The sequence below is a fragment of the Chlorocebus sabaeus genome, chromosome 18 (genome assembly GCF_047675955.1).
Source record: "Chlorocebus sabaeus isolate Y175 chromosome 18, mChlSab1.0.hap1, whole genome shotgun sequence".
NCBI lineage: Eukaryota > Metazoa > Chordata > Mammalia > Primates > Cercopithecidae > Chlorocebus > Chlorocebus sabaeus.
The window spans coordinates 3,011,170-3,083,258 of record NC_132921.1 but is presented as its reverse complement, the minus strand read 5'-3'; the positions used below and the strand labels follow the sequence as shown (position 1 = coordinate 3,083,258).

Sequence of the window (72,089 nt, the reverse complement as noted above, 5' to 3'; positions counted from 1 at the left end):
TTTCTGGAGTTTTGTTTTATACGATGAGGTCAAATTTGCTACATTAGCCTCCTACTAGGACAATCTGTTTTCCTTGGCACCTTTCTTAATCCTGGTTCATCGTCTTAAAAATGAATAGTGTTCAATTCAGGGTAATGGGGTAGTTTCGGTGGATCAACACTAATCTGTATATTTTGGAAAATCAATTTAAAAATCCATGCCCAATGAAAAATACTTGAAGGTACACTGAACTCAATATAACTTGATTAAGTAATAGCTTCTGAAACACAGAAATTTGTGCTGATTCATTTTCAAATGCAGATAATAATATCTATTCAAAGAAGGTCTCACAATGCAGACCACAAAGATAAAACAGTATGTTGACCTCAGAGAAAAGATGATATAATGGTATCTAGTTTGAAATAGAAGAGCATGACCTTCATAACCGACTTGTTGGTGTGAGACATTAGCTGTATTCTACATATGCCAATTGAGAGCTCAGAAAATTGATACATCAAGATGTATTTGATGACAATCAACATAGATTGTAGTGAATGAGATCCCTCAAGAAGAATATTTAGTGGGAAAAAGAGCACAGCAAAGTGCCCTGGTCATAACTATTATTTAAGTATCATTCACACAAAGATGAACCAGCAGAAGAAAATGTAAAAATCAGGAACATGAAAAGATATCCAGAAAAGTCTGGTGTCATCAGCAAAGTATTCTAGTAAGGAAAAAAGGCATCTTTGAATGATGCCACTACAAACTACCAGAGTGACAAGGACAGAGACGCAAGGCATTGAGCTGAAAGTAAATGAGGTGGGAAGCAGGGGAGACCCCGGTATTGCTGTCTTGTCTTTCAAGAAGCTTGGCTGTGCTATGGGAAAAAGAAAGCAGTGAAGGGGAATGAAGTATGCATGTGTGTTTCTAAGGTTAGGGTAAGTCAGGAAAAGGGGCAAGCTGAAAATACAAGACAGAAAGGAAACAAAACAGGATTCCAGAGAAAATCAGAGGGTACAAATGGGGTGGTGGAGAAGGAGCTTTGAGCCCAGGAAGAACCCCCCCCGCCACTAGTCCCTCTGCACGAGAAGGGAAAAGCCCAATTCTCAGGGTGTCTGCTGTGCAGGGCAGAAGCCGAGTGTCATGGTGCAGGATATGAGAGCAGCAATGAGGCACAGACATCGTTCAAATAATGCTGGAAATCAAAGAGCAGAGAGAGGCCAGCTGAGCAGCAGCGGAGGGTCTGATAGGGAAATAGCCGGCCGCAGGCTGGTTGGGTGGCTTTAGACTGTTAACGCTGTAAGTCTTTTGTACCTCTTTACTATGACATCCAACAGTCACGTGGGGAATCTGCACACATTCCTTCCCCCTGAATAATGAATTATCAGCCACTATCAAAAGGAGAAATCATAGGTCTCTAGAAATTACTACCATAAATCATTTCTGGCGACATGGCTCAGGGGCTTAGAATTATCATCGTCATCGTTATCTAATCAGCTAATATTTTCTGCCGCCTTACAAAGTTGCAGGAGCTATGCCAAGCGCTCTTCGTGTGTTAATTCATTTAATCTTCCCCACAGTCTTGAGATGGGAAGCTCCATCATTCCTGCCACTGAACCAAGCGATGGCTCACACCCAGCCCAGGGTCGAGCGGCCAACAGCTGGACCAGGCAGTGCCCAGCAACTAAGCAAGTGCCCTCAGCCAGCAGGTTCTCATCTGGACCAGGTGCCCTGAGGATATGCAGTCTCACAACAATCACTTCCTTTTCTTTGGCCACTTTTCAGGCTGCTAATATTTCAAAAAAAAAAAAGTTTCTTTGGTTAACTTAAAAAAAAAAAAACTTAAAGGCAGAGATTGATTCACTTTTGAATGTGCCATTTTTTCCAATGATAATATTTAATTTGAATTCTCTTTTTTCATTTAGAGCAGTACTTTAACAATTAATGCAAGTGGATAAATTCAGAGAAAATAGGAAATTTTATCATATCAGAAATTACTACTTGGAAAGAAAAATAATTAGAATTTACATTTTAAATTTAAAAAATAAAAAAAGATTAATAATCAGGAAGCATAGGAATTAAACACTATATTTCAACTGCGTGAAAAAGTGATTTCCTCAGAAAAACTACTTTAGAAAGAATGCTGTCTTATGAGAACTGGAATTTATTTATTTCCTCAACAAATACATAATTTACATATACATAATTCATATATATATAGAGAAAGAGAGAGAAAGAGAAAGAGAGAGAGAGAAAGAGAGAGAGACAGGGTCTCACTCTGTGGCCCAGGCTGGAGTGCAGTGACATGAACACAGCTCCCTGCAGCCTTGGCCTCCTGGGTTCCTGCAATCCTCCTGCCTCAACCTCCTGAAGTGTTGCAATTACAGAGGCATGTCACCACATCCAGCCAACAAATCAATTCTAACATTATACTTTAAGATACAGAGGATAAAATAATTTACATCATATAAATCAGCTTATTTAACTGTTTTGGTTTCAAGCAATGAGCTTGGGCCTTCTAAAAGACAGTTCCCTCAGTCAAGTCTTATAAGAAAATAGAACCAGATGTTTGACCCTCAATAACTCCAAAGCCAATGACTCAGGGGACAACCTGTGAGGTGGACAAGGTCCCCTACTTCCATGTGTCTTTTCCATGGATCCTGACACACATGTAAAGACAACAGGAGAGAAAGAAGGGCTTCCTGGAAAATAAAAAGCTAAGAGGAACTTAAGAGTTAAACTGTACCTTAAGGAATCTTTGAGCCCATCCCCTGAGCTTCACATGGGCTAATTCTTAATATCCCTGTTTTGGAAACTGGGTTCAAAACCATTAATTAACCTATCGAAAAATAAGAAACTAAGAAGTGGTACAATAAGGCCACTAAAATAGGTCTCTAGTCTTTAGTGTTCATTTCAGTACAGAACAATGTATGTCCCTACATGTAGGTAACATCCTCAATGCTGTTTCTTCCTAAGTTTCTGTAGAGAACCCAGTTTAATTGCAACTGGGAAATGCATGATTGTTTCAAGGCTCGTGCTTGGAAATCCATCAAGATGAGATATTGCAGCTCTAAGTGTCCCTGAGAAAGCCATTCTGATGCTGAAGCTGAGTATAGTTTCCACTTGTAATAACCAGCTTATGCAAAATGACAGTTAACCTCTCATGTGCTGATGAACTAATAAAATAAATTTCATAAAATGACGTGGGTGCTTTTGCTAAAAATTCATACTTTATTTGATTGGTTGTTTTTCAACAGTACTTTGAAGGATCTTGGTGAAATAGAAAAACATGGGTCTTCTGAACTGAAGTTACTGTTTCATTTTATAAATAAAATAAAACAACTTGAAATATGAGAATCATAGCAATTATTATTTCACCGTCCAGGTGGTATCTTTGCCTGTTAACATTTAAAATATTAAACCTGTCAAATTCATGTAGGGTCCGTTACTGCCCAAGCACCACTGGTATCTTCATAGCTTTGACATTTTCAAAATTTCCAGGGAGCAATATGAAAACCATGACAACACGTAGCCATGTTTTCCTGACTTAATTTGTGAGGCAGAAGCAACGAAAATTAAACTGACCATTTTAAGAACTTTTCTATTTTGGCTTGGTATTCATTTATTTATTGTTTCATTAATTAACCCAACACATAATGATTGGCAGTCCTTCCTGTGCCTGTACTGTTCTCAGTGCTGGGAGGGCATCATGAACAAAACAGACAGAGCCCCCGCCTTCATGGATCTTAATTCCAGCTTTGGGAGGAGAAGGACGGAAGTACTGAGTCGAAAACACACGTCATGTTTCAGACGGCGATTCACACTAAGTAGAAAGACAAAGCAAAGGCAGGCCACGGAGTGCAGAGGGTGGGTTGTAATCTTAATGACATAATCAGAAGCGAACTTACCAAGAAGGTGAGGAGCAAAAACTTGAAAGAAGGGAGAGCACGCTCCCGACACAGGGACCAACAAGCCCCAAAGTCTGCAGGCGCAGGCGGGGTTGCTCCCGGCTGTTTGATGCTCTAAGAATCCCAAGAGTGAGCAGGGTTGGAACTGACGGAGTGAAGCAGAGGAGTTCACGCCCAAGAGGTGATGGTGGCATGTTTCCCCTACATTAAATAGACTAATAAACTTTATCTTATTTGTATTCCTGTTTTAATTAAATGAGGAGCAAAACCCTTTGCTTTAATAAAACAAAAAATCTCAATAGGGACATAAATGTGATCGACAGGTCACCACAAAAGCCCTCTTAGACAGTCTTACAAAATTTAAGTTTTGTAAATTTTGTGTTAAAGAATTCAGGTAGGTTCACTTAGTAGTGCACATGAAGATAAAGTTCAAAGGTCAAGGTAAATGTCCCATGACTTGCTAGTTCCTGGTTGCCGCCATTTGCTGACTTTGAATTCACCTGTTTACCTTCCTCCGACTCTTCTGTGCAGTTCTTTTTGCCAAACCCTCCCAAATCTGTGCTTGTATGCTCAGATGTTCTAACTCCCCCTGTAAACTACCACCAAGCCCCATCTGCATCTAACTCCGTCTGCTTTTCTATCACAAGAAGAAACACCATTGCTCCAAATAACTTCCTTCCAGGCTAACTCAGGACCTTGATTCTTCCATTACGGCTACACATTTTATTATTAACCTCACCATAGTTGTGCCATTTAATATTCTGCAGTGGTTATAAATTGTACTAATATTGTATATTAGTCTCAAGAATTAACATATTTTCCTTATTGTTAAGAACTCTGCCTGACGCAGTCAGCAGTCACGCCCTGTTAGTGGTATCATTACAACACTCACATCTGTTACAAATCCACATTTGCCCATACCATTGACACTCACTTAGCTCAACTTAGGACTTCTCATCTGAATTATTTTAAAGATTTTCCAATAGAGCATTCAGTCTGACAATGCAAAACACCCTCATTTATAAAAATACTAGCAAGATAGAAATTTTGGGACTGGAAAGGAACTCTTTTATCTAACTCACTTACCTGATGCATGGACTTTTTGTTCATTTGTTTGCTTGTTTTTTAATTTCTGCCAGGTAGTTTTCAGTCTTCCATTTGTAGCAGAACTCTTTTGGTGAGAGAATTCACAAAATCTAAAAGTGGATACATTTTATAACCATTCAAATTATAAGGCATTAATAATCAAATGCAGCAGTGTATTAAAAATTACACCATGGCCAAGTGGATTTTCCCCACGTGTGCAAAGATGGTTCAACATTCCACAATCAATCAATGTGACCCACCGTATCAGCTGGATAAAGAAGAAAAAATGTATTACCATATCAATAGAAGCAGAAAAGCATTTGCCAAAAGCAACACTCATTCATGAGAAAAACTCTCAGAAAACTAGAAATAGAGAACAAGAGTCAAATTCATAAAGAGTATCTACAAACATCCTGCAACTAATATTATACTTAACGGTGAAAGACTTATTTTTTTCTTAAGATCAGGGAGATAAAAAGATGTCCGATCTCAGCACTCATTCAACATACTACTGGAAATTCTAACTAGCACAAGAAGGCAAGATGAAGAAATAGAGGCATATAATGGCTCGATATAGCAAAGATGTCAGTTCTCTTCAAATTGATCTATAGGTTTAATCCCATTCCTAGAAAAATCCCAGGAAGGTATTTGTAGACATAAACAGGCTTATTTTAAAATTTCTTTGGAAAGGCACAGAGCCTAGAGTATCTAAAACAATTTTGAAAAAAAAAAAAAAAACAGAGTGGGAATGAGCATTCTTGCTTGATGTGAAGAGCTACCACTAGAGCTACAGTAACCAAGACAGTGTGGTATAGGCCGAGGACAGACACAGAGATCAACAGAAAAGAATTTAAAAACCCAGGAATGAACCCACACAAATACATCCATCTGACTTTTGGCAAAGGATCAAAAGCAATTCAATAGAAGAATATCCTTCAACAAATGGTAATGGAGCAACTGGACAATAATAAGTAGAAGGAGGAGGAGGAGGAGGGAGAGGAAGAGGACAAGAAGAAAATGGAGAAAGAAAACAGAATTTTGATCTAAACCTCACACCTTATACCAAAAAACCTCACAATTATTGACTTAAATATAAAATATAATGTGGGTGGCAAGCCACCCAGGTGCCGAGGCAAGAGACTGAAGGCACAAGCTGTTCCAGTACAATAAAGAAAATAATTATAATAAGTTATACTAGAAATAGGATATAGAGATGATTATTAATATTATCAATCATTAGTTCGTAGTAGTAATCTTTGTATTATTATAATAATCTCTGTTTTATAAGTATAAACTAGGGAAAACCAGGCCATACAGAGTCAGGAGCTGAAGGGACACTGCAAGAGGTGACCAGAAGGCAAGAGTGTGAGCCCTCTGTCACGCCCAGATCAGGGCCACTTGAGGGCACCTTGGTCTAGCAGTAGCGCCAGTGTCTGGGACGACACCCGTTACATAGCAGACCTTGGTCTAGTGGTAACACCAGTGCCTGGGAAGACACCCATTACTTAGCAGACTGGGAAAGGGAGTCTCCCTTTCCCTGGGCGAGTTAGAGAACACTCTGTTCCACCACCTCTTGTGGGAGACCTGACATTAGCCAGGCCTGCTGCAGTCATCCGGAGGCTTCAATGCCTCCCTGTGGTGCTGTGCTTCAGTGGTCACGCTCCTTGTCCACTTTCATGTTCCACTTGTACACCTAGTGCCTCTCTTACGTTCTTAGAAGATAGCAGTAGGAAAATTAGTGAAAGTATTAAAGTCTTTGATCTCACTGATAAGTGCATAGAAGAAATGCTGACGTACGCTGTCCTCCCTCTCCGCCTCGGCTACGGCAAAGGGAAAGGCTCCCCGTCCAGTGGACACATGACTCGTGTGACCGTATCAATCACTTGAGATGACTCACTTTCCTTGCCCTGCCCCCTTGCCTTGCATACAATAAATAGCAGTGCATCCAGGCATTCGGGGCCACCACTGGACTCCGTACATTGGTGGTAGTGGTCCCCTAGGCCCAGCTGTCTTTCTCTATCTCATGTCTTTATTTTTCTGTGATCTCTCGTCACCACATATGAAGAGAAAACCCACAGGCCCCGTAGGACTGGACCCTACAATATAAAACTATACAACTTTTAGGGAAAAATATAGAACATAACCTATGGAAACTAGGACTAGGCAAAGAGCTCTTAGTCTTCACACCAAAAGCACAATTCAGAAAAAGAAATACTGATAAATTGGACCTCATCAAAATTAAACAGTTTGATCTGTGGAATACCCATTAAGAGGATAAAGAGACAACCTACAAATTAGGAGAAAATATTTGCAAACCACAGACCCAATACAGGGCTAACATACAGAATAATAAATAACTCAAAATTAAACATTAACAAAGCAAATATCCAATTCAAAAATGGGGAAAATGCAAGATAAATTTCACTGAAGTGGTTAGACAGATGATACATCAATGCATGAAAAGATGTCCAACATCATCAGCGGCAGGAAAACACAAAATAAAACTACAGTGAAACATCACTGTAGCTGAAGTTAAAAAATAGTCATAAAACCAAATGCTGTTAGGAAGGTGGAGAAACTGGGTCACTCATACATTGTTGGTGGGAATTTAACATGGAACAGCCACTCAGGAAAACAGCATGGCGGCTTCTTACTCTTGGCAGTTGACCCAGAGAAATGGAAACATGTTCACACAAAAACCTATATAGAAGTTTTACTCACAAGAGCCCATACTGAAAACAACCTAACCAGCCTTCCATGGATGAATAAACTGAAGTGCATTCACCCCAAAAACATTACTCAGCAATGAAAAGGAGTACAAAGAAAAGTATTGGTACACATAACAACTCGACATCACAGGAATTATGCTAACTATGCCAGTCTCAAAGAATTCCCTATTGTCTGAATCCATTTATATGGCATTATTAAAATGCTGCATTTGTGGAGATGGGAAACAGATGAGCAGTTGCCAATTGTTAGGGAGTGGAGAGGAAGAGAGGCAGCTGTGGCTGTAAAAGAGGTACGCAAGGGGCTCTTGTGTTGGGTTTGTCCTTGTGTGTTTTTTCTTGTCTTGGTGGGCACACAAATCTACACGTGATAAAACTGCAAAGAACTACAGGCGCACATGCACGCACCACGCACACACACAATATTCTCAGGTTTACAAAGAAGCTGCAAAAGAGAATTCCCGCATGTTAACATGTGACTACCCCTTCCTTTACTACCTGTACATGCAGTTTGTGTGTGTGCGTGTTTGCATGTTTCAGAAAATTATGAGTACAAGCTGCGGACATCACTGATGCTTTATCTATTACAATTTCAGTGTGTATTTCTAAAAATAGACCATTTCATAACCACAATCTGATTCTGAAAATGAAGAGGTGAATGTGGACAGCATCCTATTTTTCCCCTCACAGACTTGATCTGGGTTTGCTAGTTACCCTCGTGCTCCTGATCTAGTGCAGGAGCCAATCCCGACCATCCTCACATTTAGTTGGGCGTCTTCTTAGTCCCTTGTAATCAGGGACAATTCCTCCATCTTTCTTTGTGTTTCACAATCTTGACACTAAAGAGTGGAGAACAGTTGTTTTGAAGAATAACTTCCATTTGGGTTCACTGGATGCTTCCTCCTGATTAGATCTAGGTTATGAAATTTGGGAGGAGATGCACAGAGGCGAGGTGATGTGTTCTTGTCAGTATGTTCCTTGTTTCTAAGGGCACAGGAGCTCAGCTCATCCCATCACTGCGATGTTAATTTGATCACTTGATTACTGCATTAAGATGGAACCTGCTATAAAGTTCCTATTTTTCCTTCAGCAACTAATAAATATTTACATATTCTGTAACTAACAAACATATAGATATCTTGTTTTTCTGCCTATTTCTGCATAATTTTAATGACCATTGGTAATTCTTCCCCAGCTAGTTACCAAATGATGAGATTTTAATTCCATCTTCCCTTTATCTTTATTGGCTAGATTCCTACCATATGGAAGAGGTTTCCCTTCTCTTCCATTTATTTATTATCTATTTGTACACACCCAGTGTGCATTTGTAGATTCTTATTCTATTCAGGGGGACACAACCCATTGCCATCAATTATTCTGTCACTCAAATTGTCCCAGACTTGGCCAGTGGGACCCCTGCATCTCACGAGCCCTTGCTAACCATGTGGTAATGGGGCAGCTGGAGCCTTCCTTGCCCCAGCACAAGCATCAGCTACATCTCTAACGAACCCAGGTTACCTTTACTGAAAGAACAATATTGACAAGCCAGAATTGAGTGCTAGGCATGCTTGTTGCTACTAGACATGTATGTATATACAGGGCAAAGATGGGAAATTTGTATGCATAAATGCAGATACAGATACACACACTTCTCTATCTATACCTATGTCCATTTCCATTTATCATCTGTATCTATCCCTATTTTTTAAATTCTATACATATGTGTCAAAAATCATGCGCTCACACTGATCCCAATCCAACACCAGACGGTTTCTTCTAGGCTTGCCCCACTCACGTTATTCCCGGTACCACAATCTATTTACTTATTTTCTTATGAAAAGCTGCAGAGAGTAGTTGCATCATTTCTAAACCACACCTCCGTATTTACAGAGCCAAAGCACGGTGCTCACAAACAGTGCGTCCCGGAGCCACTTAGACTCACTCTCCTCTCCTCACCCTTCCCTGTGCTGAGGCCACTCATTTGAAAAACGTGAAGTTCACTCATTTTATTCTGTTTTTATTTCTTTTTGTATTTCTCTTTTTCCATACTTGTGGATTTTATGTATTTATTCACTTTTAGACTGGGAAACATTGTTCTAAAAGTCAACGTAGAAAGGTAAACTAGGCAAGGGACCACTACCCCATCCTTCCATGCATCCCCAAGGCATCCGACCTCATTGTTCCTGGTGTAGGATACCAGAGCTTATGGAGGGGAGAGGTCAATGAGGCAACTAAACCCCACAGGATACCTGAGCTCACGGAGGGGAGAGCTCAATGAGGCCACCAAAACCCCACAGAGCCTGGCTTGCAGTCACCACCCCTGAACAGAGCTGCGCGAATGTCCCATAAGAAACCAGCAGAATACGTGCTGAGAATAAGCAATAATATTTCTTGTCTAAAAAAGGGAGCTTTGTTTCACTTACATTAAGACATGTTTCTGCATGAACCCCTTCTATTTTGCAACTGAACAAATTTCTTCCCAATTCCTTACTCATAGAACATTTCTTTTTCTACTATTGCATTAGCATTTATTGCAGACTTCTTTAGTGGTCTAAATTATTTGTCAACACTTTAGAACTTTTCAGAAAACTTGGAAATCCCCTAACCACATTTGTATGAATCAGCACATTGTCAAATATTCTAATATCTCTCTCTAGTGAACTCATAGAAAAGAACTATCCACCGATGCCATCACAACAGGAAGAATCCTCCTTCTATGAAAGTCTGGTTAGAATCTTCTGTAACTTAAGACACATCCACGATCTGTTGCCTACAAGATGGAACTCAAATTACTTTTCATGGCATACAAATCTTTTTGTAACACAATCCCTGTCTGTCTCCTCCAATCTCACACCCCCCACAGTTGACCTCTGTGAATCTTAATTCTAGCCTCACACTAGACTTGTACTCGCTGGGTTTATCATGCTGCTTCATGTCTACTGGTCTCTGTAGAAATTGGTTCATCTGCCCATGATGTCTCTCTCCTTCTTGTATAAATGTGTATTCATCTCTTAAGTTGCATCAAGAAAAATCACTGCACTGATGTTATGCCTGGATGCTGTCAAGAATTTTCCGTGCTAAAATCTGTCTTGACTTCTCTTCAAACAAGTCTGTGCTGAGTTACAGCATCTTCCAGACTACTCTCCTGCTCTAAGCCCAATGTTCTCTCTCTTTCTCTCAGCCTCTCCCCGTGTGTCTCTCTGTCTACCTCTCTTTCTCCCTCCTCTATGTCTAGAAGAACACTCCTTATTTAGATCAGACAAACAATCCTAATTAGTTTTGTATCTCCAGTGCCCAGTACATGACAGGTACCTGAAAAAAAAATGAGTCAATCCATTAATGTTCAAGGGTGGAGACTAGTATGTATATTTTTAATTGGATTAAAGTGAAATGAAATGAACAGAAAGATGCTCTGCCAGGAAGTTAAACTTCATTCCTCTGCATCAATTATCAAAATTACCCTAGAGTTTTTCCTACAGTCTGTGTGCTAATTCAATATAAAATTTCATCCCAAATATTTAAAAATTTATCACAAAATATACTTAGAAAAACAAACTAAATTCCAGGGAAAGCTAAAAAAAAAAAGCCTCAATCAAATATAGTTTTTAAAATTATTTTGGAAGTCATATTATCAAATCAGAATATCTTATTAAAAGAAATAAAGCTTTAGTATTTTTAATTATTTAGTAATATTTTTATCTCATAACCCAAAATTTAAATATAAATTTAAACATTAACTTCAAAAGCAAAATTATATGTCTTTTAGAAAAAAATTGTAGCATTTTTAATTCCTTTTATGAGGTTAGCATAAGCCTAAAAGCAAAATCTAAGCATGACCCTGGAAACAGTATTGTGAGGCTCTGACATATAAAGGGCTTATAAGTTGTCACTCCCGAGCTTACAATACGAAACGAACAGGGCAAACTGAAAAAAATTCAATGAATTTTCTTAGAGCCATCAGAGACTGAGATTACAGGGCCAAGTACCACCTCGACATCTTGGAGACAGTCACCAGGATTTGCTCACCTAGAGCAGAAGACACTGGCAATGTGAACTGGTAGGGACATGTCAGTGGTCACTCTGATGAATTGCTGCGCACACCAGTATCTGGGGTCTGCAGAACCAGACACCTACTGTTGTCACTTTCCATCCAGATATCCTACCAGTTCTCACAACAGAGCCATGAAAGATTCCTCATGGCTTCAGCAGAGAGGGAGGAAGAGTGATCACGTTGAAATTCACCCAGAACCTTCTTTATCGCAAAAGCTTGTTCTACCAGAGGAAAGACTCTGTCAGAGCTTTTTCCCAGGTGGGAAGAACAGCCCTCCCACTCTGGAACCTCTAGTCTTCTCGTCTCACCTATATGCATACACACACACAGACACACACACACAAACATATACGCATACATGTATATAAAACAAAGCCAACACAGTGAGGGCCTTAAGGAAATAGACTGGAGAGCACTGCAGCCAAGGAAGTGAGTAGGGAACAGGAGAAGGAAAAGCTGCACCACAGTGAACACTGTGAAAGTCCCAGCTTCAAGAAACAGGCCAAGAAAATGCTGAGATTTAATCTGGAGGATATGGGATGCTCCCTTCCCCCACGCCTTATCTCCATACCAGCTGCGCTCGCCATAACAGTGGATTCCAGCTGAAAGAGCTCCAAGGCGCTCTCTGAAGAACAGAAACTAGGGAAACCCAAAGTCAAGAGAGGAGGCAAAGACAAGGACAACGGAGGATTTAAAAGTCTCCAGGAACTACAGCTGTAGCTCATGTTAGAAACAACCCAGCTCTAGCCAGACAAGCACAAATCCTCACACTAAAAGTGTATGTCCCTCAGCTCCTGTGATGCAATAGTGTCTGGTTTTCAAAAAAAATTACAAGATGTGCCAAAAGGCTAGAGATGAGTAATTATCAGGATCAGACACAGATATGATACTCACATTGGAATTATCATACAATTATCTTTTCTGCTTTTTCCATGAGGGCTCTTAACACTAACATGTTAAAGCTGGAAACAGACAGGTGCTGTTAGCAGAGAGATTAAAACTTGCAGAAATAATCAAGATAAAGCATGATAAGCCAAACATAGTGAGAGAAAGGAAGAAAGCCTTTGATAGGCTCATGAGTAGACTCAACACAGCAGAGTTATACATCAATGAGGCTGAGCGCGGTGTCTCACGTCTGTAATCCTAGCACTTTGGGAGGCCGAGGTGGGCAGATCACTTGAGATCAGGAGTTTGGAACAAGCCTGACCAACATGGTGAAACCCAGTCTCCACTAAAAATACAAAAATTAGCTGGGCATGGTGATGCCTGCCTGTAATCCCAGCTACTCGGGAGGCTGAGACAGGAGAATTGCTTGAACCTGGAAGGTAGAGGTTGCAGTGAGCCGAGATCTTGCCCTTGTACTCCAGCCTGGGTGACAGAGATGAGACTCTGTTGAAAATCAATCAATCAATCAATCAATCAATCATTGAGACTGCAGATAAGTTAACAGACTTTTCCTAAACTGAAACATGTAGAAGAAAATTATGAAAAATACAGAACCAAATGCCCAAGGACTCTGAAGTATAACATACAACTAATGGGAATACTAGGAGGGTGAGAAAGAACCAAGCAAAGATATACTTGAATAATAGCCAAAATCTTTCCAAAATTAATAACACATACCAAACCACAGACTCACAGTGTTAGAGAATGTGGAGCAACACACATATTAAAACCAAAAAAGAATCCACACACAGACCTATCATATTCAAACCACAGCGGACTAAAGACGATAAGAAAATCTTGTTAAAACGGAGGAGGGGAAATCTTAACTACAGAGGAAGCAGGGTAAGAATTGCTGTGGACTTCTCACCAGCACTAAATTATTCAGGTGGAAAATAGAGTGAAATATTTAAAGAGTTGAAAGTAAAAGAAATACCAACTTAAAATTCTATATGGAGTAAGGTTATCCTTTAAAATGAAGGACAAAAAAGACTTTCTCTGACCTCAAAACACAAGAACAGAGAAATCATCTCCAGTAGTCCTACGCTCCAAAAAATGATAGTAGTTCTTCGGACAGGAAAATATGATGAGTCAGAAACTTGCATCTGCATGAAGAAGAACATTAGGGAAGGAATGAATAGAAAATAAGACTCAACTCTATGTTGTTTACAAAAATACACATTAAATATGAGAATCAGATAGGTATAAAGTAATCGTGACAGCTTGGTGTTGGTGGAAGAGTCTAATTGTATCCAATTTTATCAATTGTATGAAAATGTTTGAAACCTCACTGAAGGAGAAAGGGGAAACGTGCTGACTGAAGGAACTTTGGGAATGAGCAGAGTCTGCAAGATTAAAATCCAACTCTGCTGCACATCAGTACTGTGCCCTAGTTGACAGGTTGCTCCCCATGGGGGTACAGAGTAACAATTCTTCAGTACTGTGCCCTAGTTGACCGGTTGCTCCCCATGGGGGTACAGAGTAACAATTCTTCAGTACTGTGCCCTAGTTGACAGGTTGCTCCCCATGGGGGTACAGAGTAACAATTCTGAATCTGCTATGCATGTACTGAAATTGAACAGTGACATGAACGGGTGGTGGCTGGTGCAGCCAAGTTTCTCACTGTTGGAGGGAAGGTCACAGAAAAGGAAGCTGACATGGCAGGAAGAACCCATGTAGTAATGGATTCGAGTTGAAGACATATTAGCAGAGAAAGAAGCCCAGAAGCAGTGAGCCTGGCTCCAGGCCTTCTCACAGGGAACCCTGCAGTGTTGATATGAGAGCATCTGAATGTGGAATAAAAAACAAAAAGCAAGAAACATGGGTGGTTAAAACTACAGTTAGTCTTCATCATAACCTGGTCCACGGCAAGCTCTACACAAGACCAATTATTTTGAAATTTAACTATTATCAACATAAATACTTTAACCTTACGTGAACCTCCTAAGGGATTGTAGACATTAAACGCCTGGCTATTTTTTGTATTTTTAGTAGAGACAGGGTTTCACCCTGTTGGCCAGGCTCGTCTTGAACTCCTGACCTCAAGTGATCTGCCCACCTCAGCCTCCCAAAGTCCCGGGATTACAGGTGGTACTGTCCTTTTGATCAGACATCTAGAGAGTTTCCACTCCAGGTCTGGGAATCTTCTGGGTTTCCAATCTGCCTGCATCAACCTGGTTCATCATCCAGCAGGACCCCTGGGTTCTCTGCCAGGTGACACTAGGAAAGGATGTTCCTTGGGTCGTTGAGAGACAAGTGCAGGACATTTTCAGGGTCTGTTTGAAATCACAGCTTGAATTTCATAGACAAAGTCTTTGTCATCACTGCATATGCTTTTATGGGACTCCTTAATGTTTCCAAAGTTTATGCCTCACTTCCTGAATACACTACAAGCTTATTGCAGAATTCCCACACCCTTCGGTTCTTGGATATGCCTGCAATACGGGGCCTTCCATACAGGACCAAAGATAGGATATTAAAAATGGTAGCTATTCAAGAATTTAACATCAACTTCTTCATTTTATAGACCAGCCAGCTGAGAAAAGCTGAGAATTTAAAAGATCTAAGATATGTGCCACCACAATGTCCATACAAAAAAAAAAAGGAAGATGTGATCATCTGAATATTTCTTTTGTAAAGACTTCATATGCAGAGACATTTAGAACCTCCATTAAATGTAAAGTTTGTTTTTCAGATGTCAGCTGGGAGATGAAGCCAGCTACAGCTGATAAACTTACGTTTTAGACAAGCAAACTTTTCTATTCCTTATACACTGATTAAAGGGTTTACACATTTGCAATTATTTTGAATACACATCAAGACAAGTGGTTTCCTGGGGTGATAGCAATCTAAAGAGAAAGCAACATTTTTCAGAGCAGGAATCTTTTCAGGGCTGTGTTCCCACCTGCTGTTCTAGTTTATGTACTCAGTGCATAATATCTGCAATGGCATGTCAGAAGCTTTTGTCTAAAAAAAAGTATACATGTGAAAAGTATAAAATATAGAAAGGAAACATCAAATTTCTGCGGTAACCATAGCAGAACATACTACGTAAAAGTAATAATATTCTGAAAATTCAGCCATGCATTGATATATACATACCAGAAGTAGACTTAATTACATAAAGTCTGATTAAAATAAAACATATCTCAGTCATTTTATATTAGCATATCATTTGACTTAAGTGTACCAGCAATCTTGCCTACCCTGCTGGGCTGCTGTGTTGGTTAGCATTCTACTGGAAATATGTCTCTGTGAGTTTAAGGCATTTCCAAAAAAGTTCCTCATTTGTCTACAGATGTGCATTCTGGAATCATTAGGCCCATTTCCACAGTAGCAGAGAAAGAAGCCCGGAAGGAGTGAGCCCGCCTCCAGGCCTCCTCACAGCGGACTCTGCAGTGTTGATGTGAGAGCATCTGAACATGGAATAAAAAAAGAAAAGCAAGAAACATGTTAAAACTACACTTCGTCTTCATCGTAATCTTGTCCACCGCAAGATTTATGCAGAGACCAATTAGTTTTAAATTTAACTATTATCAATATAAACACTTTCTTACATGACTAAAATTCCACGGTAAAAGCTATTGGATATTTGTGTGTCCGTGTGTTTGTGTGTGCGTTTGTGTGTATTATGCTGTACATTATGGCTAGCATACTACCAAATGGTTTATAAGTCATGAGTGCTCATAAATTAAATCCACATGCTCTTGAAGTTCACACAAATTTAGTACTCTTTGATAAATAAAAATTGTTTTGAAATTATTGATAAAATCAAGGCTAGGCGCAGTGGCTCACACCTGTAATCTCAGCACTTTGGGAAGCCGAGGTGAGCAGATCACCTGAGGTCGGGAGTTTGAGACCAGCCTGACCAACATGGAGAAACCCTGTCTCTACTAAACATATAAAATTAGCTGGGTGTGGTGGTGCACACCTGTAATCCCAGCTATTTGGGAGGCTGAGGCAGGAGAATCATCTGAATCTGGGAGGCAGAGGTTGTGATGAGCTGAGATCATGCCACTGTACTCCAGCCTGGGCAACAAGAACAAAACTCCATCTTAAAAAAAAAAAAAATCAAAAAAATTTTGAATGTCTTCAAAATTGTTAGCATTTTTGCCTGGGTCTACTAATTATTTATATTTACCTCTGTTGGATATTTTAAGATGTCACGGCACAAAGGTTGTAATAAAATAATTCCATTCAAACATAATCTTTAAGTGATTTTTTTTTTGACAAATAATACTAATTTAATGCTGTTGATTCAATAAAAACAGCTAAATCTTCTAGGTTAGTGGTAAAAATACCCATGTATTTAACTTTAAGTTTCTTCCTTAGATGAACACCTGATATTCACTGGCTATAAAAATGATTAATAAAAAAATTAACTTGAAATAATAAGTAGCTTTATCTAATATCTTAAGTTTTCAGAAGTGATATAAACTGTTAAAAAAGAATGAAAGAACTAATTACATACAAATAGGATAAATGCTTGGAGGTAAACATTTTGTGTAATTTATATCTTTAAATTATTTTGAATTAAATAATTAGTAAAAGCTCATTAGATGTATGGGTTATTCCCGGTTAAGAAGGGATTATGATATGAAAAAACACGTTTCTAAAAATTGCAGAATTACTTCATCTATAAAATGCTGACATCTGAAAAACAGTTCAGGATTTCTTGCTTCCTAGGTTTCCACTAAAACTTAAGGTTACTAAGAATTCTAACGAATATAAAATTCTGTAAGTTGTATTCTTATTGGAAACATAAATGATAATTTTATGTAATTTGGAGATTATTTAAAAGTTATTTATAAAACAAGGTATAAAAAGAGTAAGTAGGAGAAAGGGAGGTAAAAGGGTTAGATATATAAAGATGTATTTTTGGTAAGGAAGATTACAAAAAAATAATTTTGGGCTTGGCGTAGTGTCTCATGCCTGTAATCCTAGCACTTTGGGAGGCCGAGGTGGGCAGGTCACTTGAGGTCAGGAGTTCGAGACCAGCCTGGTCAACATAGTGAAACCCCTTCTCTACTAAAAATACAAAAATTAGCTGGGCATAGTAGCGAGTGCCTGTAATCCCAGCTATTTGGGAGGTTGAGGCAGGAGAATTGCTTGAACCTGGGAGGTGGAGGTTGCAGTCAGCCAAAATTGTGCCATTGCTCTCCAGCCTGGGGAACAAGAGCGAAACTCAGTCTCAAAAAAGAAAAAATAATTTTGTATAAGAAAGCACCTTATATGATGAATTTTTATCCTAAAATGAAATGACTAACCAGTTATTTTAAAAAAGATAGTGTAAGACAAATCAGAAGGTCCAAGTATTTCATAGACAGTTTGTTGAAGTCATGATAAAGTTTGTGAACAAAGAAATCTAATCTATTAAAATAAGGCTTGATATTTATTTTCAATTTTAATTGAGGAAAATAAGGGATCTTTACATTCTAATATCCTTATTTTACTTTAAGAAAATACATTTGAACTTTAATTAGACAAATTCAGCTAATATACACCAAAAACCTTTCTAACCAAAGATAAATAAATAAATAAACTTTTTAGTTTGTTGGCATAAGGTACTGTGAAACCTACAGTAGCAATTTGAGTAGGCACTACCTAGAAATAGATAAAATCCTGAAAGGAGACATATTCACCATCATCATCATTACCATCATCACTCTTATCCTCATCACCATCACCATCACCATCATCATCACCACCATCACCATGATTCTTATCATCACCATCATCACCATCACCATCATCACCATCATCACCATCACCATCATCACCATCACCATCATCATCATCACCATCATCACATCATCATCACCATCACCATCATCACATCATCATCACCATCATCACCATCACCATCATCATCATTACCATCATCACTCTTATCCTCATCACCATCACCATCACCATCATCATCATCACATCATCATCACCACCATCACCATGATTCTTATCATCACCATCATCACCATCACCATCATCACCATCATCACCATCACCATCATCACCATCATCATCATCACATCATCATCATCATCACCATCATCACCATCATCACCATCACCATCATCACCATCATCACCATCATCACCATCATCACCATCATCACTATCACCATCATCACCATCATCACCATCACCATCATCACCATCATCACCATCATCACCATCACCATCATCACCATCATCACCATCATCACCATCACCATCATCACCATCATCACCATCATCACCATCACCATCACCATCATCACATCATCATCACCACCATCACCATGATTCTTATCATCATCACCATCACCATCATCACCATTACCATGATTCTTACCATCACTGTCATCATCACTATTGCCATCATCACCATTATCATCGTCACCATCACCAACATCATCACCACTATAGCCATCACAATTAGCAAAGAAAATATTTATATACGGCTTACTTCACACTAGCCACCATTCTAAATACTGTCATATATTAACATAATGATCCATGACCTACGTACCATTATTATCCCCATTTTGCCAATGAGAAAAGTGAAGCACAGAAAGAATAAATAACTTGTCCTGCTAATTGAAAAAACCTTGATTCAAATCCAGGGCTTCTGGCTCTTGTCAAGGACTCTCAGTTCCTGTGTTATATTGTCCCTCGGTCATGAAAACAAGTCATCATTTTCAATACTATGGTGAGGTCATTCTGCAGCTCAGTATATTAATTATAAAGGAAGAAAAATACACGTTTTACTTACTAGGTGGACATTGTAATGTCTACATTTTGGTTGGTAATACCATGAATCAAATATGTACTTGTGACATCTAGTATTTTATCCAGGAAACCATTAGATATCATGAAAATGACTCTATAGGTTATCTTTACTTTGATATGTGTAGTTATCAAAAAGAATTATACACTGACTTTTTAAAGAAAATGTCTTTTCCAATAAAATACTTAATTTGAAGAAAGACAACCTCCTTCACAGCACATTTTTTCATGTAAAAATGTGAGGTTTAGTAATTTAAAATTGCATTCTTGCAATGCTTTGATTAAAAACATTGTTTTATTTTGTTTCATTTTAAAAATGTATTCCTAAGTGCTATTTGAATTAGTATCCCACAGAGAAGGTATATTTTAAATTATATAAATGAAACACTTCCAAAAAAGAAGTTCTTAGTAAAATGCTTTCACAAATTTTTTTTTTAATCAGATAGTAATTTAAATATATTTTATAAATTCATGACCACACTATATCTAAATCATCATCATATCAAATGTCAGAAGTAGGGGTAACTATCTGGAAAAGACCGATACATTTTTGTCAAGATCATTAACCAACAAATTAATGCATGCTCTTTATTCCACAATATGCCTACAAAAGTTCCACAAGAACGATACTATTACTAACACTAACAATATGAAGTGACTTATACAGGAAAGAAAATCATCATGTTGACACCAGATTTTCAACAGTGATGCTTCATGTCAAAGACAGTGGAGTTTCATATTTAAGATACTCAAGGCCAGGCACAGTGGCTCACGCCTGTAATCCCAGCACTTTGGGAGGCCGAGGTAGGCGGATCACATGAATTCAGGAGTTCGAGACCAGCCTGCCCAACATGGTGAAACCCTGTCTCTACTAAAAATACAAAAATTAGCTGGGCATGGTAGTGCATGCCTGTAATCCCAGTTACTCAGGAGGCTGAGCAAGGAGAATCTCTTGAACCCGGGAGGCAGAAGTTGCAGTGGGCCAACATTGCACCATTGCGCTCCAGCCTGGGCAACAAGAGCAAAAATCCGCCTCAAAAAAAAAAAAAAAAAAAAATGCCCAACAAAAGAAAATGTGAGACACTTTCACGTACAGCTGAATTGTCTTTCAAGAAGAAAGGAATATCAACAGGCAGGAACTCAGAGAATTGTGTTTCCATGGAACATTCCTGAAGATTCTTTCTGATAACTCACTTCAGACACCCAACATCACTGGAGAAACAATGGCACAAAGGCTGAAGGTGAGCATTAAATGCCTACTTTACATTTGTTTATCTGTACTTGGCCAGTGGATCACTGCTGTTTTCATTTAAAGTCAATAGTTTTATGAGGTTATATGTCAGGACTGTTAATTTTGTGCTGATTTTCCTAGGTACTCAGTGTGCCTTTTTGATATATAAGGTCAACTCTTTTAGTCCAAGAAAATTTTCGTAACATATACTTGTTCTCTTCCATTGCTCTTCCATTCCATTGCTTGGATATTCTTTTCAGAAATTCTGATTATGCGCATATTTGATATTTTGGCCCATATACCGTATTTCATCACTACAACCTTTCCAGGGAGCCCCTGTTGTCAAAGACAATGAGCCCAAGGCCTGGGGAAGGAAGTTAACTTAGTCACATCTGAAAACATAAAAAAGAGAATGATGCACATTGCATGGTACAATTGCATAAACTTCAACACATAAACTTCAACACATGATGCCCCAAACACATCATGACAAGAGGTGCCCATCACCTTCTGGAACTGACCAGCTGGAATCCCCGCAGGCTTACATAGCACCGGATCCTCCTCGCCTGTCCCCACATTGAACATCAGGCTCTCCATGGGAATCCCACCCCACGAATAGCCCTGGGTTTCTCACAATCCACGGAGCAAGGGAGCAAACTCTCCTCTAAGGCTCCCCGTGCCGCCAACCCACACGGAAGCGCTATTTGTCCAGGGTCTGCTGCCTGCCCTGCGTGAGCCTCCTGTGGCTCCACTGTGAGCGGCTTCTGAGAGACGAGAGACACGCAGCCTCAGGGGGAAACCTCAACCCCTTCTCCTTCTGTCCCAACACCCACCCAGGGCCCAAGTCCACCGATGCTTTCCTTCCACCCTAAAGTCAGCGGCTTCTCTCCATCCACAATGTTACCATCATCCCCCAGCATCCTCACGAATCAGGGATTGCTGCACAATGACTGTGTCTCCTGGATGACCTCTTAATTGCCAGGTTTTTAAAAATTTCTTCTCTTCTATTAGCTTCTTGTGGCTGATGTAACAAAATAACCACAAACTGGATTGCCTAAGAGAAATATATTTGCTCACAGTTCTGGAGTACGTAAGTCTGAAATCCAGGTATGGGCAGGGCTTCTCTCCCTCTAAAGGCTCTAGAGAAGGATACTTCCTTCCCGTCCAGCTGCAGGTGGCTCCCAGTGATCCCCATAGTTCCTTGGCCTGTGGCTGCCTCCCTCCAGTCTCCGCCTCTGTCATCACAGGGCTGTCCTCTCTACGTCTGCATCTCCAAGTCTTCCTCAGAGGAGGACACCAGTCATACTGGACTAGAGGCAACCCTAATCCAGCACCACCTCATCTTAAAACCTCACTTCCACATGAGGTTACACCCACAGATACCAGGCTCTGGACTTGGACATATCTTTTTGAGGAACACACTTCAACCCAGTACCTGTGCCTTGTCATGAGCTTAAATGTATCAAATCCGTGGGTAAGAAAAACCTGGCAGAAATGCTGAAATATTGGTTAATTTAGGAAGAGTTTAGTAGGTGCAAAACATAATTCAAACCCGATAAAATATTTTTTTTCAGAGTTAGATATATGTATATTCAAAAATATTTAAACTCAAACAAATGGTACAAGCACTTAAAGAAGTTAGCCTGGGAATATTCTAGATGGCTACTGTGTGGCATTAAGTGAAAACTGGTTCATTTTAATGAAGGCACATGGGGAAAATAACATTGTCTGAACAAATCTGAAAGGTTGTATTTCAATCTAATTCTGCATTTCAAACTTAAAATTTGGTAGCCCGTCACAGAAAGTATCTGAAAAGTCAATCACATAAGGAACCAGTGGAGAAGCAGAGGGTATAATTTAGCCTTGAGAGGGAAGACGGGGAGCCGAGGAGAAGTTGCTCACCGCAGCTGTCTGAAGTGCTGACTGACAGAAACAGGTTTGGAAAGGCTGTGAGGTAGCAAATGAGATAACAAGGAAGGATGGGCCAACGCTTCAGGAGCCCAGGTTTCAGGTCAGGGTCAGTTCTTCTTTTTTTTTTTTCTAGTTCCATCTCATTTTTATTGCTAAGTCAAAGGAAGATTTATTTTTTTATTTATTTTTTATTTATTTTGCTTTAAGTTCTAGGGTACACATGCACAACGTGCAGATTTGTTACATATGTATTCATGTGCCATGTTGGCGTGCTGCACCCATTAACTCGTTATTTACATTAGGTATATCTCCTAATGCTATCCCTCCCCACTCCCTCCACCCCACAGCAGGCCCCAGTGTGTTATGTTCCCCTTCCTGTGTCCAAGTGATCTCATTGTTCAGTTCCCACCTATGAGTGAGAACATACGGTGTTTGGTTTTTCGCCCTTGCAATAGTTTGCTGAGTATGATGGTTTCCAGCTTTATCCATGTCCCTACAAAGGACATGAACTCATCCTTTTTTATGGCTGCATAGTATTCCATGGTGTATATGTGCCACATTTTCTTAATCCAGTCTGTCACTGATGGACATTTGGGTTGGTTCCAAGTCTTTGCTATTGTGAATAGTGCTGCAATAAACGTACATGTGTATGTGTCTTTATAGCAGCATGATTTATAATCCTTTGGGTATATACCCAGAAATGGGATGGCTGGGTCATATGGTACTTCTAGTTCTAGATCCTTGAGGAATCGCCATAGTGTTTTCCATAATGGTTGAACTAGTTTACAGTCCCACCAACAGTGTAAAAGTGTTCCTATTTCTCCACATCCCCTCTAGCACCTGTTGTTTCCTGACTTTTTAATAATCGCCATTCTAACTGGTATGAGATGGTATCTCATTGTGGTTTTGATTTTCATTTCTCTGACGGCCAGTGATGATGAGCATTTTTTCATGTGTCTGTTGGCTGCATAAATGTCTTCTTTTGAGAAGTGTCTGTTCATATCCTTCACCCACTTTTTGATGGGGTTGTTTTTTTCTTGTAAATTAGGTCAGGGTCAGTTTAAGTAATACCCTTCTAAACCTCAGCGCCATCCAGTAGAATAAGCTATGTGAAAAGCAGTGAGTTCCGCACTGCTGGAGGTGTTCAATCAGAGACGGATGAGTTTCCAACAACGCTGGACGCAACATTCCCACTCAACTAGAGTCTTGTGCTAGAGAACCGCTTAGGGCCCTTGTAAAAACATCAAATCATAAGGTGAACAAACCTCATACCAGCAAATGGATGCACAATTCCCGTTCTCCAGCTGTCACAGCAAAGTATTAATTCAAAGTTACTGAATAGCGTTCTGCTGCTGTTGTTGCTGTGAAGATTTAAATTCAACTTTCTTCCCAAATTATTACACATATGAATTACAGGTTTTAATACAAATGTATACCTTATTATGTAAATAATGTTTATCCATATTTCCAAAAAGTTTCAAAATGTCACATGAATACAAGATTTATTATCTAAAAGCTCAACATGTAAATTCCTAGAAACAATGGCTGTTTATGATCATATATTCAGGATTTCTGTACACCTTCTCTGACTAATCAAAACTGATGTCTGGGGTGCCTTCCGCACTCAGGAGACATGAATGTGCTCATTCTTTTTATAACAGGGAATGTGAGTGACTTGTAATACGGAGGCTCCCTTATCATACTGAATGTAAACTGAAATTAAACTAGGATGTGTGAATAACTGCATTAAGGAAGTGAGTGACCCAGCCTCTACAAAACCAGAAGTCAGTAAATTTTCTGGAGAAATGAATAGAAGTATGTTGATCTTGTGAGAAACAATGCAGTTTCCCAAACGAGTATTTTGTGGCCCTCCTTGTCGTATTGCTGGGAGGACCATGTTGTGAGTTTGGGCAAGTAACAGTGAATGGAAATTTTACTTCAAATTACGTATAATTACCTCTTCGTGCTGCCAAAAAAAAAAAAAAAAAAAAGGAAAAGGAAAAGAAAAGAAAAAGAAACACCGTCCTCTCTTGTCCATCCCTATTTTCCTTAAGTTCTACTCATGGCACAGTTGGAGTCGTTATTATCCTAACACGAAGACTGGACAGACAAGTGGCTGCACTGAATAGTGAGGAGAAGGTGAAACAGTTCCCTCCACTCCAGTGAGGCCTGCGATGAGGACAGCGCACTGCGCCCTATTGAGTCACATGTGGGTAATGACAGATTGGCTTGAAAATGGTTTTCATCACAAGGACAGCTAGGAATCAAGAGCTGGAGGGGTGAGTTACAGCTCTGCCAGGGAACTGCTTGAGCATGGCCTTTCACATTTAGACCACACTCCATCTTATCTCCCGCATGCACGCTGTCTACGCTGGACCGTAAAATCCGTGGGAATCATAAACTATGGGAATGATGTGAACTCAATTCTCAGCCATCCGAAAGAAAAACACAACTTACATACTTACAAAGCCAGGGAAAAATCCAAACCCCTTTCAAATTACAGAAAGTAGATATTTGAGTCACGGATGTGCAGAGTTGCTTCTTTTAAAAAAAATCAGAGTAATAGAATGAATGGATTTTATAGGACGGCACGACCTAGGAGACAGGAGTCCAGAAAAGCGTCAGGAAGCTGAGGAGACTGGATTCGGTAATCTGGGGACTAATGCAAAAGAGTAAGTGGCAAGTGATATAAGAATTGTAATCCAGAAGACAGCTGTGCATGTGAGGCAGGTGTGTGTGTGTGTGTATCTCTCACCTAAAAGGAGGCAAAGCCAGTCAACCCGTGTCCCATTGCCCAAAGGGATGCCTGCGAAGCTCCATTTGTGTCTCTCGAACCCCTCTCTGACCTGTGGGGAAGGAGGAAGCCCCTGGCCTCTCCCCTGGAGGCTCCCCACACTCGAAGAGCATCCTTGAGGGAGGGAGCAGGAGCCTCCTCCAGCCCCTGAACAGGGGCACTCAGCATAGAGCTCAGCCCCCGAAAGTGCTTTCTCAGTCATGGTTTCCACTAGAAACATGCAGAACACGTCATTCTGAATCCACTCATTTCTCCTTAACCATACAAGCTACAAGAAGAAAGACAGGAAAAAATTGCCCACCAACCCAATTATCACGAAATAAAAGAAATCTGTGAACTCTCGATTGCATGTAAGGGCTGCCAAAAACAACAAAGACCAAGAACGCTTTCACAGATCCTCAAGGGAGTCCCAAGGTGTTCTCACAGGTGAGAAAAGGGGTGCGGGGATTTCAGACATTGTCAAGAGCAAGCAGTCAGGAGAGAGCCACCCCGACAAGGACCCGCCAAAGTCAGCATCACAGGCACAAGGTCCGCAGGGTAGGGGAGGCAGGGATGCCTCAAAGGGGAGATCTGGCAGATATCAGAAAGCAACGTAACAACGAATCTTCTAAAAATCAGGGACTCTTCAGGGGTCTGAGTCTGGTTGGGTCCTCAGAGACAGATGACACATTGCTGCACCCCTATGTGCCTCTGACCATATAGCTGCCCATGGGGACTTTCTGTAAGGTTAGCAGACAGAATCCAATGGCACACTGCAGAAAAACATGTCATGACCAGAGACAGTGTATTCCAGAGATGCAAAGGGGCATTAGGAAATCTGTTCTATAATCCATATTAGTAGGTCTAAGAACAAAAAGTTTTATGACCATCTCTATGCCTATTGAAAACTCTTTTGACAAAACACATCTATCCTTGATTTGAAAAAATTAAATATCAAAGAAGGTATTGGATTCCACTTACTGTGAATCAAAGAAAATACTTCTACTCAACTCAGGAAAAAGACAAGAATCGCCGCTATCACTATTAGTATCCACTGCAAATGTCTGCTAAAGCAACTAGACATAAAAGAAATCGGATGTCCAAAATCTAATAAAAAGGAGTAAAATATATTTAACTTTTTTTGCAGATTATATTTATACATATATAATCCAACAGAATCCACTGAAAAACTACTACAAAGGATAAAAAGTCAGTAAGGTCACAGGACAAAACGAAGTGCAGAAATCAGCAGTCCCTCTGCAATGGTTAAAACATCACCAACCAGAGCCATAGAAACCAGCTAGAAGGTACAAGGGAAGAAAAGATATTACTAGCAAGAATAGCAACTAAGCAGATAAGAAAATGCCTTGGAGTCCTGTTAACAGGAAAGGTGAAGCAAAAACAAATAAATAGTAAGGTGATAAAAATCTGAAGGACACACAAGTACATTTGAACACAAGGAACGGCATGCAGGCCGACCTCGGAGATATTGTGGGTTCAGTTCCAGACCCTACAAATATCACAACAAAGCCAGTGACACAATGCTTTTGTTTCCCAATGCATTTAAAAGTTGTGTTTATGCTATACTGTAGCCTATAAAGTGTGCAACAGCACTGTGTCCAAAAAACAATGTACGTACCCTCATTAAATATTGCATTGCTAAAAAATGCTGGCATTCATCTGGGCTTTCAGTGAGCCATCATCTTTGTGTGGTGGAGATGCTTCAGCGTTGATGGCTGCTGACTGATCAAGGGGTAGCTGCTGAAGGTTGGGGTAGCTATGGAATTTTATTAAAATAAGGTGATAATGAATTTTGCTGCATTAATTGACTGTTCCTTTTGTGAAAGATTTCCTTGTGGCAAGCAATGCTGTTTGATAGCATTTTACCCACAGTAGAACTCCTTTCAAAACTGTAGTCCATGTCTCAAAGTTCTCCACCACTTTGCCAATTAAGTTTACCTAATATTCTAAATCTTTTGTTGTCATTTCGGCATTGTTCACAGCATCTTCAGGAGTAGATTCCACTTAAGAAACCACTTTCTTAGCTCATCTGCAAGAAGCGATTTCTCATCCTTTCAAATTTATCATGAGATTGCAGCAATTCAGCCCCATCTTCAGGCCCCACTTCTCCTTCCAGTTCTCTCATGATTTCCACACGTGCAATCACTTCCTCCATGGAAGGCTTGAACCCTGCATAGTCATCCAGGAGAACTCAAATAAACTTTTTAAAAACTCCTATGAATGTTGATATTTTGATCCCCTCCCATGACTCCCAAATGTTTCTACTGTCATCTAAAATGATGAATCCTTTCCTGGTTTCCAATTTACTTTGCCCAGACTCATCAGATGAATCACTATTTATGGCAGTCTAATGAAATGTCTTTCTTTTGTGTGTGTGTATTCCTTTTTAAAGTTTTTTATGCATTTGTGTATTTATTTATTAAGAAGTAATAATTTTACATATTGATGGAGTACATAGTGATGTTTTGATCCATATAATATATGGTATCAGATCGGGGTCATTGCATATTTATCATCTGAGACATGTATCAGTTCTTCATGTTGGAAAAGTTTAATATCCCCCTTATAGTCCTTTGAAACTTTGTTACTGTTGACTGTAGTCATCCTACAGTAGTATCAGACCCTAGAACTTATTCTTCCTATCAAGTTGTAACCTTGTATCCTTCAGCAAATTTCTCCCTATCCCTCCCTTCTTCCTGCCCTTCCCAGCCTCTAGTTTCCTCTGTTCTACTTTTTACTTCTATAAGATAAACATTTTTTAGCTGCCACATAGGAGAGAGCACTTGCAGTGTTTTAACTTTCTTTTCTAGCTTACTTCATTTAACATAGTGCCCTCCAGTTTCATCCATGATGCCGAAAATGACAGAATTTTATTCCTTTTGTGGTCGAATAATACTCTATGGTTATATACACCACGTTTCCTATATTTCTTAAATAGTAACACTCAAAAGTCAAAATTACTCCTTGATCCATGGGCTGCAGAATGGATGTTGGGTTAGCAGGCATGAAAGCAACCTTAAAATCTGGACACCCAGAGTTCATCCCTGGCGGGAATGTAAACGTGTAAAATCAGGATGAACATTAATTGGGTTAATGTCATTAACTGGGTTAATGTAGCAAGGTTGCAGATGTTTACAGCCTGTGGCTCAGAAATTCTACTTTCAGGTGCCAAACACAGATTCTTGCTGATGGGCTCCGGGAAGGAGGCACGGAAAAGTTCACAGCAGCAAAACTGCATCATGTGAAAAGATGGGGAGGGCAGGTACAGAAAGGGTACAACAAATAAGCATTGCAGAGTGCTCACAGGATGCATCCTACACAGAAAACGAATCAAACTCCAGTTAGGTTCATAACTAGCTTGGTCTCATCTTGAGTTGAAAAGAATATGCATGTATGACATAAAGGCAAAGAAAGATGATTGAGGGTTTCGGTTATGTAGGAATGGGGAGAAAACGCCAGAGGACTTCAAAATGAACAGGAATTGCCTTAAACTGCGTGTGGTCCCATGCAGTTGTTTTCTTCCATCCTCACAGTCTCTAAGTATTTATGTATATTCAGTACTTTAAAAACAATGACACAAAAAGCCTGCTTTCTTCATCCCCTCTCCGGCTCTGGGCATCTTGCTTGCTAAGGGCAGTGCTGAGAAGTGACGGCCAGACCTGGCACTTAAGGCACGGTGGAGTCAAGGATGAAATTGTTTGATCTTTCCAGTGTACCATAACTTTTCTGGGTGTTCTATAAAAGATACAGCTGTCGGCCGGGTGCAGTGGCTCAAGCCTGTAATCCCAGCACTTTGGGAGGCTGAGACGGGAGGATCACGAGGTCAGGAGATCGAGACCATCCTGGCTAACACGGTGAAACCCCGTCTCTACTAAAAAATACAAAAAAACTAGCCGGGCGAGGTGGCGGGCGCCTGTAGTCCAAGCTACTCGGGAGGCTGAGGCAGGAGAATGGCGGGAACCCGGGAGGCGGAGCTTGCAGTGAGCTGAGATCTGGCCACTGCACTCCAGCCTGGGCAACAGTGCGACACTCCCTCCGTCTCAAAAAAAAAAAAAAAAGAAAAAAGATATAGCTGTCATATAACTCATACCTCAAAGCGTTCATTTCAGGATTATTTGAAATAATCTATAACGAGCACTTACACAATATCTGGTTTAAAGAAATCACTCTAAGAATTTTAGTGTTTATTAATATGTTGTGTTTAGCATTATTTTATCCACAGAGAAAAACTAAAACGGGTAATAGGGTCAGGTTTCTGTTTTGGCTTGGTTTGTTTTTTCAAACTGGAGTTTTAGAGGTCACAATCTGGAAATTCTGTGGCTCAGGCTTGAGCAGAAGAAACAGGAGATTGTTAGAAACACACAGGAAGACCTGCAGTCTGCTATACGGAGTCACCGTCACCGTTCATGCCCTGTCCTTTTTTTTAAAAAAAAGAGAGTCTCGCTCTGTCACCCAGGCTGGAGTGCAGTGGCACAATCTTGGCTCACTGCAACCTCCTCCTCCCAGGTTCAAGGGATTCTGCTGCCTCAGCCTCCTGAGAGATAGGACTACAGGTGTGTGCCACCACACCCAGCTAATTTTTTGTATTTTTAGTAGAGAGGGGGTTTCACCGTGTTAGCCAGGATGGTCTCCATCTCCTGATCTCGTGATCTGCCCACTTCGGCTTCCCAAAGTGCTGGGATTACAGGCGTGAGCCACCACGCCCGGCCCTGCCTTTCTTAAGAAAATACAATGATCAATGTTGATAATATTTTAAGCTTCTTTGAAAATCAAATGTGCTGTGCAGAGAAAAGCTCTTTGAAAATTTTTACAGTTGAGTTTGAAAGACACTTTTATTATCAATATCCCTAGTGACAGACAGAAAAAAAAAATTTGAACTTTATTCTTCTCATCTGTGTTATTGAAAATTCTTCATTTTGTAACAGAGATCCAAAATTTCCATAATAGTTCAAGTCAGAAGTTCTACCCAATGGTTTGGTACATTTTACATAATTTTATTTCACTCTAAAAAACAAACACATTGTCTTTTAGTCTGCATTTTCATTGCTGAAAATTTAGAGAATGAGTATCCTTATTAGGATATATATTGTCCTAATAACTCCATTATTAAATATACCTGAAATCATGAGTGTCTTTCAAATAAATCAGAAACAGTTTATGAAAAAAGTACATTTTGAAATTAATTCAGATCTAGTCCCTAGTTTGCCCTCACAACTTTGTTCTACCTCCTTACTCAAATTCACAATATTTTTCAATAAGCAGAAATCTGACTACATCAAATGGAAAGAAACAGAGCTGGTGTATCAGCTATTCCACACGGTAATTTGTTTTTAAAGTGAGTGAAGCTACTCGTTAGACCAAGGCTTTAAAAATGCAAACCAGGACTAGAACCATTGCCCACAAATTGTAACACAGGGTCATAACCAAGGCTGGAGGAATGCTGCAATGACACGCACACACACAAAAGCCCACAGACAGTGCGTTAATGCCATGAAGCCAGCAGGGCCCTCAGATGGGCGCTCACACCTCGCAGCGGCACCGGCCAAGCTGCTGACAGGGAGAGAGCTGAGTCTGAAGGGTGGACGGCCCTGTCTTTCTTCCACTGCTGTTGTTTAGCCTTACCTATTCAGACAGACTCAGGAGGAAATTGTGCAAATCTGGGAAATGTAGAAGCACTGGATTTCAGAATTCCCCCCTTTCTCTTGGTATCTTCACCAATCCAGGCTGGGCACTTTCTTCCCAGTCTGAGCCACGACCTTCCCGTGGCCTCCTGGGTGGTATATATTGAGGGTAGAAGACTAAAACATATGGTAAACTGACCTTGTTCTACTAGGAATCTGAAAACTCAGGGAAGGAACAACAGAGGATCTCAGCAGTCTTCTTTCAATGTGAAGGGGGAAATTTTTTTTAAAAAGACTGGAGACCATTATTCTAAGTGAAGTAACTCAGGAACGGAAAACCAAACATCATATGTTCTCACTCATAAGTGGGAGCTAAGTCATGAGGTTGTAAAGGCCTAAGAATGATACAATGGACTTTGGAGACTCAGGGGAAAGGGTAGCAAGGAATAGAAGACTACATATGGGGTACAGTGTACACTGCTCGGGGGATAGGTACACCAACATCTCTGAAATCACCACTAAGGAACTGACTCATGTAACCACATACAACCTGTTCCCCCAAAAACCTATTGAAATAAAAAAAACTTTTTAATTAAAAAGAAACATTTTCATAAGATCACATGAACTGTAAGATAACAGAAATACTGAAGCCACATGAGGACCTACCAGTAGGAAAGACCGGCCGGTAGAACGGGTGCTGCAGAAGGAAGCATTGAAAGAGAAGCAGGAGAATGAGATCGTCTAAGTGTTTATGGGGAACTGGGTGATGATTCCTTTCAGGTTTGTAGAACTTGGGAAGAGGGTAGTGAATCCTCAGTGAGGAGGGAAATAGCACAATATTAAAGAAAACAAGGTCATCTTTAATGGGATAATCCAGACTCAAACCTTTTGGGAAAAAACACTGTTGCTTCTCTCTCCCTCTCAGGAAGCAGTTTGGGTTTTGTGAACACACGCAGAGTTTTAACACGGGATCCTCCATGTAGCGTTACTGATCTGAGGGGACTGCGCTGACTCTGGCTGGGTTTTCACTTCGCTTCTCGGGTCTGTTCTCCTCACGTCCCCAGTCGCAGCCTCTCCCCTCTGCTACCTGCCCAGCATGTTCAGCGACAAGAACCCACAGGCAACCATTTCCCCGGCGACTTCCTATCAGAAACAGGGTCACCTCTTATTTATCTTCAGAATCTCTTTCCCATAAAAAAATAGAGCCACTGAAATCTTTTTTTATTTTTATTTTTGAGACAGAGTCTGGCTCTGTCGCCCGGGCCAGAGTGCAGTGGTGTGATCTCGGCTCACTGCAACCTCCGCCTCCCAGGTTCAAGCGATCCTCCCGCCTCAGCTTCCCAAGTAGCTGGGATTACAGGCGCCTGCCACCACCTCTGGCTAATTTTTGTATTTTTAGTAGAGACAGGGTTTTGCCTTTCCAGAGCTGTGGAAAGCGACTGTCACTGTGTTTAATCTCAGCTCCAGCAGCCAGCAGAAACCTCGGCCCGAAACAGGGGCTCCCTGCGCCCTGCACCTTTCCACGCAGAGCCCAGCACCCTCCCCTGCAAAGCCCCTGACCACAGCCCTCCATGCCCGCGACGGCAATACTGTGCAGGGTGCCCACGGCACAGGGCGGCCCCGCTCCTCATTTGCAGCTGTGAGCGCTGCCCATTGGATTCCTGGCCACCATCCTTTGTTTAGCTATGCCTGGTCACTTTCTTTTGGACACCTCACTGCCTGCTTCTGCCAATGTCCACCAAATATAAGGTTTATCCAGCAGGGTGAACGTCCTATGCCAGAGGCTCCATCCATGGCAATAGTTCCCCGAGAGCCACCTAGACACAGAGCACCTCATTCCTGTTTTCCAACCTATTTTGTCCCATTGAAAATAACGAGTCATGCCCAGTCCCATGCCAATGAGTGAGAGAGGCAGACACGTGTCACAATGTCCTGGTTGGAAATCCTGTCGTTTTTAAATGGCAGATGTACCAAGCATTCAGGTGCTCCAGGATGGTCCCTGAACCCAATCTCAGCAATCACCACTGAGCGTGTGCTAGATTTCCGCATATCACCAGAGGTGCGCAGCACCGCCTTCTGCACACGTGGAATCAGAATCACACGTTTGACCCTGATGAGCAACAGAATTACCATCTGGGAAAAACGATCCTTCTGTTGCCGGAAAAATTCCCCCAGCTCACTGGAATCAGCCAAGCACCAGCTTTGCTGATAACCCAGGACCTGGCACTATTGTTCCAGAGGCCACACTCTGATTCTGTCCAGTTCACTCTTTACCTAAATTAGACTTTGACCTGGAAGATGCTTCTGGAGAGCTCCAGCTGTCACGCTAGATGATGGAGGCAGGTGTGGACAAGGAACAAAGAATCCACCTTGGAGACCTCGGAGTCTATTATGGAAACTAACACAAAAACTAGTAAGTGCCAGGTAATGCAGTCAGGGATAAGAGCCAGAAGAAGGACACAATGGGCTTTAGGGACTCACGGGGAAAGGGTGGGAAGGGAGAGATGAAAGACTACAAATTGGGTTCAGTGTATACTGCTTGGGAGATGGGCGCACCCAAATCTCACAAATCACCGCTAAAGAACTTATCCTGTAACTAAATACCACCTGTTCCCCAAAAACCTATGGAATTTTTTAAAGATGTTAGGGAGTCACTGAGTGGGACGCATATCTCCACACTAAAGGTGCAAAGAGGCGTTTACTGGCCAAGTGATTGAGGGTAACCAGGAAGTTGCAGTGAGCTGAGATCCGGCCACTGCACTCCAGCCTGGGCCACAGAGCGAGACTCCATCTCAAAAAAAAAAAAAAAAAAAGCTACCAAGGGTCATCTAGAGACTGAGATGGAGGAGCCAAGGTAGAAGGATGAAGACACCTGTGCATGCAGAGGTATGTGGGGGCACGGCAGGGAGGAGACACTGACAGGTGTGAGGCTTCTCCAGGAGAGGCCTTTACAGCCAATAGAGACGTCCTGAGGAGAGACAGCAAGGGAGCCCCATGGGCAGGGCTGAGTTTTAAATGGATGAGTCGCTGTGATATGGAGGATGATTCTACAGTGGGCATGATTGAAGGGAGGGAATCAAATTGAAAGCCCCTCTGTCCGTGCATTGGGCAGTCATTATTGATTGTCTCTACTATGTTATGGGAAAGACGGAGTGTTTGTGTCGTGGATAGAGCAGGAAGCATGAGCCCATTTCCAGAACTGTGATGAGTTCTACAAAGAAGACACACGGGGTGTTAGGAGTCCATGAAGCAGAGGCACTGCTCAGAGGAAATGCTCTCTGGGGATCCCTCTCTAACTGAAGACCTGCAGCTTTGTGGTCAGTCCACGTGTGGGCTGTGGCCGCAATTGGTCCACAGAGGCAGGGAGGGGTGCTGGGGCCTGGGCAGAATGAACAGCATGGATTCAGGGGACTGCAGACCTGAGGGAGGAGGAAGAGCAAAACAGCAGAGGCAGAACAAGAGTGCAAGAGTGTGTGATGGAGCTGGTCTCTTCTGCAAGAACCAGCGTTTCATGGACCAGGTTACCGTGCAGAGCCATGAGCATGCAAGTCACTGCCCCATCTGAGCCCCTGGAAGGGGACTGCTAACCTGCAGGCTCTGTTTGCCCTTGGTCAAGGACGTCCCCCTTGGGAATGGATTCCCTAGCCCTGCCAGGTTCCTGTGTCCACCAGAAAAGCTATGAGGGATCCTGGGGCATCCAAGACCGTCACAGTGTCACGTCTGCAGGACGTGCCTCAATAAGTAGATTTGGTAAAAGTGCTTATTGTATAAACACGTTAATGTTACTGCTTGGGGAGAAACATGACATTCAAATAGTTTTTCTCATTTATTTGACTTTTTACGTGCTCTGATCCACAAAATGGCAGTGTTCCTTAGACACAGGCAGAGCAAGGATTCCACAAACACAGAAACAGCAAAGATGAGCACTTCTGTTTCAAAGGCTTGGACAACCTTTTAATTACACCAGCCACAACGACATAAAAAATTAAAGGTAAAACCTAATTGAGTTTCCTTGGTCACAAGTGGAAATCTCCAATAATGCTTTCTATGTTCAAACACATGGGGAACTTCACAATGGAAAATATAACACAGTTATTTTATTATTACAATTCAGAATCAGGAGAGGTCACGCAGGCCCAAATGACAACCTACTCAGTAAAGACTCAAACCAGTGAGCACATTGAAACCATTATGTAGAAAACATGGAGGATTACCCTTCCAGGATGTCCTTATTAGTACTGGAAGCTAAAAATCTATAGAAGATGCTATATATTTGTTGGCTCTGCTAGGTTTCAAGTGTTTTTGTTTTAATTTGATTTGGTCTGGCTTTTGAGAGCGGGTCTTGTTCTGTTGTCCAGGCTGGAGTGCAGTGGTGCAATCTCAGCTCACTGCATCCTCAACCTCCTGGGCTCAAGTGAACCTCCCACCTCAGCCTCCCAAGCAGCTGAGACCACAGGCATGCATTACACATCAGGCTATTTTTTTATTATTATTTTTTATTTTTTATAGAGACAAGGTCTCACTATATTGCCTGGGCTAGACTCAAACTCCTGACTTAAACAATCCTCCTGCCTCGGCCTCCCAGTCACAGTGGCTCACATCTGGGATTACATGTATGAGCCATGGCAATTGACCTAGTTTACAAGTCTTTAGTAATTTATTTTTGCAAAAAAAAAAAAATGACATTAGGTACTATGATAATTAAAAAACAAATACCTTCATTACACATCATCCTCTCTAAAAGTCAGCAGAGATGATTCCTTCTTCTGTGATCCTGCTCCTCCATTCACAAACCACAGCAGAACTGGGACTGTAAGAATCTGCAGGAGAAGCTTCTCAAAAGCAGACATGAGATCTTACTCATCTTTCTATTATGATATTTACCTGGTACCTAGCCCGTACTCTTCAAGAACTGTGCAAGGTTTGGTTATTACCATATTTAAAAGCTAACAAGTTAGGCTTTGAGATGTGTTTACATTCTCCTTTAAAAAAAATGGATCTTTCTATTGTGAATTTATTTATCAAGGATAGTTTTTTTTTAATGACTGATATTTTTTAAATGCCTGGTCAGGGTTTATGTGATGATATTTTTTCTCCAAAGACAACAATAATGAGTAATATAAGATAAATCCTAACTTTAAGACTTTTTTTTTTTTTTTGAGACAGAGTCTCACTGTGTCTCGCAGGCTGGAGTGCTGTCATGCTATCTCTGCTCACTGCAAGCTCCGCCTCCTGGGTTCACGCCATTCTCCTGCCTCAGCCTCCCGAGTGGCTGGGACTACAGGCGCCCGCCACCATGCCCCGCTAATTGTTTTGTTTTGTTTAGTATAGATGGGGTTTTACCATGTTAGCCAGGATGGTCTTGATCTCCTGACCCTCATGATATGCCTGTCTCAGCCTCCCGAAGTGCTGGGATTACAGGCGTGAGCCACTGCGCCCGGCCTAGACGTTCTTACATTTACAAAATAAATTCTATTTGAACATGGTTTACTATTAAAAAGAAAAAAACAACCTTGATTTTCATGAACTAAGCTTTATTTTATGTCAAATCATACCTTCCATTAATATATGATATGCTATTATACATCATTTAATCTAAAATTGACAACTACCCTCATTTGAAAAATAGTAATATTTTGTTATTCTTTAAACAAATTTTTTATCAAAATTAGAACTGACACTGAATACATGACTTTTAGTTTTCAGCGAGTTAAATCATTACATTTATAATGCTGCTTTCGGTACCTTCATACACTTATGTATTGAGCACCTGAAAGCATTCCACAGTTTGCTTGTTACATGGGGCAGGTTAACAACATGTGAGTCTAAAGTAAGAAAAGATCATAAACAGACACCTCTCAAAAGAAGAAATACAAGCAGCCAACAAACATATGAAAAAATGTTCATCATCACTAATGCTCAGAGAAATGCAAATCAAAACCACCATGAGATATCATCTCACACCAGACAGAATGGCTATTATAAAAAGTCAAATAGTAATGGACGCTGGCAAGGCTGTAGAAAAGAGTGAATGCTTACACACTGCTCGGGGAATGTAAGTTAGTTCAGCCACTGTGGAAAGCAGTTTGGAGATTTATCAAATAACTAAAAACAGAGCTACTACTCAAGCCAGAAATCCCATTACTGGGTATATATCCAAAAGAAAATAAATCATTTTACCGAAAAGACAAGACTCTCCATGTTCATCACAGAATGATTTACAATAGCAAAGATATAGAATCAGCCTAGGTGCCCATCAGTGGTGGATTGAATAAGAAAATATGGTACCTATACCTCATGGAATGCTACACAGCCTTGAAAAGAATGAAATCATGTTCTTTATGGATGTTCTGTATGGATGTAGAACATGTTCTACACGGATGTAGATGGAGGCCATAATCCTAAAATAATGAATGCAGGACAGAAAACCAAATACCACATGTTCTCACTTATAAGTGAGAGATAAACATGGAGCACACAGGGACTTAAAGCTGAGAACAGCAGACACTGCGGACTTCTAGCGGAGGGAGGAAAGGAGTAGGGGATGGGCTTAAAAACTACTTCTTGGGGACTGTACTCACTGCCTGGGTGACAGGATCATTTGTACCCTAAACCTTAGCATCACATAATATACCCATGTAACAAACCTACACGACCCCCTGTATCTACAGTAAAAGTTGAAATTACATTTTTCTTTAAAAAAGTAACCATTATTGTTCGTTAAAAGAATCTCCTTCTGTGTTTTGGGGCTAGGCTCTTTGTTGCCAGGTTTGATCATGAGGTAAGATGCTATATCATTGATTTTCTAGGGGGTCTGGAATGAACTCATTTTATTACCTTATTTCTGGAATATACAACATTAAACCTAATTTAACCCACTGTATGTAAAAGGACTTTTAGCACTACTATTTATTATAAATATTCATGAAAATATATATATAATGGTCTGAAAATTCTCATCATAAAATTGTATATTAGCCTTAAAGATGGAAAACACTATAATTCAGATCCAAAATCATTAGTTGTTTCTCTTTTATTATGTTTTGTTTTATTTTCTTTTATGCACCGTACAATGCCTCTTTTGGGCAATGTATTTCCACAAGATATATGTTCCATACTGCTCTAGTAGATTATGCTACTTAATATTGTTTTGTGACATTTATTAGAAGGAAAATAATACATGTAAACCAAACATCTTCAGCCTCTGTGCTAATAGTAGCCATACACTCAAGATCTTTCCAACCAAGTAGTTGTTTCTTGTTCATCTCTCTAAAGGCATTAGTTACTTGTATTCACAATGATTTACCTATCGTTTTATTGTAGTCAGAGAAAAAAATTTCAAATGTAAGAAATATGATGTCGTTTCTGTTTTGGAAAATTATTACACTGGTGATGTCATAAAAGCTGAAAATGAAATTTCTTAATTCTACACTTAACACATTTGATGGATTTTCCTTAGAAGGTGTCATTAAAGATTCAGAAATAATTTCAATTATTCATTGCTTTTGAGTTGTGAAATAATCCCAAATTGCTAAATAATTTTAAAAAAATAAAGGATTCAAGTTTCTAACTCTACCCAAAATGGAGTAACTCACTGCAAACTATGGATAACACAAAGCGCAACTAAAAACCACAAACAAAATACAAATACTGATCTATCGAAAATAATGGCAAGCAGACCACAGTGCATTTCTTGTTTTTTTTTTTTTCCGTTTTGTTTTGTGTTTTTCTTTTATCTCCAGCTTTGACCCAAGCATAGGCTGGCTAAGGCAGGTCACTGAACAATACAAATGGACAACAAAATCTTAAGAAGAGACTGTCCTTATCAACAGAGAACTGGAACAATGGGCTTCTCTGAGCTTCCAGAGAATGGGAGAAATTATTTTTTCCTCTCTCTCTCTCCCTGTCTCTCTCTTTCTCTCTCTCCCTGTCTGTCTCTCTCTCCAGGCCTGCCATGAGGGCTGCCTCAGTTACAGAGTTGCACTACATACAAATCGTAAGAGAAAACCCACTCATTAAAGAGAACAGCCATAAAAGGAAGCTCCAGTTGTACAAAGATTGAGGAGGATAAAAATCCTTTTTTTTCTATTCATTTTCTCTCCTTGCTTCACCCTGCAGGTAGGACCAGTCAACAGCACTGTGTGCCAAGGACAGTGGCTAAAACTCTGAAAATATTTCTAAACAACAGAGCAAAGGCTTTGAAAGCAAAACTGATATTGAAAAAGGAAAAAAATGAATTAGAGATCCCCAGAGAAAAAGAATCAATAGGAAAATACATATAAATGTAAAGGTTCAAATAATGAAAAAGAAAGCAAGGACAGGAGGTCAGAAAAATAAAAAAGAATAAAAATAAAATAATAAAACAATAGGTCTAAACACATTTCAATTATTAAATTAAGAGAGCTAAAGACACTAAAAGACAGAAATTGCTGGGTTGACTTAAAAAAAAAAAAACAAACCAAGATCCAACTGGATTCTGCCTTAAGAAAATTTACTTTAACTCTAACGGTATAGGCATATTAAATGAAAGGACAAATATCCACAATGCAAAAGAAAACTAGAGTGTCTCTATTAATATTAAAACAAATCAAGTTTAGAACAAAAAAGTTACCAGGGATAATACACACACACACACACACACACACACACATACACGTAGGTGAACATATCCAAGATGAACCAGGTACCAACGATGGAAGCACCAAAGCTGCAATGTGAGATCTAGTATTGCAGTCTGAAATCAGTACTGAACGAGTGATGTAGGAGTATGTATATTCCCTCATGTTCATTCAAAGAATAAAAGCCATATTCCTTTTAACCTAGATAATATAAATCACAAAATTGTTCATGAATGTCAGGAGCTCTCTTCATCTGTCATTACTTCATCTCCCTCATCATTTGAAGAAAACAAGATTGTATTGGAGGAACAAAGTTCCAGAGAAGAAATTAGTTTAATGGAGAAAGTAAAGAAGAATGCTACACCAACCAGGAATACAACTTCTCAAGTGACCAGTAATTTGAGAATAAGAAGTAGATTTGCCAAGCCTAAACCAAATCTTGAGAAGATTTTAGGGACCAACAGGTTTGATGATTATCAGGAAGTTTCCAGTTTCTGTGCAACCAATGGGGAAGAACTGGAAACTCAAAGAGAAACAGAGAAAAATGCTTCCGAAGCAACAGAACTGGAAGTTAAAAACCTCAGACCAGTTACAACAGCAGAGAATAAAGAACAGAGCAAATGGGCAAGTGTACATGGTATCCAAGGGACCAGGATTTCTCAACAAGTGAACCTAACTGAGAGAAATGAAAATCAAGAAGAGCGCTCTCAAGAGGCTCACGTGTTGTCAGTTGCTCCAATTGCTTCCTCTGAGACACAGCCCTGCACACTTGGTTTGGAGAGGGGTCTTGGTGAAAATTCCTTTGAAAAGCCCCAGATAAAGGACTCTAAAGGAGACAATGTGCTTACACTTCCTGTGCCAGGATAAACACCAATAAGTATTCCAGAAGTCCAACAAGAAAATATAATCAGTCCTCAAGACCTAACAGTGAATCCAGTTGCTAATGTACCTCAAGATGGAGAAGATGAACAAGCATTTATTTTATCTCTGGTGGAAATCCCAACCAATCTCCTTTTCCCATTAAACTAATGGAGAGTAGAAGAAATAACCGAAGCCACCACACAGTTAATGCCAAACCCTTCACTGCCAGCTCCTGTATTGGTCAAATCCGTGAATACTGAAGAAAGGGGTGGCATGAGTATTTATTTCCCAGCAACTTCAGTTGGTCAAGATGACCAACTGAAGATCTATTTTTGAAAGAGGGGATTCTAAAAAGCTTCCTGATAATTTGGATCTTGTATCTAGGAAGAGATTTCATAGCAGGCTTGATGAAAATGACCACGTTCCTCCTGCCAAGAACTGTTCACTCACTTTAAGAGATGATTGTCAAGCATAGACCTCTGAGGTGCACTCAAAGGAATTAACAAAGGTTTTTGAGGAAACAGGGGAGTCTCAAAGGGACAAGATATTTTTCCTACCTCAGGAAGCACACTGATAACTCCAGAACCTCAAAAAGAGCAAGTTGAACCAACTTTTCGGAGTATAGGATCTAGATCTCCCGATACATGCATAGACAAGAATGTGCCTCAGTTACCTCAGAATGAAATGATTGTGTCTGATAAGGAAGAAAGAAGTGACGCTGCTCCTAAGTCTGAGCAAATGGACAGCAGAACATCATCTTCAAAAGCCCCACTATCCAGACCTGGCAGAAGACCCCTGGGATGTTTTATCTTTCATGTGTTCAAAGAATAGTTTGGAATCTGATGGACCTACTCAGGTCTATAGTAAGAAACGCCGAAAGCCTCTTATACCTGCATTAAGACAGAATCTGAAAAGATCCAGTCTGTCCAGTGAAAGCCAGAAAAAGAAGAAAGAGTCCTCTGATCCACTTGCATCTCCAAGTGTTATTAATACTCAATCTGAGAATATTAGCAGCTCATCAACTCAGGTTTTTTGTGATCAGCCCTTACTGAAAGAAGGGCACAAAAGTGGCCAAAAGCAGGCCCCTGAAGGGAAGCCAACCACGGTCTCTGAATATTTCTTCAATGATATCTTCTCATTGAAGTGGATGAAACAGAATAAAACAATCTTTTGTCTTTTTCTTTTTTAAATTAAGTCTAGGATTTCCAGAGTCAATTACATCAACAAAACAGTATTTAGAGCAAAACATCAATGTCTATTTTTCTTTAGGTTGATTTTGAATATTTAATAAGCTTGATTTGAAGCTTTTGTAATCAGTGGAAAACATTCCTGAGGTTCCTTTCATTCTGATTGATTTAGCATTTTGCAAATAGCAAGCAATTAAGACTGCTTTCTCAGACAGAAATAACAACTCTTGTTTACAATTTGACTCTTCCTGTGCTAAGCACACATGGACATTTGGGAATGTTGTGGATATATGTCTCTGTATGAACTGCATTGCACACAGATTTGGAGGTTGATTGTATCATATTTAACGTTTAGAAACTTCTTTTGTGAAGAGTTTTTTATTTTTATTTTTAGAGGAAGATGATGAAGGATGAAGGCCTTTTCAGTTGCTTCTAAGTACAGTCATTTTTCACATGATGTTTAAGTCAATGACAGACCACATATATGACAGTGGTCCCATACAATTAAAATGGAGATTAAAAAAGTCCTGTCATCTAGTGACATTATAGCCATCATAACATAATGCGTTGCTCTTTTATGTTTAGACCTGTTTAGATACACAGATACTTACTATTGCATTAAAACTGCCTACAGTATTCAGCACAGTAACACACCATAGAGGTTTGTAGCCAAGGAGTGACAGGCTATACCACATAGCCTCGGTCTGTAGGGTGTGCAGCAGTCTGTACATCTCAGTGTTTGGAAGTACACTCAGCGCTGTTCCACACAAGATCACCTACCAAGGCATTTCTTAGAACATACAGTTAAGGGGCACATGACTGTATATGAAAACAAATTGTCAAACTCCACTGTAGTATGGTAAATGTTAGATAACTTTTCTATTATCAGCTGTTTGTCTGACTGAAAAATACATACTTTTTCAGTTTATGGTGATGTAACATGAGTCCTAATTGAAAAACTAGTATTTAAACATAATTATTTCTAAAGATGACACAACAAAGAGCTTATTTATTTTTACATTTTTTATTTAAAAGGATATTCAGTTTTAGCTATTTTCACCCCTCAGATTATAAAGAAGGCATTAACAATTTTATGTTTGTCTCCTTTTTCTCTTTACTTTTAAATATATTTAAAATGATATAACTAAAAATGTTTGGCCAGTATATGTTTGGAATACTTTTTTCCCTAAATTTAATGTATTGACTTTATATTGTGCATTTTTCTGTTTTTCTTATTTCTGGGATATTCTCAGGATTTTCATGAGGGTAGGGGAAACTCAACTTTATGAGACAAATTTTCATACAAAACGCAATCTCCTTTGTACACGTACAGACATATATTAGTTTTTAAAAAGCCAATTTCTTCATAGATTTTTTTTACCATTAAATTCTCAAGAAACACTTAGATCTTTAAGCATGGAACACAATCGTGATGTTAAAAATAGAAAATAAGACTTACTGCATGTTCCCACTCGTAGGTGGGAATTGAACAATGAGAACATTTGGACACAGGGTGGGAACACATCATACAGCAGGGCCTGACATGGGGTGGGGGTAGGGGGTTGGGATAGCGTTAGAAGAAATACCTAATGTACATGACGAGTTAATGGGTGCAGCACACCAACATGGCGCATGTATACATATGTAACAAACCTGCCCGTTGTGCACATGCACCCTAGAATTTAAAGTATAATAATAAAAATAAATAAAAATAAAGTTAGTGATTATCATCAATATGAATTTAAGGTTTTAATTTCAAGATCTGATGATTGACACGTATAATTCTACGATCTACTCAAGCAGATCTGTAGTGGTTCCCATTAGACTTCTCAAACAGCAAATTTACTCTGATTTTATTTGAAAAGCCTCTTGGATTGATGATATATTATCTTAGGAGCTGGAAACCTTCTGCAAACTATTTTGGGTTTGCAGGCCAGAGGGTCTGTCTAGCAGCTACCCCGCTCTGCAGTTTCCGTGTGAAAGAAGCCATGGACAGTACTTGAATGAAGGACTGTTGCTGGATTGGCCTTTTAGTTTGACCGCTATATTAGACCCCAAATTTTCTTACCCTAAGGTGCTGATGTCTGTAGGTATGAGTTATTTGTCACTGAAGTCATGAGTTGTGCCTAAAAGTCAGAACTGTGTTCACTGTATTATGTAATGATCAGTATTTCAATTGGGAAGATATTTTAGAGTCTAGATAATTAAGTTTGTATATTGAAAAAATGGTGGCCAGTTTTTAAATTCCTTAACAGAAGAGAATTATGTCTCAGCAGGTATAACAGTAATGCTAATTTATTGAAACTACTGCTATGAGCGCACTTCTTTCTCATTGTCTTTCAGTGAAATTTATGGCTTATCATTTTGTCAGACAGGAGGCTATATAATTCTGAGTGGAAACTGTCTACAAGTAGGCATTTATTTCGTGATTAATATGTCAGAGAAATCATGGTAGTAAATCACATTGCTATTTTAATACTCTGTTTTTGTAAGTTTTTAAAACTCATATTCTGAAAAGATTTCATTCTCTTAACGTTAGTTTGGGAGTTAGATTGCCATGGTTAAACTATTATTTATCCTTGTGTAATAATAATTTTTAACTTTAACAACTGTCTCTTTTTAATATGGAATAAGCTAGTTTTATGGAAGATAGAATTTCTTGCTATATAAAGAATACAGGGACTCATTGTATTAGAGAATCAAGTCAGCCAGCTAAAGTATCCTACCATTATATCCTTAAACCTAATTTTGGAAAAGAGAGAGTTAATCAGTGTATTTACCTTACATGGTGGCAAGAACTATGTTAGGCCTGATTCATGTAAAGAAGATATTGCGAAGAATTTATTTCATAAATCTTAAAGAAGATATGATTAATGGTTTTCATCTTTTCTTGACTTTTTCTCTTATGTTTTAGCAAGTGATCAACCTGAGGGTTTGACGCCTAATTGTCGGTAAATGTCTGAGGCATGACAAAAATATTAATATCCATTGTTTACCATCATGTTATTTGAAACAAAAGTGCCCATGTGTACTCTCTTGCTTGACGAAGTCTTTGACAAAAAAAAATCATGTCATTTATAAATTTTCTTGTTCTAAAGAAAGCAGTTGTGTTTTATATATATATATCTATATATATAAATTATGTAAATAAGTTATTTTATACAGAAAAAGGATAAAGTAATCAAGAAAACATAAGAGCCTTAAATGAGCATACATCTAACAGAGCTCCAAAATGCATGAAGGAAAAACTATTAGAATTAAAAGTTAAAAAAAAACCCAGATGACACATTTTTAAATCTCCAAGTACCTGGAAATCAAAAGTACACTTTCAAATAACCAACAGGCCAAACAACAGATTGACAGAAATTTTTGAAAAATATTTTTTAAACTGAATGAAATGGTGATATAACATATGAAAATCCTTGCTAAGATAGTGCTTACAGGGAAACTTGAGCATTAAATATTTAATTAGAAAATTAAAAGGTCTAAACTCAATCATATAGTTTCCACTTTAAGAAACTAGAAAAAATAAAGGACATTTCAATGAGGCTCATGGGGCTGTGAAACTAAGAGCTATTAACACTATGACCACGGATTAAAATTCTCTGTAGGATCCATAGCACTGAATGGTGCAATATTTTCCTGAGGAAGTATAAGACTTAGCCATTTATAATTATGACATGATAATCCATAATTGTTGATGTGGAAAAGTAAATACATTTCTCAAAGTTTAAGTAGATTTTCTTTTTTTTAAAGGAAAAATGAAATAGACCTACAGTAAGCAGAAGGGTTAAATAATAAAGATAAGAACCGAAATCAATAAAATTTGAAATAGAAAAACAATGGAAAAAAATTGATGAAACCAAAAGCTGATTCTTTAAAAAGACCAAGAAGAGGCAGTGACCTAGCAAAAAAGACAGGTATATTACAAAGAAATCTCTGAACAAACATACCCAATAAAAATCAAAACAAGCCAGGCAGAGAAAACAAATAAATAGCTAATTTTTCACCGCAAAACCAGATGTACATCCACAGGAAACAATAGCAAACAGGAAACCAGGATCTCCCCAAACAGACAGATTAAGTTGCCAGTGACTGACCCTAACTAGACGGGAGTAGATGAGCTCTCTGATCAATAATTCAAAATAGCAGTTTTAAGAAAACTCAGTGATCTTTAAAATAACATGGAAAAGCAACTCAGAAATGTATTAAATATAACAAAGAGATTGAAATTTTTTTCACTTTTCTTTATACTTTAAGTTCTGCGATAGATGTGCAGAACATGCAGGTTTGTTGCACAGGTACACAGGTGCCATTGTGGTTTGCTGCAACCATCAACCGGTCACCTACATTAGATATTTCTCCTAATACTATCCCTCTCCTAGCCCCCCAACCACCGAAAGGCCCTGGTGTGTGATGTTCCCCTCCCTGTGTCCATGTGTTCTAATTGTTCAACTCCCACTTATGAGAGAGAACATGCAATGTTTGGTTTTCTGCTCCTGTGTTAATTTGCTGAGAATGATGGGTTCCAGCTTCATCCATGTCCCTGAAAAGGACATGAACTCATTCTTTTTTATGGCTGCATGGTATTCCACGGTGTATATGTGCCACATTTTATTTATCCAGTCTATCATTGATGGGCATTTGGGTTGGTTCCAAGTCTTTGCTATTGCAAATAGTACTCCAGTAAACATATGTGTGCTGTGTCTTTATAGAATGATTTATAAACCTTTGGGTATACACCCAGTAATGGGATTGCTGTGTCAAATGGTATTCCTGGTTCTAAATCTTTGAGGAATTACCACACTGTCTTCCACAATGGTTGAACTAATTTACACTCCCACCAACAGTGTAAAAGCATTCCTATTTCTCCACATCCTCTCCAGCATCTGTTGTTTCCTGACTTTTTAATGATCGCCATTCTAACTGGCAAGAGTTGGTTGTTATCTCATTGTGGTTTTGATTTGCATTTCTCTAATGACCAGTGATGAGGAGCTTTTTTTCATGTTTGTTGGCTGCATAAATATCTTCTTTTGAGGACTGTCTGTTCATATTCTTTGTCCACTTTTTGATTGGCTTGGTTTTTTCTTGTAAATTTGTTTAAGTTCCTTGTAGATTCTGGGTATTAGCCCTTTGTCACATGAACGGATTGCAAAAATGTTCTCCCATTCTGTAGGTTGTCTGTTCACTCTGGTGGTAGTTTCTTTTGCTGTGCAGAAGCTCTTTAGTTTAATTAGATCCCATGTGTCAATTTTGGCTTTTGTTGCCATTGCTTTTGGCATTTTAGTCATGAAGTCTTTGCCCCTGCCTATGACCTGAATGGTATTGTCTTGGTTTTCTTCTAGGGTTCTTATGGTTTTAGGACTTACATTTAAGTCTTTAATCCATCTTGAGTTAATTTTTGTATAAGGTATAAGGAAGAGGGCCAGTTTCAGTTTTGCACATATGGCTAGCCAGTTTTCCCAACACCATTTATTAAATAGGAAATCCTTTTCCCATTGCTTGTTTTTGTCAGGTTTGTCAAAGATCAGATGGTTGTAGATATGTGGCATTATTTCCGAGGCCTCTGTTCTGTTCCATTGGTCTACATACCATGTTCATAAAGCAAGTTCTTAAGAGACCTACAGAGAGACCTAGACTCCCATACAATAATGGTGGGAGACTTTAACACCCCACTGTCAATATTAGACAGATCAATGAGACAGAAAATTAACAAGGATGTTCAGGACTTGAACTCAGCTCTAGACCAAGCAGACCTAATAGATGTCTACAGACTCTCCACCCCACATCAACAGAATATACGTTCTTCTTAGCACCACAGCACACTTATTCTACAATTGACCACATAATTGGAAGTAAAACACTCCTCAGCAAATGCAAAAGAACAGAAATCATAACAAACATTCTCTCAGACCACAGTGCAATCAAATTAAAACTCAGGATTAAGAAACTCACTAAAAACTGCACAACTACATGAAAACTGAACAACCTGCTCCTGAATAACTACTGGGTAAATAATGAAATTAAGACAGAAATAAATAAGTTCTTTGAAACCAGTGAGAACAAAGACACGATGTACCAGAATCTCTGGGACACAGCTAAAGCAGTGTTTACAGGGAAATTTATAGCACTAAGTTCCCACAGGAGAAAGGAGGAAAAATCTAAAATTGACACCCTAACATCACAATTAAAAGAACTAGAGAAGCAAGAGCAAACAAATTCAAAAGCTAGCAGAAGACAAGAAATAACTAAGATCAGAGCAGAACTGAAGAAGATAGAGACACAAAAAAACCCTTCAAAAAATCAATGAATCGAGGAGTTGGTTTTTTGAAAAGATTAACAAAATAGATAGACCACCAGCCAGGCTAACAAAGAAGAAAAGAGAGAAGAATCAAATAGACACAATAAAAACTGATAAAGGGGATATCACCACTGATCCCACAGAAATGCCAACTACTATCAGAGAATACTATAAACACCTCTAGGCAAATAAACTAGAAAATCTAGAAGAAATTGATAAATTCCTGGACACATACACCCTTCTAAGACTAAACCAGGAAGAAGTTGAATACCTGAATAGACCAATAACAAGTTCTGAAATTGAGGCAGTAATTAATAGCTTACCAACCAAAAAAAAAAACCCAGGACCAGACGATTCACAGCTGAATTCTACCCGAGGTACAAAGAGGAGCTGGTACCATTCCTTCTGAAACTATTCCAATCAATAGAAAAAGAGGGACTCCTCCCTAACTCATTTTATGAAGCCAGCATTATCTGATACCAAAACCTGGCACAGGCACAACAAAAAGATAAAATTTCAGGCCAATATCCCTGATGAACATCGATGCAAAAATCCTCAACAAAATACTGGCAAACCGAATCCAAGCAGCACATCAAAAAGCTTATCCACCATGATCAAGTCAGCTTCATCCCTGGGATGCAAGACTGGTTCAACATATGCAAATCAATAAACGTAATCCATCACATAAACAGAACCAATGACAAAAACCACGTGATTATCTCAATAGATGCAGAAAAGGCCTTTGATAAAATTCAACACCGCTTCATGCTAAAAACTCTCAATAAACTAGGTATTGATGGAACATATCTCAAAATAACAAAAGCTATTTATGACAAACCCACATCCAATATCATACTGAATGGGCAAAAGCTCGAAGCATTCCCTTTGAAAACAGGCACAAGACAAGGATGCCCTCTCTCACCACTCCTGTTCAACACAGTATTGGAAGTTCTGGCCAGGGCAATCAGGCCTGAAATAAAGTGTACTTGAATAGAAAGAGAGGAAGTCAAATTGTCTCTGTTTGCAGATGACATGATGGTATATTTACAAAACCCCATTATCTCAACCCCAAATCTTTTTAAGCTGATCAGCAACTTCAGCAAAGTCTCAGGATACAAAATCAATGTGCAAAAATCACAAGCATTCCTATACATCAAAAATGACAGACAGCCAAATCATGAGTGAACTCCCATTCACAATTGCTACAAAAAGAATAAAATACCTAGGAATACAACTTACAAGGGATGTGAAGGACCTCTTTGAGGAGAACTACAAACCGCTGCTCGAGGAAATAAGAGAGGATACAAACAAATGGAAAAACATTCCATGCTCATGGATAGGAAGGATCAATATCATGAAAATGGCCATATTGCCCAAAGCAATTCATAGATTCAATGCTATCCCCATCAAGCTATCATTGACTTTCTTCACAGAATTAGAATAAACTACTTTAAATTTCATGTGGAACCCAACAAGAGCCCTTATAGCCAAGACAATCCTAAGCAAAAAGAACAAAGTTGGAGGCATCAAGCTACCTCACTTCAGCAGAGATTGAAATAATTTTTAAAAATCAAGCACAAATTTCAAAACTGAGAAATATATTTGTTAAACTGAAAATTTCATTATAGGCTCTCAACGTTAGAACAGATCAAGCAGAGGAAAGTATTAGTTAGTTCAAAGACAGGCTATTGAAAAATACACAGTCCGAGAGGATAAAAGAGAAAAGAATATAAAGGAATGAAGAACACCTACAAGACATAAAAAAATAACTGAAAAGACCAAATCTAAGAATTATTGATGTTCGAGAAGGAGCTGAGCAATGGCAGATATTATCTCAACTCAGTTAAAATGGTTTTTGTTACAAAGACAAGGAGTAATGGATGCTGATGAGGATTTGGAGAAAGGGGAACCCTCGTACACTATTGCTGGGAATGTAAATTAGCACAGCCATTAGGGAAAACAGTGTGGAGATTCTTCAGAATCCTAAAAATAAAACTACTATATGATCCAGCAGTTCCATTACTTGGAATATATCCAAAAGAAAGAAAATCCACATATTGAAGAGATATCTGCCCTCCCATGTTTGTTAAAGCACTATTCACAATAACCAAGATGTGGAGTCAGCCTAAGTGCCCATCCATGGATAAACGGATACAGAAAATGTGACAGATATACAAAATAGAATACTATTCTGCCATAAAAAGAATGAAATCTTGTTATTTGCAGCTACACAGATGGAGCTGGAGGCCATTATGTTAGGTGAAATAAGCCAAGCACAGAAAGACAAATATAGCACTTTCTGTCTCATATGTGGAAGCTAAGAAAGTGAAACTCAGGAACATAAAGAATAGAACGGTGGTTACCAGAGGCTGGGAAGGGTGGTGGAGGGAGACAAAGAGAGGTTGATTAATGGGTACAATAAAATAGTTAAAAGAAATAAGCTTTTGTGTTCAACAAATCAGTAGAGTGACTATAGTAAACAATAATCCATTTTATATTTCAAGAGAGCTGGTAGAGAATCATTCAAATGTTCCCAGCATGAGGAAAAGATAAATGTTTAAGGTGATGGATATCCCAATTACCTTGATTTTATTATTATACGAGTATATCAAAATATCATATATACCCCTAAAATATGTACAACTATTATATAGCATTAAAAATATTTAAGATCAGAAAAATGATAAATATCTAGCTAAAATTACCAAAAAAGAAGGGAGACGCCAATTAGCAATATCAAAAATGAATAAAGAATATCTCTACAAACACTACAGATATAAAATGGATTGCAAAAGAAATTATGGATTGCATAAATTTCACAACTTAGATTAACTAAAACAATACATTAAAAGACACATAGTCACAAAAATAATAAAATTCCTAGGAATACAGTGAACCAAGGAGGTGAAAGGTCTCTACAATGAGAATTACAAAACATTGCTCAAATAAATCAAAGATGACACAAACAAATGGAAAGATATTCCATACTCATGGATAGGAAGAATGTCATTAAAATGGCCATACTGCCCAAAGCAATTTACAGATTCAATGGTATTCCTATCAAACTACTAATGACATTCCTCACAGAACTAGAAAAAAACTATATACACACACACACACACATTTTTTTTGAGACAGAGTTTCGCTCTTGTTGCTGGGGGTACAGTGGCGTGACCTCGGCTCACTGTAACTTTCACCTCCCAGGTTCAAGTGATTCTCCTACCTCAGCCTCCCGAGTAGCTGGGATTACAGGTATGTACCACCAGGCCCAGCTAATTTTTTATTAGATAAAAACTATTTTAAAATTCATATGGAACCAAAAAAAGAGCCCAAATAGCCAGGGTAATCCAAGCAAAAAGCACAAGGCAGGAGGTGTCATGATACCCAACTTCAAATTACACTACAGGGCCACAATAACCAGAATACCATGGAACTAGTACAAAAACTGACACATAGACCAATGGAACAGAATAGAGGGTCCAGAAATAAGGCTATGTACATACAATCATCTGATCTTCAACAAAACTGACAAAAACAATCAATGGCCATATGCAGAAGATTGAAACTCGACCTCTTTCTCATACCATATATAGAAATCAACTAAAAATGGATTAAATACTCAAATGTAAAACACAAAACTACAAAAATCCTGGAAAACAACCTAAGCAATACCAATCTGGACACAGGAACTGGCAAAGATTTCATGATGAAGACACCAAAAGAAACTGCAATAAAAACACAAATTCACAGAGGAGATCTAATTAAACTTAAGAGCTTCTTTGCAGCATAAGAAAACATCAACAGAGTGAAAAGAAAACCTATAGAATGGGAGAAGATATTTACAAACTATGTATCTGACAAAGCTTTAATATTCAGCATCTATAAGGCACTTAAACAAATTTACAAGAAAAAAACTAACAACCCATTAAAAAGTGGGCAAAGGACATGAACAAACACTTTTCAAAAGAAGACATAAAGCAGCCAACAAGCACACGAAAAAAAGTTCAACATCACTGATTGTTACAGAAATGCAAATCAAAACCACAATGAGATACCATCTCACACGATTAAGAACAGCTATTACTAAACAGTCAAAAAATAACAGATGCTGGCAATGTTGCAGCAAAAAGAGAACATTTATACACTATTGGTGGGTTGAACTAATTTACAGTTAGTAAATTCATTGTAAATTAGTTATAAATTAATTGCAAATTAGTTCAACCATTGTGGCAAGCACTGTAGGAATTCCTCAAATAGCTAAAAACAGAACTACTGTTCAATCCAGCAATCCCATTACTGGGTATGTACCCAAAGGAATACGAATTGTTCTGTCATAAAAATACAAGCACATGTATGTTCATTGCAGTAACAGTAAAGACATGGATTTAACGTAAATGCCCATCAGTAGTAGAATGGATAAAGGAAATATGGTACATATACACCATGGAATACTATGCAGTCATAAAAGTGAACAAAAACCCCCGTGACGCAAGTTTACCTATATAACAAACCCGCTTGTGTACCCCTGAATCTAAAATAAAAGTTTTCTGAAAAGTAAGACACACCACGCCAAAACTCACTGAAAAAGAAGTAGACAATCTAAATAATCCTAGACCTGTTAAAGAAATTGAATTTATAATGCAAAACCTTTAGACAAGGAAAACTCAAGGCCAGATGGTTTCACTGGCAAATTCTACCAAATATTTCAGAAAGAAATAATACCAATTTTACACAGGCTCTTAAAAAAAAAAAAGAAAAAAAAAAGAATACTCTTGAACTCTTTTATGAGGCCAGAAGTGCCCTAACCCCAAATCAGGAAAAAATTATATAAAAAGAAACCTATAACTTAATAGCCCTCATGATTATAAACACGCTCAACCAAATATTAAACACAACAATGTATAAGAAGGTGAGTACATCACACCAAGTGAGATTTCTTCCGAAAATGCACATCTGCTTCAACATTTGAACATCAGTAAATGTAACTTGCCATTTAAAAAGGTTACAGTAGATAAGGCTACATAATCATCTCAACACATGAAAAAAAGTATTTGGTAAAATTTATTATTCATTCATAACAGTTTTTAAAACTTAAGCAAACTAGGAGGAATAAAGGTAACTTCCTTAACCTAACAAAAGGCATCTACAAAAAATTCTAATCTCATACTTAATGGATGGTCTAAAATGAAGAGCAGGAGAAAGACATTCACACATAACATTTGTATTCGACATTGTACTAGATGTCCGAACAAGTTGACATAAGGCAAGGCAAAGGAATAAAAGGAGCAAAAATCTTAAAGAAAACTGTCTATATTCACAGATGGCACGATTGATGTCTGTATTGAAAATCCCATGACATTTATTTATTTTATTTTATTTTTTTGAGACAGTCTCGCTCTGTCACCCAGGCTGGAGTGCAGTGGTGCATTCACTGCGCACTGCAACCTTCACTTCCCGGGTTCAAACGATTCTCCTGTCTCAGCCTCCCAAATAGCTGGGATTACAGGCGTCCACCACCACACCCAGCTAATTTTTGTGTTTTTCTAGAGACAGGGTTTCACCATGTTGGCCAGGCTGGTCTCAAACTCCTGACCTCAAGTGATCTACCCTCCTCGGCCTCCCAAAGTGCTGAGATTACAGGTGTGAGCCATCGCGCCCGGCCGACATTTATTTTTTTAACGAATAAGTGAGTTTTCCAAGGATGTAGACATTTCATCAAACAAACATGCAAATGACAATAAACATATAAAATAGTCTGAAAATCATTAGTCATTAAGAAAATGTAAATTAAAGTTATAATTAAAAAACATATTTATGGGGATGGCTAAAATTTTTTAAAAATCCAGACAGTATCAAATACTAACCAGATTGCACAGTAAATAGAACTCTCTTGCATCACTGGGAGGGCTGTGAAAGGGCACAGCCCACCTGGAACACACTGGTCAGTTCCTCACAAAGTTAAACATATATTCACCATGAACACAACAATCCTATTTCTAGATATTCATTCAAAAGTAGACTTGAACATTGGAAAATCTGTATTCACACACACACACACACACACACACACACACACCCCATAACGGTGAATGTTTATAGCAGATTTGTCACAATTTACAAACCCTGGGAACATCTTCAACGTCTCTCAACTGGGAAAAGGATTAATAAACCGGTACCTACATAAAGTAGAGAGTATCACCCATCAATTTAAAAGGCAGAACGGTCATTGGTAGACACATAACATGCATGAATCTCAAATGCATTTGAGATTCAAGATGGATTAGAGACTTAAATGTTAGACCTAATACCATAAAAATCCTAGAGGAAAACCTAGGTAGTACCATTCAGGACATAGGCATGGGCAAAGACTTCATGTCTAAAACACCAAAAGCAACGGCAGCAAAAGCCAAAATTGACCAATGGGATCTAATTAAACTAAAGAGCTTCTGCACAGCAAAAGAAACTACCATCAGAGTGAACAGGCAACCTACAGAATGGGAGAAAATTTTTGCAATCTACTCATCTGACAAAGGGCTAATATCCAGAACCTACAAAGAACTCAAACAAATTTACAAGAAAAAAACAAACAACCCCATCAAAAAGTGGGCAAAGGATATGAATAGACATTTCTCAAAAGAAGACATTCATACAGCCAACAGACACATGAAAAAATGCTCATCATCACTGGCCATCAGAGAAATGCAAATCAAAACCACAATGAGATACCATCTCACACCAGTTAGAATGGCGATCATTCAAAAGTCAGGAAACAACAGGTGCTGGAGAGGATGTGGAGAAATAGGAACACTTTTACACTGTTGGTGGGATTGTAAACTAGTTCAACCATTATGGAAAACAGTATGGCGATTCCTCAAGGATCTAGAACTAGATGTACCATATGACCCAGCCATCCCATTACTGGGTATATACCCAAAGGATTATAAATTATGCTGCTATAAAGACACATGCACACGTATGTTTATTGCGGCACTATTCACAATAGCAAAGACTTGGAATCAACCCAAATGTCCATCAGTGACAGATTGGATTAAGAAAATGTGGCACATATACACCATGGAATACTATGCAGCCATAAAAAAGGATGAGTTTGTGTTCTTTGTAGGGACATGGATGCAGCTGGAAACCATCATTCTTAGCAAACTATCACAAGAACAGAAAACCAAACACCGCATGTTCTCACTCATAGGCGGGAACTGAACAATGAGATCACTTGGACTCGGGAAGGGGAACATCACACACCGGGGCCTATCATGGGGAGGGGGGAGGGGGGAGGGATTGCATTGGGAGTTATACCTGATGTAAATGACGAGTTGATGGGTGCAGCACACCAACATGGCACAAGTATACATATGTAGCAAACCTGCACATTGTGCACATGTACCCTACAACTTGAAGTTTAATAATAATAAATAAATTAAAAAAAAAAAAAAAAAAAAAGATCACGCGGAGCAGCAGACAGAGTAGAGCATCAAACGTTGTGAACCGACACCAATGCCATGCATTTAATGATAGAAACTAGGCTTATACTTCTAGAATAAAAATCAGGTTGAGAGTGAAACACATTTTACACAACAAGGACAAAGAGAAAGAAGGAGGCCGGGAGCCCCGGGGAATGACTCTGAGTCGACAACACCCAGTTCCTGCTGGTGCTGCCTCCTTCCGGGATCATATTCAGCCTCTGAACAATCCGAGAGGATACAAAAAATTCACCAAAAGATTGAACCATTAAAAGTGATAAACTATAACATTAAGAATTGAGTCACTTAAATATAAAAAATAAAAATATAGAATAACATGAAATTGAGAAACTTATGAGTTATCCAAAGCATTACAATATATTCATTGCTAAAGTCAATCATACTAAAAAAGAAATTCAGGTGTTATATAAAATATTACTCAGCATCCAACAAAGAAGTCAGTCACAGAGCATGTTTTATGAGCTGAATAATGGCCATTATCAAAAACCTAGCCTGGTAAAAAGTCAAGTAAATGGCACCAAGTATGAGTCATTACAAATTATTATAAGACAGAAATGTATCATCTAGACACTTTTCTGCAAACTCAATTCGAAGCAGCACTAGGATCTCCTGGCTTACTTTCCACAGGGACTCTTTCTTTCAGTATTACATGTCTTATTTTTTGAAGATTAAAAGTTACAAATTCAAGTAATGACTATTATTAAGTTTCTTTCAAGAAATATTTCCAAGTGAATACCATGTACCAAATGTTCTAGAATCTCTAATGGTCTAGAATTTATGAACATGAATATAAAACTATATTTATTAGTAATGATGAAATCTATGGTTCATATTGTAACCCTGGGGACAACAAAGGACACTGAGAAATCGGGATCATGGCTGTCTCAAAAGTTATGTCACTTGACACTCAGCACTTGCTTTGTATTAATTTTTTTTTTTTTTTCAGACAGAATCTCACTTTGTCACCCAGGCTGGAGTGCAGTGGCGCGATCTCAGCTCACTGCAATCTTAGCCTCCCAAGTTCAAGCAATTCTCCTGCCTCAGTCTCCTGAGTATCTGGGACTATAGGCACGTGACCCACGCCCAGCTAACTTTTGTATTTTTAGTAGACATGGAGTTCTGCCATGTTGGCCAGGCTGGTTTCGAACTCCTGACCTCATGATCTGCCCTCCTTGGCCTCCCAAAGTGCTGGGATTACAGGCATGAGCCACCACGCCCAGCCTTGCTTTGTACTGTTGTCACCATGACTTCGTACAAAGGCTACCCTCTGTTATTTATCCTATAACTGACATTCTGCCATGCAAAGGATATAGATAATAAACAACATATACTTACATTCAAGGTCTGATTTCTAAGTAGGTTTGACGGTCAGCCCCCTGAAAGAACACAGGAAAAGTGGAGAAATAAGTGTGAGCCCACTCTGCAGTCACCTATTTGGGACTCGGGGTTGTAGAGGACCCCTCTAAGATCACAGGTGATCACAAAAGGCTAGAATGGAGGCTTCATGAGACAGCCTGCTCGTTTCTATGGGGATAGTCACACACACCACCCAGGTAAGGCTTGACAGAATCCGCCTCTATCAGTGCAGGACTCACACGCCTCCAGCCACTTCATCTCATGCTGAGCTTTCAGGCTCCCGGAGGGAGTGCAGAATGGAGAAACAGGTATTCAGCCTCGCTTTTGATCCGGATCAGCAGCAGCTGCTGAGGCAGCTGAAACCCCTCACCACTGCCATCCCCCACCCAACCCTGCCCCAGGGTTCAGCAGACTGTTCCTGGTGCTGCTGTAATAAATACCCATTTGGGTTAAAACATCCCAGAAGCCCCAGAGGGAAGGAATCCTTCTAACCATCATCCTCCAGCAGGCTCAGTGAAGTGGAACCAGGGAACAAATTCCATCTTCTGCCTCTTTGGTATCGTCCCCAAGCTATGTAAAACGTAAACACAACAGAACAAAGCTATTCATCTTTGATGGAGAACATTTGCTCAAAGTTTGGAGGACCTTGTTTCTCCGCATCCACAAAGCTGAAAATATTTACTATCTGCCCTTCCATGAAAGTTTGCTGCCCCTAGAAGAAAATCCCAGGTAAATTAATCCAAATAGCTTTATCTTCAGGAACTTCCTAGAATCTCAAAGGTTAAGGCAGAGTTTGAATGGAGAACTCGAAGCTAGCACATTTTCGTTAATCTTTGTGGTTTTGTACAGTGGAATTTAATTTATATATTTTTGGATTATCTGTTAGGTGGTCCTTTAGTCATAAAATTAAATGACTAAATTTTTTCTGCAAAGATCTTTAGATAATTACTTTGTTCACTTTTGAGATTACCAAGGAAGCTTGCAATGTCTATTCTTTTGCTAATACCCCTTAAGACTGGTTGAGGCCGCAGTAACAATGCTTTGCGAAACAGGAATTCACCATTGCAAACATACGATATGCACACTCCCAAATAGACATGGGGAAGCAGAGCCGATTTTTTATTGTGCCCCATGAAATGTCAGCAACTCCTGCTAACTTTTAGCACTACGTGAGAATGTGACTAGTGAGAAGATCTAGATGAATCCGTGTTTACGGAAAATCACACCTTAGAACAGTATGTGAGGTTTCCACATAATGCCACACATTGTTAGGTGAAGCTGCTTTAAGATCATTAAAAAACCAGTGTTGCATACTGACACAATGGAATAAAACTGTAGCAATGAGAACGAGCAGCCCACAACCGCAAGCGATTATGCGGCTGCATCTCATGAAGGTGATGCTATGCTCAAGAGAAGAGGCCATAGACAAAGCACATGCTGTATAACTTGAATTACATAAAGTACAAAAAAGTGCAGAAAGCTCTTGGAAATTAAGATATGGCCACACACAGCGGTGGCTGTGACTGGAAGGGACTTGAGGGGGTTCTGGGGTCTTGATCTGGATGTTGGTTGCCTGGTTGTGTTCAGCTCATAAATTTCATCGAGGTCTACACTTTATGATGTATAAACTTTTCAGAATGCATATTATATTTTTAGCTTTTAAAAATGTAAAAGAGGCCGAGTGCGGTGGCTCATGCCTGTAATCCCAGCACTTTGGGGGGCCAAGGCAGACAGATCATGAGGTCAGGAGTTTGAGACCAGCCTGGCCAATATGGTGAAACCCCATCTCTACTAATAGTAAACTACAAAAATTAGCCAGGCGTGGTGGCACATGCCTGTAGTCCCAGTTACTTGGGAGGCTGAGGCAGAAGACTCACTTGAACCTGGGAGGCGGAGGTTGCAGTGAACCGAGACCATGCCACTGCACTGTAGCTTAGGCAAAAGAGCAAGACTCCATCTCAAAAAAAAATGTAAAAGAAATTAGAACTGGGTGCATCCAGCCTCTGCTGAGCATATGACAAATGTAAAATCACAAGAGAGAACACATATTAAGGAGTGATTTTACCCTTGCCACCTGAGCTGCGGTGAATAACACTGGATCCCCCTGAGTAACATGGAGCCGGTGGAGATGTGCCCTTACTGCCTGGCTCTGGGGAAAGCAGGGGAAGGTTCCAGCTCTGGTGGAACATGACCACAAGCGAAGCCAGAAGAAAACCAGGCCTCTGGAAGCCCCTGACCTTGCGGGTGTAGGTAAAGGTAGCATGCAAGCAAACGTTCGAGGCTTAGTGTCCTCTTTGCCTCTTGCTCGGGCTTTTCCGAGCTTATTTCAGTTATTGATGCCAGCTTCATGGACTGAGGAGCCATATGATTTCACGGCAAATGAGAGAGGAAGTATTCATGACGATTATAAGCCTATGGATATTCCAGCTCTGACAGTCTCTCCACGAAGCAGAACATTCACCGTGCTAGTCACCAGCAGTGACGAGAGAGCCCTCAATGTGGGTGTGTGAGCAGCCTTTCCAGGGGTAACCCGATGATGCAGCTCTGAGTGATGTGTGCAAAGTGGCTGACTCCAGACCACGATTTAATCACAAGGCTGCTGCTGTGCTCTTTTTTGGTGGCACCTGGAGATGGTCCCCAATGGAGGAGTTAGAGGTTCTTGAAAATCCCACGAGGTAAAACCTTTTTTTCCAAGAAGAAATGGTAGAAAACACCCAAAGAGAGTTTCAGCGATGCATCTCGGTCTCAGTCCGCACAGCTCCAGGTTGCTGAGGAGGGCAGGAAAAATACATGACTGGACATAAAATTAAAATGGAAGGAAATCCCATGACCTCAAAATGGAGAGAAAGAAACTGAGCTTCTCTTTTTGGGATCTTGAATGACTTGAATAATGGCGGTGATTGAAACGGTCTGTGCTGGATCACAGTGTCCTAAGAAAATCCAGGTACCACTGGAACCTCAGAATGTGACCTTATTTAGAAACAGGGTCTTTGCAGCTAAGTGAGTTCACACTGGACTATGATGGGCCCTAAATCCAATCTGACTGGTGCCCTTATAAAAAAAAAAAAAAGAGGAAAACGCATGTGAAGGCTGGCAGAGGTGGGAGGATGTGGCTGCATGCCAAGGAATGTACAGATTGCCAGGAGCCACCATCAGCTGTAAGAGATGAAGTCCTTCCCAAGACCCTTCAGAGAGAACACAACCATGCTGGCCCTGCATTTTAGATGTCTGGTTCCAGAACCGCGATAGCATGGATTTCTGTGGTTTTAAACCCCCCAGGTTGTAGTTTTCGTCACAGGAGTCACAGGCAACTAGTGACCTGGTCCTTTGGAGATTTGCATGACTGGATGTGAGAAGAGGTGGTGGAAATGGCTGTTGTGTACTCAGAGAGCATCTCACAGCACTCAGAGCTTTACATGAAGATACTGGCTCCCTAGGAAGAACAACAAACCAATATTTACTGTTTCATTTTTATTTAGAGCTGCTAAGGCCATCAAATCCGGATAAGAAATTTATGTCTGGCTGGGTGCAGTGACTCAGGCCTATAATCCCAGCACTTTGAGAGGCTGAGGTGGAAGGATTGCTTAAGCGCAGGAGGTCAAGGCTGCAGTGAACCGAGACTGCACCACTACACTCCAGCCTGGGTGACAGAGCAAGACGCTGTATCAAAAAAAAAAAAAGTCTGATGCATCTGGATTAAACATTCTGAACTTAGGCAGTCTAACTGGAAAGCCACAAATCAATGACTCCTAGGTTCAGACTTCTTGTTAGAAACAGACAGCCAAGAGTGTGGAATGTGCTCCCGGTGCCCAGCCAACTGCTGTCCCAGCTGAGCCCACCTGGACCAAGGGACAGGCCATCCTCCATTTTCAGTCACTACGAAGAAACTATTTCTCATTGTGCAGTTGTTTTGTTAGATCATTCTGATGCCCCTCTCAGGTTCACGAAGCAGGTGCAAGATTCATCGGCCTGTTTTGAGCTTGCTGGGAACACTTACATCCGGAATAAATGTCAGCAGACTCAACTCAAAAGTGGCATTTCTTGCCCATGTTGACAATGCCTCTAATAGAGAGATTCACTTTCTCCCTTGTTTTCTGGTGTTAGAGTTGGAACACCAAATGTTCATGCACCTCTGCTTTGCAGAGATTCAGAAACCTCAACGAAAACGGCCCATTAACTAAGGGAGAAACCCCAGGTCTACGCAGCTCAGCGCTGGACGCTCGGGACAGGGCCATCATCCACCTGCTTCCACACCAACAGCAGGAATAAGGAAGTGAGTAACCCCAGACCTCCGAATATTCCAGGAAAGACCCCCTCCTCTAGTTCCCCACCTCCCTCAGTGCCTCACCAGCACTACCTGCCTAGAGTCCTTGTGGAATAATCGTATTTTACTGCGTAGTCCTGTTAACAGAACTCTCCAAGAAGCTCGGGGGTCCCAGTTCCTCATTCCCCAGACACGCCTCCCCAAACGGTCCCAAGCACCTCCCCTTCTCATCCCTCTGCCCAACGTTCCTGGCTCCTCGGCCCGTCCACTGTGCCCTCTGCAGATCACATCATCCACAGCAATTTCCTACCTCATGACATTTCTCTCTAAATGCCCTATGCTTTCTTGTTATAAGTGAAGTAGGGTCTTCCTTGAGGGAGCTGCTTCATTGTCCTCTCCAGGGGTAGATGCAGTAAGCGTCGTCACTCTTCCTCTCCCCCTACCCTGGTGTTCTCAAGTCAGTAGGAGGAGTAGGGGTCCTCATAGCCCCCTGGTTCCACTTTTAGATGTTACAGCTTTTCTCTGTTCTGAAAACCCTCAAGGTTAACTATTGTACCCACCTCCCCTCTTTCTCATGGTAATTGTCTGCTGCTCCCAGGCCAGGTCCCTGACAATCCTAGAATGAGTTCCTGTCACTGCCACTCCCCATACCATTTCTGCCACAATCTGTGATTTTCACATCAATGTCCATGATCCTTTCAAAATTCTGGCATCTTTGATTTATTCTCTTTTGATAGCCTTTCCCCTAGGCTAACTCAACCACTGGTTCCCATGATGATGGAGCTGCTAAAAACTACATCCCGGTAAAACTCCACACCTCAGTAAGTCCAGTGCCCCCAACTTCCTCAGTGATTTGGCCCCCCGAGCCCTACAGTTTGTCCTAAACCCTTTGCACTGCCCCATCCCTCCACCATCCTCACTTCCCTCCATCCCCAGCTGACTTGTCATGGTTGTCATCCCCTCGCTCAGATGCTCAACTCCACCCGCGGCCTTTTTCCCTCCTTCCTGCTGTCCAGGCCCCATCTCTATCGCTCTACACAATGTGTACATTGCTAAACAAATCCGGAGAAAAGCCTGTCACTGGGTTAAGGGAACTCACTTCGATCTCTGATCACCGATTTCAGATGTGCCCTCAGCATTCTATGGCAACACACAACACTCCGTCACCCTTTCACAGTGTGTCCCCACCTCGGTGTTGTTGGCACTTTGTCCCAGGGGCCCTGCTGTGTGGGCTGCCCTGTGCACTGTGGGATATTGAGATGCATCTCTGGCCTCTGCTCACCCAAGGCCAGTATCATTTTTTTCTCTCCCAAATTGTGACAACCACAGATGTCTCCAGACACCATCCAATGTCCCAGAGGGAGCAAAATCGCCCCCATTTGAAGACTATCTATCTATAGATTCTACTTCCAACATGCCTTTCCTCATTGTCACTCTCTGCTGGTTCCTGTACCTGGTATTTGGTTAAGAAGACTGACGAAACCCAGTCTCCACTAAAAGTACAAAAATAAGCCAGGCATGGTGGTGCGTGCCTGTAATCCCAGCTACTCAGGAGGCTGAGGCAAGAGAATCGCTTGAACCTGGGAGGTGGAGGTTGCAGTGAGCCGAGATTGCACCACTGCACTCCAACCTGGGCAACAAGAGTGAGACTCCGTCTCAAAAAAAAAAAAAAAAAGAAAAGAAAAAGATTCATACACCAGAAAACATCTTCAATCTCCCACTGTCCAATGGACTCATCTGCAGCTGTTACCTTATTCTCGCTTTCTCTCTCTTCATTCTTTAGGACGCAGTCATGCACCCCTTTAAATTCGACTCCTTCACGTGGGCTCTAGAACACAAGGACTTTCTTACTGAAACTCTGCCTTCTGGTGTGCATCACCTGTTTTCCCTTTCTCCTGGGTTGTGTGCATTAGCACACAAATGTCGTTTAACTTTTCCCACCTTCTCAAAAATCCTTTTGATTCTATAACCCCTTGCAGATGTCAACCATTTTTTCTATATTTTTCCTCAAGAAGTGTCACTCCTGAGAGTTTTCTAACTCACGTTCTCCAGTTCTCTTCCCATGACCTCCGAATTGCACTGGAGTTTACAAGTCATCCTCTCAACCCATTGATACATCCTGTGTATTGTTATTTCAGTGGCTTTTGTGGAGCCGCTCACATCCTCCTTCTGAAACACTTTTCTATTTGGTTTCTGGGATGCAACAGTCTCCTTGATTTTCTCTTACCTCACTCATTTCTGATTCTCAATTATTTTTGCTGGTTTTTCTTTCTCTCTCCATATTGGAAAGTTTACAGTGCCCCAGAGCACATGTTCGGAATTTCTCGTCTTCTCTCAATACCTTTACTCCTTTGTTGACAGCATGTGGGTCCATGGCTCTGAACAGATCTACAGCATGGTGGCTCATAAAGGCACATCTCCTCCCCAGACCCCGCTCCTGGACTCCGGTCTCACACATCCGTGTATCTACTCCAAGTGTTTCATTTGCTGTCTAGCAGCCATCTCTACATAAACACTTGAAATCCAAACTCGTTTTTCCTCTCGTTTTCCTCATATCAGTCAACGGCAGCTGCATCATCAGACCAATCACCAGATGCTCATTGCTGAATCCTCTTTTCCTCGTCTTCTGTATCCTGCCTTTCATCAAGTTTGTTAGCTCCTGCTTCAAAATGTGTAATTAATTTTCATTTTTATCGCTTGTCCCCAACTACTACAAAGTGAGCTCCATGGAGAGCAGAAATGTTACTTCTTTTGTTTATTGATGTATTGGCAACAGCAGATGTTTAACAAATACTTGCTACATTAAGAAATAAGTGAATGAAAGTGTAGTTGGTCTCCTGGGGGGGCACTCCTGCTACTTGTTTTAAAACAGAAAAGCTGGTATTTATTAAAATATGAAAATGTCATGGAATCTAAACCTTTACTTCAAAATGGCACACAGAAGTTTCCGACCTTAAAGAAACAGTGTATGAATCAATGTAGAAACGAAGTGTAAGAACATTTTGAAAGAGATTTTTTCATTGCTCTTCAGTATAGCAGGTTCTTCTCTGCCAGTGTCCTCTTTCCAAGACACTCAGTGCTCTCAAAATCAACTTATCAAAATGATTCAGTGGACAATTTCTTACCCAACATGTTTGTAAGGCACAGTAATAAGTTTCTCCTTTTCTGCAGGAGTGACAGTACTAAAGGACGTTTCATACATTATTAGACAATATATTAAAGATGCCCCCATGTTGGTGGCATGCCACATGCCGGCTTATTCCTCACGCATGTGGGTGTCCCCAGGGCCAGCTGCAACCTCTGCTCTGCAGGGTGGCCTGGGAGGCAGGACCCCCACCTCGGGAACACTGCCGGCCCTCAAGGTAACCGGTTACCCTTTCCTTGTTTTGAGAGGTGCCACTGGCAGCGCCTTCAGCTGGACTCTGCTGCTGTTAGACTGAACACGCTGGGGTCACCGTAAAGTAGGGGCTAGGGGTGGGCAGAAGGGGTCCATCCTTTTCTGATGAAGTCGTCATCTCTTAAGTCCTGATATGGTTTGGATATTTGTTCCACCAAAATCTCATGTTAAATTGTGATCCCCAGCGCTGGAGCGAGGCCTGGAGGGCGGCACCAGGGTCACGAGGACGGATCCCTCATGGCTTGGTGCTGTCTTCCCAACAGTGAGCTCTCCAGAGATCTGGTTGTTGCAGAGTGTGGCACCTCCCCGCCTCTCTTTCTTGCTCAGGGTCTCATCATGTGACTTGCTGGCTCCACATTGCCTTCCACCAGCTTCCTGAGAACTCACTAATGTAGATCTGCCAGCACCAGGCTTCTCGTACGGCCTGCAGAACCACGAGCCAATCAAATTTCTTTCCTCTATAAATCACCCAGTGTCAGGTATTTCTTTTATTTATTATTTATTTATTTATTTAAATTTTTTTTTTTTTTTTTTTTTTTTTTGAGACAGAGTCTCGCTCTGTCACCCAGGCTGGAGTGCAGTGGCTCGATCTCCACTCACTGCAAGCTCCGCCTCCCGGGTTTATGCCATTCTCCTGCCTCAGCCTCCCGAGTAGCTGGGACTACAGGCGCCCGCCACCACGCCCAGCTAATTTTTTGTATTTTTAGTAGAGACGGGGTTTCACCGTGTTAGCCAGGATGGTCTCAATCTCCTGACCTCGTGATCTGCCCGCCTCAGCCTCCTAAAGTGCTGGGATTACAGGGGTGAGCCACCGCACCTGGCCAGGTATTTCTTCATAGCAATGCAACCATGGCCCAATACAGGTCCCCAGGGCTTGGGGTGTGGCCTTCCCAATGTTCCCACCCCTCCCCCAGGGTCCCAGCCTCCCCACCTGCTGCCTTCTCTGTCTTCAGCCTCCTTGTTCTTTTCCCAAAAAGCCCCACCTCCAGCAAGGCCAGGGCAGGCTGAGTGGGGCCCTTTCTCCAGGAGGGAGCTGTTTCTGCGTGTCCCGATGGACAGTCTCCCTTGGAGGGTAGGTCTGTGATACATAGAAGGGTATCTCCCTCCCTCTCTCAGACTCATAAGGGGCTTTTTCCCAGGTCCTTGATGTGGTGGGGTTTCTGCAAGGTGAACCCCTGAATGTGAGCCCAAGGCCACCCATGGCATAGCCCAGAGGAGCCACTTACTCTCCGCTAATCCACTCTCCAGCCTGAGACCTTTGTCAAAGCCACCAGCCCAGCACGAGGTCCTACCACGCACCATTCAGGGACTTCTACTCCAGAGAAGCAAACCTGTGGTGCCACATTGAGTTGGATTCTCCTGTTTCTCCAGATCTGGGGTGGCAGTTTGCTTGGCAAGCTCAGCTGTTTGATGGGGGAAGGAAGTCGGTGATTTCAGTGTCCCACCTTCTCTTGCGGTCACGCGGGGAGCGTCTGCCTCTGTGTCTTTCTGCATCAGAGCTATAGCAGGGGTGGAAGAGTTCATCTGGTGGCCTAGAAATTTATTCATTCTGGTTTTGTGTCATATGCTTATCAGTTCTAATGGGTTTTATTTGGGTGGAATCTTTAAGTTCTTCTAAATATAAGACCATGTGGTCTGTAAACAAGGCTAATTTGACTTCTTCCTCTCCAATTTGGATACCCTTTATGTCTTTCTCTTGCCTAATTGCTCTGGCTAGGACTTCCAGCATTGCATGGAACAAAATCAGTAAAGACACAGATGACCCAAACTATCAGTCCATCGACTTGATGTAACTGACATTTATAGAATATGCCAACCTGCAACAGCAGACTACGCCATCGGGAATATCCATATAGATATTCCGCCATCCAGAATACGCCATATGGAATATGCCATCCAGCCACAGCAGAATACACGTCCTTCCTATCTTCTCAAGCGTACAGGGAACACGCACCAAGACAGATCACATTCTGATCCATAAAGTCCACCTTCACAAATAACCCGTTCCTCACTTCACAGTGAGCTCTCAAACACCACGACTCTGACTCCTGTTCTAAGGAGCAGCAACTTCTTAGCTCCAACACCTCATCACATGTTACGAGGCCACACCGCAAACCATCGCCATCTCTGCAATGCACATCCTATGCTCTAACTAATGGACCTTTTTAATTTTCCTTGCATTATGAAAACTTGTGCAAAACGAGAATTGTGGGAACGTGGTAAGACTGGAAAAGAATTCCTAGTGCCCAATTCCTTGTGGAATTGCAGCAAGGGTTGCAGGCACTAATATCATCCCCTCTGTAGGGTCTTCAAAACCTTGTTTTGGTCTCTAGAGAAAAAAGATAATTGTTCAGACACACATCTGAAAACAGAAAACAACCACGTAAGAGATGATGCTGTAAGTCTCATGGTGGGAAGAAAAATGCAAGAGAATTAATTCAAATTCTCCAGGGTTCTATATACAGCATGATAATATCTCACATGTTTGTTAATGACTGAAAGGAAACAGCATCACCGACTGTTCACAGCACATAGTTGATTACAAGTGGTTTATAGTTCGTGCACCAAAGAAATGAAGAGATTATATAACAAAATCTCACTGGAGAAAACACATTGACAGTCTTTGCCAACATTTGCTGCAGGTTGGGCCGTGAGGGCCTGAGGTCTGCATGCAGGTGAGAGGCCAACGGCCAACTATCCGAGGGTAGGAGGGGCACCTTCTTCCCACTGCGAGAGTGGAATAGGGAAGAGCTATTTTTACTCATGAAAGAGATCGTGCGCTTCAGCCAATAAGCCCAGGAGTCATTACATCAATATCAAATAATACATAATGCACATTGAGTCTGAACTGTTCACGGATAAAGCATCAAGCGCGACCAGATACTGGGAGGGGGAAGCCGCATATGTGAGGGGTATTTTTGTTTGTTTTGTTCGAGAAGGAGTCTTGCTCTGTTACCCAGGCTGGAGTGCAGTGGCGTGATCTCAGCTCACTGCAACTCCGCCTCCTGGGTTCAAGCAATTCTCCTGCCTCAGCCTCCTGAGTAGCTGGGATTTCAAGTGCCTGCTCACCGCGCCCAGCTAATTTTTGTATTTTTAGCAGAGACGGGATTTCACCATTTTGGCCAGGCTGGTCTTGAACTCCTGACCTCATGATCCACCTGCCTCGGCTTCCCAAAGTGCTGGAATTACAGGTGTGAGCCACCGCACCTGGCCTGTGTGAGGGGTTTTATCACCACTTCCACCTACCCCCCCCCCCCACTGCAGCTGCACAGCACCAGAGCCAGCCACTGTCAAGACATTCATAAGAAATGGAAGGGTGGGCCCCTTAGAACTGCAATTAAAATAAAAAAAAAATAGGTTTAGCTCATGTCATGGAGAATGTTCCCATTACTGATTTACTAGTTATGTTCTGATAACTCAATCATCTCCTCCAGAAAGCTTTAAAATCTGTCCATCTGTTTCCTAGTCCTCATATTCTAAAAATACACTAAAAAATGAAACATCTATAATTGAGACTGAATGTGACATTGTTTCCGTCGTGTACCATTTATACATCATAAACGCTCGAAACTAAAGAGTTTCAAAAGTTTCATAACTCCCGTGCTTGCCAGAGTTACGATCTTCACTTTAAATATATATATACACACTCACAGGAGCAAATCCCACAGTCAGTGGCCAGAGTTACGACCTTCACTTTAAATATATATACACACATTCACAGGAGTAAATCCCACAGTCAGTGCCCTAGGCAGCCCTGCTTATACCTTTCATGCTGCCTCCTAGGCGGTGAGCACTCGGTGCTTGTGGGATGGGCGACCTAGGTCACTGAGCAGGTGCCATGGGCATCACTTTTCAGGTCACCTGCACTCATTCCAGCAGGGGTCTGAACGCTGTGATTCCTGGACAGACCAAAGGGGTTTGTGAGCCAACTGAAGGTACCTGCAGTAATGTGTGTGTGAGTGTGTGTGTGAGTGCTTGTGGATATGTGTGAGCATGCATTGTATACGTGTGTCTCCATGTATATATGTGTGCCTGTGTGTGCCTGTGGATACCTGTGTGTTGTAGGTATGCGTGTATCTTTGCGTATATGGGTGTGTGTTTATATGAGTGTGTGAGAGTGCCTCTGTGTGTCTGTGGATACGTGTGTTGTATGTATATATGTGCCTCTGTGTATATTTGTATATGTGTCTGTGTGCGTGTTAGAGTGCCTGTGGATGTGTGTGTGATGTTGGTATGTATCTCTGTATGTGTGTATGTCTGTGTGTCTCCATGTATGTACGTGTGTGTATGAGTGCTTGTGGATGCATGAGTGTGTACTGTAGGTATGTTCTCTGTGTGTATGTGTGTGTGTCTCTGTGCGTCTGTGGATATGTGTGTGTGTTGTATGTATATATGTCTGTATTTGTATATATGTGTCTGTGTGTGCGTCAGAGTGCCTGTGGATGTGTTTGTGTGTGATTTTGGTATGTGTGTATCTCTGTATGTTTGTGTGTCTGTGTATGTATGTGTCTGCGTGTGAGTGCCTGTGGATGCATGAGTGTGCACTGTAGATATGTATCTCTGTGTGTATGTGCATGTGTGTGTGTCTGTGGATACATGTGTGTATTGTATGTATATGTGTCTCTGTATTTGTATACATGTGTCTGTGTGTGTGTTAAGAGTGCCTGTGGATGTGTGTGATGTTGGTATGTACCTCTGTATGTATGTGTGTCTCTGTATGTGTGTGTCTGTGTGGGTGTGATGTTGGTATACACCTCTGTATGTGTGTATGTCTGTGTGTCTCTGTATCAGTGTCTGTGGATGCATGAGTGTGCACTGTAGGTATGTATCTCTGTGTGTATGTGTGCAAGTGTATATGTCTGTGTGTGTGCGTGTCTCTGTGTGTGAGTGCCTGTGGATGCATGAGTGTGCGCTGTAGGTGTGTATCTCTGTGTGTGTGCAAGTGTATGTGTGTGTCTCTGTGTGTCTATCTCTGTGTGTGTACACAAGTGTGTCTGTGTGTGTTGTATGTATACATGTGTCTGTGTATTTGTATATATGTGTGTGAGTGCCTGTGGATGTGCTTGTGTGTGATGTTGGCATGTGTGTATCTCTGTATGTGTCTGCATGTGAGTGCCTGTGGATGCATGAGTGTGCACTGTAGGTATGTATCTCTGTGTATGTGCGTATATGTCTGTGTGTCTGTGGATACATGTGTGTATTCCATGTATATGTGTCTCTGTATTTGTATACATGTGTCTGTGTGTGTTAGAGTGCCTGTGGATGTGTGTGTGTAATGTTGGTATGCACCTCTGTATGTATGTCTGTGTGTCTCTGTGTATGTGTGTCTCTCTGTGTGTCAGTGCCTGTGGATGCATGAGTGTGCACTGTAGGTATGTATCTCTGTGTATCTGTGCAAGTATATATGTCTGTCTGTGTGTGTGTCTGTGTGCGTGTGTGTGTGTACAAGTGTATATGTCTGTGTGCGTGTGTGTGTGTACAAGTGTATATGTCTGTGTGTGTGTGTGCGTGTGTGTGTGTACAAGTGTATATGTCTGTGTGTGTGTGTGCGTGTGTGTGTGTGTGCCCATGTGGAGGGAGCAGAGGGAGGTTGTGCTTTTTTCCCAGGAGAGAGTCCTCAGCTGTCATCAGGGTCTCAGGATGTGCACCAGCCCCTTCTAAATAAATACAGGAACCATGGCAAAAGGCAAGCTGGCTGGTACTGTCAATTCTGATTACGCTTTCCATGTTTTATAAATCTGCCTCTACCCAGACAGGCTGTAATCAGGGATTACACTGATTTTTTTCTTAAACCAGCTCGCTCTTGTTGGTCTTGATTGTTATTGGCTCAAAGGCATTGCAGTTAGGCGGTTACCATGTGAAGCTTCACCAGAACTTGACGAGGAAAATGCCATCACCTTGTAAAAGTTAAATTATGAAATCAACACCTGAGAGAAAAGATGGACAAATATCTTAAAACCCAAGATGTCTCCCAAGACTACCACAATGCCCCCCAAGCTGATCCACTGCACACTAGGAAACGCTGCATTCACCCAGAAAGAGGCGGCCAGCACTGAGTCCTGGACGGGGAGGCCAGAGGCTCACAGGGCCATGGACATGGAAGTATATTTTCCAGAGCTGAGGAAGCCTAAGCTAGGATTCTTTTTGTATTCCAATGCCTTTGGTGAAGCCATTCTTACTGTGGCTGAGGACCTTGAGAATTTACCCCATGAGTGTTAATATTCTAGAATGTAGAGCCTGCAAGGCGGAAAGCATTGTAACACGTGATGTCTGGTTATAGTGGCTGAACCCAACTTAAGGAAATAATGTGCTTTATACACTACGAAATATTAATTGGTAGAGGGGATTGCCATTTGCAAGAGCTAGGACAGAACTACGGTATTCTGAAAAGGAGAGAGGGAGATGCCAAGAGGTCCCAGAAAAGGGAAACAAAGTCAGAGATTTAGAAGTTTTGTGGCGCTGTCGACCACGAAGGCGTAAGGTGTGGGGAAGAGCAAGTCCAGCTGGGCTTGTACCGGTGAAAAACTTGAGATGACATCTCTGACTCTCCCACAACCTCTGTGGCAATGCTCAGTAACGCATTTGTGCAAGCAACTTTTTATGTTAGATAAATCCTTTGCTTTCATATGTTGAAATGGCTTCTCATCATGAGCAGAGTAGCTTTCCATTCAGACTGCAGGCACTGAAAGACTGGTGGATGGTGTGGGCTTATTGCAAGTTCGGTTTTACACTTGAGTATCACACTCTTTGTGAAGTTGTGTCTACCGCTGAGAAATGGATACGCTCTCTTGTGTATTAACGAACTCAGTTCTTGGTGAAGTTGTGTCTACCGCTGAGAAATGGATATGGTTTCTTGTGTATTAACAAACTCAGAACGCAGACAAGGGTGAATTTAAGAAGAGAATGACCGCCACTCCAGCAGCCCTCTTGGAAGCCAGCCTAAAGGTTTTCCCCCCGTAGCGATGCCCCGATTGCCATCAGCTGCCTGCATCTCCCTCAGGGTCTGCGCTGGCTCTCTCTGTAGAGATGTGGGTGTGCTGTAAAGAGGCCACTTAAGTCCTGCCCAAGAAGCTCTCCTGTCCTGCTGAGGGCGGAGCTCCTGGTGACTTGCAGTCCACCCTGACACTTTGGGAGGCCAAGGTGGGCAGATGGCTTGAGCTTAGGAGTTAAAGACCAGCCTGGGCAACATAGCAAGACCACATCTCTACACATTTTTTTTAATAGTCATGGTGTTGTGTGCCTATAGTCCCAGCTACTCTGGAGGCTGAGGTAGGAGGATCTCTTGAGTCCAGGAGTAAGAGGCTGCAGGGTGCTGTGATCACACCCTGCACTCCAGTCTGGGCGACAGAGCGAGACCCTGCCTCTAAAATCACAAAAATAAGAGAATACAATCACTCTGTCTTGACCTCCTCTGCCCTCACTTGAAGTTCTGAGGATCACACGGCTGAAATCACATAAACAGCACCTTTATCACTGATTAAGCCGGGAGATAATGTCTTGTAACACGGCCTGCTCTTTGTGAGTCTGCAGCTCACGGGCAAAATGACCGTAGAAGGTTATCTAGTCTGACTGGGCCCGTTTCCTCACCAT

General features: G+C 40.7%; 1 non-coding gene and 1 pseudogene across 1 annotated transcript; both read left to right on the top strand.

Moving 5' to 3' along the window:
- Window positions 1-34,260: 34,260 nt before the first annotated feature.
- On the top strand, window positions 34,261-61,107 carry LOC140708981 (transcription factor TFIIIB component B'' homolog; annotated as a pseudogene).
- Window positions 45,215-45,340, top strand: LOC119620545 (small nucleolar RNA SNORA25). Its single transcript, XR_005237024.1, has one exon. It is a non-coding gene; the product is annotated as a small nucleolar RNA SNORA25 (small nucleolar RNA).
- Window positions 61,108-72,089: the final 10,982 nt, after the last annotated feature.